The sequence below is a fragment of the Apium graveolens genome, chromosome 1, assembly GCF_009905375.1.
Source record: "Apium graveolens cultivar Ventura chromosome 1, ASM990537v1, whole genome shotgun sequence".
Lineage (NCBI taxonomy): Eukaryota > Viridiplantae > Streptophyta > Magnoliopsida > Apiales > Apiaceae > Apium > Apium graveolens.
In genome coordinates, this window is record NC_133647.1 from 107,161,511 (window position 1) to 107,233,599 (window position 72,089).

Below are 72,089 nucleotides of genomic sequence, written 5' to 3' on the forward strand. Positions count from 1 at the left end.
GATGCATAGCAAGACGGTGAGGTCGCTGAAAAGAAGACTGTCTCTCCAACCTCAGAACAACGTGGTTAAACGGATCATCCGGTATATGCTGGTACATCCCAAACTGTCTCAGTACCCTATCATAATACTGGTACTCAATGATCTCAAATGCTACCAGCGGGATACGACCAAGAGCCATATGACGGCACACCGGGAAATGAGTAGCATCAACATCATCAGGATCAGCCTCTCTCTCGTAAAGTCTGGCATACGGCTGCCATGTCACCCAGTGTAGCTGTAAACTGTCCAAATCACCCCGGTAGTTACGTGTATGGTGGTGGGGGTTTACTCTACTAACCTTCACTGGCTCGGCCCACGCGCACGCCCTCGGCCACCGAATCTCCTGCTGAGGCGCAATCTCCGGCCATCCGGGTGCCAATCTCTCGTAAGCCCACAACATCAATAGCAGACTACACCCGTTAAAGGTGCGAATAGACCTATCAGCCGACAAAGTCAGTGATCTGTACAAGTGTGCCAAAACGGCTGCACCCCATGCATAATCACGAATTTCCGACTCCTCCATCAGCAGCTGCATATACCGGGGATGCACCACGTCCCGCGAAGATGTAGGGAAAAGCACGCCTCCACTAATAAATAACATATAGGCCCGTGTATGCACTCTGCACTGCACCTCAATCTGAGTAGCATCCATATCTCTGGTATCAGCTCTCGCCCCGTACCGGTTCCTCAGCTGGTTAAAATGCAGCCCATCCTTATAGAATTCCCTGCGCTCCTGCTCTGACATAGACGGATCCTCCCAGTTCTTCATGAACCACGCCTTCGGGTGCTCAAGCTCGCCCTGGGTGAGAGGACGGCCAGTAACCGGTAATCCCAGAATCATATAAATATCCTCCAAAGTAATAGTCATCTCCCCACACGGCAGATGGAATGTGTTAGTCTCTGGCCTCCACCTCTCAATCAAGGCCGTAATGAGTCTGATGTCATTCTGCCGAACCACCCGGGGGTTGCCGAACGCCCCAAAACCATATGCATCCAACAGAGCCTGCTGATCTGGAAGTATATGCCACTCACCCATCCTCGCTGTCAGCTGTCTAACATCTACGGTATTCCTGTCCCCGCCCTCCCAGATCAGACTGCTAATATGGCGGTCCTGCATAGTCAGCAAGGATCGATCAAGAGGTCCACACTCCATGTCCATAGTATCTGCAATATTTTAAACCAAAAAGCACATCAGTACAACTCCAAACAAACAGTTTTACGAAAAAGAAAACAAACATTCTTTCAGCTTAAGAATGATACTCTTCAGCTACTTCTGTGTTTTGAAACTCCAGTTTTCGATATGTCAAAATCTGATTTTAGTTGGACTAAAACTGTGGCTCTTTCTTTAGCCATGGAACCAGCATTGAGAATCTTGAGTAGAAATTTCAATACTGTCACTAACAACACCAATCCCACACCTTCTGAATGATAATATTATTTATATGGACTCTTGTGACTTGAGTAGTAGATATAAGATTAGATAATGTAGCATGATTCCACAATTCTTGGTTAAAATACTGGTTATACATTTGTTTTAAAGATTCTCTTATTAGATATACATGAAGAAAGAAATTAGTGAAGAATGGCAAAGAATACTAGAATAAGATATTCACAATATTTTTGTATCAATCTGGTGTCTCAACAACTGCAGAAGATATAGGTAATGACAAGTTTAAGAATTCTTACTATGTTCTTATAAATAAATGACATTCTAATGAGTGGAATGCCATCTTGTAGAGTTGCATTATCACAATTTGTGGACATAAAAACTCTATCCAGAATGCAACAAAAAATAAAGTTTACTGTCAGATAAATTGTACTTCAATTCAAGCAATGGTCTTAAAATATTGTACTTCACACCTTAACAGTTTAGACAACTGATGTAAAAAATCTCAAGCTTAAGAATGATACTCTTCAGCTACTTACTAATGTAAAAAACAAACTAATTCTCAGAGGGCTTTCATCAAACACTTCATTGGCATTAATAAAAAATTAGCTTAAAATCAAAAAAACTACAAAATACACACAAAACCCATCTAAATTACCCCTAATTCGAACCCTAATTTAACCTAATCTAAATTACCCCTAATTCGAAACCTAATTTAACCTAATTATTAACTAATTTACCCCTAATTCGAACCCTAATTATCACATAATCAACATAATTTTGAACAAATATCACATTCACATAAAAAAATCGAATAGTAATCGAACAAAATCGCACTCAAACTCAAACTCATTGTATAATCGTGTGTGTGTTGGTGTAATCGTGTGTATAAGTGTGTGCATAGCTATAAATCGTTTGTATACCTGATGAACAAGAAGATCAGTGGAGTGGTTGTGATTGAAATTGTCTCAAATCGCTTCAATGTCGCTGATGGTCGTGTTTGAGTGTCTGTTTTTGAGTTTCTACGTGTATATGCGAGTATCTGTGCCTGAGTTTCTGTGTCTGTGTGTAAGGGAAAACGACTACCGCAATGAAACATTGCGGGGCCGCAATGAAACATTGCGGAGGTATAATATTTGTGTTTATTTGACATTATTAATGTTTAACATTATTAATATTTTCAAATATTCAAATATTTTCATTTATTATTAAAAATATTGAATAATTAAAATATTTAAATATCAAAAATATTTTCCTTTATTATTTTAATATATATTATTAAATATTTGAAGGGATTTGGATTTATTAATTTCATTTAATATTTCAATACTTTTAAAATATTGAATATTAAATATTAAATATAATATTTAATTTACTATAAAAATATTTTATAGTATTTTTTAATATACAATCTTTAATCAGAAATATTAAGAATAATATCTTATTAAATTATTATTTATGTAGATAAAAAAGTATTAATAAATGAATTAATATAGATAAAGGGCAGAAAGGAAAATGGAGTATGTGGGCCCGACCGCAATGAAACATAGGGTAGCGGATCTCAGCCATTCATTTTTTCTTCAACGGTCCTGATTTGTTGGTTGTAAGTGGACATTATCCAACTATCGCAGTGGATAGAGTCCCGATGAATAAACGCAATTTTCATCGCAATTTCAATCACATCTATTGCTTCAAATGTTTTCGTTTAGTTTCAGTTAAATTTGTTTTAATAGAAGTGTTGATTTGGGTGGTAAAAAGTTTGGTTTTTGAAGTGTGGGGTTGAGTATTTGTAGTGAATTAGTGAGTGGAGTGATGGGTATGGTGGATTTGTTTGTTCTTGATTTCATAAATCAGCGTTTATGAGTTGGGGTTTTGAGATTTTTGAGGGGGTTTGTTGGTTTAGGGATGGGAAAGATGGGTTTGTGTTGTTTGGTGGTTGCGTAATATTTGATCACTGAATTGGGGGTTTTAAGTGTTCCAGTGGTTGGGATATTTATTTGGGTGGTAGAAAGATTGGGTTTTGAGGTGTGGTGGCGTGATAATTAGGGGGATTGGTTACTGTAGTGATGGGAGTGGTTAATTTGTGGTGTTTGTTGGTTGCGGAGATGGTGTGGAATCTTGATGAGTGAATTGTGGGTTTTGAGGGTTCTAGAGGTTGGAATTTTAAAGATTGGATTTTGAGGTTTGGTGGCGTGATAATTAGGGGGATAGGTTTGTGTAGTGATGGGAGTGGTTGATTTGTGGTGTTTGTTGGTTGCAGGGATGGTGTGGAATCTTGATGAGTCAATTGTGGGTTTTGAGGGTTCTAGAGGTTGGAATTTTAATTCGGGTGGTCGAAAGATTAGATTTTGAGATGTGGTGGTGTGATAGTTGGGGGATTTATTAGTGCAGTGATGGGAGTGGCTAATTTGTGTTGTTTCTTGGTTGGGGTATGGTGCGGAATTTTGGGTTAGAGAGGTGGAAATTTATTTCAAGCGGTAGAAAGATTGGATTATGAGGTGTGGTGGTGTGATAATCCGGGGGATTGGTTAGTGTTGTGATGGGAGTGGTTTATTTGTGTTCTGTCTTGGGGGCAAAGATGGTGTATAATTTAGGTGTGGTAGAGGTCTGAAGATGAGGAGTGGATTGATGTTACTTCGATTTATGATTTGATCAAACTAGGATTTGGTCAGGGTTTGAAAGATAAAGTGTTGATTTGGATGGTTGGAAGTTTGGATGTAGAGTGTGGTGATGTGAATGGTGGAATGGTGACATGTGTGTTTGTTGTGGAGATTGGTAGGAAATCTTGGTGTGATGGACAATTTGAATCTAGAATATTAAGTTTGCTACTTTGCTTTCTTATATTTCTACTTCGGGGTAGAAATATGGAGTTCATGAATAATGAGGATGAGGTAATGTGACGATTTAGTAACTTTATTGTTAAATTATTGTTCATCAATGGTTCATACGTAAGCATCTACCTATTTTTATTGAGTTTTATTTACGTGCTTCGCTGCTTTGTGTGTTGTGCTCCCGTATTGCCTTGCTCATGATGCGCATTGCGCGATTAACAACTATGTGCTCTTACATAGTGTTTGACAAGATAATGTCAAGAGACCTAAAAGTAAGCTGTTGGTTGCATCATCTTTAGATCCATATGCATATTTATTTCACATATTGGCAGGCATTTAGGAATGAATAATTTCAGATCTTTTATACATAGTAGATCTTTGTTTGATGCGAAAACGATTATCAGAAATGGTAAACTCATCCACTTAGCTTTCGCAATCTGGATATGGTGCGAAATAAAACTATGATTCCATAATTTAAATTAGCATAATCACAATTTAAGTTGATTGAAGTAGGAGATTTATTTCCACTTATGTGAATTGGTAGAATATTATCTATCTTAATTATTTAGCTTGCGGTAAAACTCTTCATGTCATATTTTGGCTGACAGAATCTTTATTTTTTTCTGTATATATTTTTTGGACTACACCTAATCATACTGGTTTAGTGGTTTCCTGTCTTTAATTTTTGAGGAGTGGTTTATTTCTTTGACTTCGGTGTGTGTTGTAATGAGGGACAATGCTACGATATTATTCTTAAATATACCTTACACTTTACACCAATCTTCTTCAATATAATGTGCTTTTCTTCCCGTGTACTATTAAAATTATAAATTATGAACAGCTTATAATTGTCTGGATTGTGTACATAGATTATTAAGAATTGTCATCTATGTTTCAACATTCACATAGGTAAATATCATACGCCCCCCTCCAATAATGTTATTTACTATAAACATGTAGATTCTTATCCATTATCATACATAACTCGTGTCTCCCCTGCAACGTAGTTAATTTATTGATTTGCAGCTATTTTCTTATATATATATATTTTATAATTTGTCAGGCTCCACTAAGTCCCCCCAGTATGGGTCTACTAAAGGGAAAGATGAAAGAGAAGAATTTTTATGAAGTTGGAGTGACACTGGAGTTTAGGATCTTAAGATTCCTATATGCACTGCAGTGTTTGGGAATTAAATTGTGAGTTCGAATGCATGAGGATGGAAAGAAGTCAGAGAAAGAATGATGGCTCTTAAATATGCGGATGCATCTATCGTGTGGAGAGGATCGGCCTACCGTGGACAACAGAAAGGCTTGTTGGTGCATTCATATGTAGCAACAATTAAAGGTTCATCTGATGACTGGCTTCTGCATACAACATGTTGTACTATTGAAGCTGTAGCAGCTACCGAATATATATATATATATATATATATATATATATATATATATTGAATTTCTGAATTAAATTGTGGACATAGGAAATGCTTATTTTTGATAGCTTATTCGGAGTCTGTCCTTCGTCTATAACCATTGTCAAATGATTAATCTCAGTCTTTGTCAGAGTCAAATAAAAGTCTGAGATTTAGTCACTTGTACCATGATTATAGTCAAAGGGAAGACTTCGAAAAATTATCTAACAAATATCTCTTTCCTAGGGGAAATGACTATTTTCAGTTGCTTTTTCGAAGCCTGCCCTTCCTCAATAACCATAGTCAAATGATAATTTGTGTTTATGACAAAGACCGAGATTCAGTCACTTAGACCATGATTATAGTTGAAGAGGAGACTTCGAAAAACAATTGAAAATATCTCTTTCCAAAAGTTCACAATATATGTTAAAGTATGTATTCGGTCCATGGTGGTGCCAATTTTATGTTCTGGAATTTAACAAAAAGAGACACGAGACTATTACATTAAATTTGTTTTGATCGTAATATTGTAAATGTTGATTTTATCTGGGCTGTTGGTACATCAGATGTTTTGTTGGATAACACTTCTTTGCTTACTATACATCGAATAAGAACATTCAGAACAGAGACCTAATACAAACCGAAAGTGTGTACATACTTTTTATCACAAAAAATGGATTTTGCGATATTTTCTAGAGGTTAAAGATCAGGATTGAAATACTGGGCTAGATTAGAAAGTGGCTTTCAAATATCTTTGCGTTCATTCAGGTTTCAAAATTCATACCTGGGCTAATTAAATGTATATGCTTGGAATTCGTGCTTTATAATTTCGAGATTGATTTTTGATGTTGGTCTAATATGTCACTGCTATTGTTTTCTCCGAATTTTGCGTGCTACACTGTTGAAGGTCTTATAACTTCTGTTTGTACATATGTGATATTCATACATTTGTAGGCAATAGATGGATTCATTTTTGCAATTGTTCTCCGAGTAAATTTACATTTCTGTTATTGCACTGGTAATCCTGAACCAGTAAAAAGGCTCTGTTTCTTATGCTGAGTAATTTGAGATGTTTACGTAGCCATGAACAGTTTATTATATAAAACATGGAGTGAAATGTACATTGTTTGACATGACTAAGCCTTGATGATGATGCATATCTGTTAGTGTATGTTGCTGTTTAATTTAATAACATTTATTTCATGGTACACCAGCAAAGTTAACATGCATTCCTGGAGAATATTGTACTTCTATATATATGTTGTTGAGACCTTTTGCTTCTAGTACTTACCCCTGAGACAGTAGCATATGTTGGTTTCACTTTCGCATTATGCTAACCATGTTTTCAAGCTGTTTCCAGAGTTTCTAGTTCCACAGGTCTTTTTGTACTAGGTATGGTTTATGATTAAATTATCTACTGAATTTATATAATAGTGTTGTACTGACGAGCTAAGTAAGCAGTGTATGACATGATGAACTGACCAGTTTCTTGTTCATCATGTATGCTGAGTGGTGATGCTTTTGAAACACTACTTTGCAAATACAATTAGAAAGATTTTCCCCGTGAATTGTAGTATACGGGATACACATATAGACAGCTTTTTAATATCAAACTGTACTGGAGACTGGAGTGGCCTTTGTCTTATATACAAATTCAGTTCATAAGCTTTAGCTAATATAATTTTTTTTCAGGTTTCTAATGACAAGACCAGTATGTCTTTGGAAGGTAACTGATTTTGCTCTGTCTAGAAATTCTGCCTCTTAGTTTCGATTAATCAGAAAGGCCAGTTTGTGAGAAACTGATTTGGAGAAAGTGCTTTGAGAAAAAGTTAACAAGTTTGTAGGAGGTTTTTTCCGTAGGGAACCCGCAGACGCTACCCTTCGGGTGCGCACTGGGTAAACCACATGGGCTCACGCAATAGCCTGTAAATCACGTGAACCATCTAGGAGTTAATAATAATAATTATAAATTGTAGTGTTCTTAGAATTCCTCGGAAATTTGTAGCTCAGCACGGGTGTTACTGAATTCTGCTTGTATTTGAAAAACTGGGAAAACTACATTACATGTGATGGAAAGAAATGAGCACGGACTTGAAGTGTGGACTAGAAATTGGAAATTTAACGGGTGAAAATCGTAGGAGATGCATCTTGTCATTGGATGCGAAGCTAAAGTAGAATGACTGATAGTAGTAAACCGTTGAATGCCAGTTGCAATTTTATGAAAGTTATAACTTTTCCTGTCATGTGATTATGGAAACACACAACTTTATCCTCCATATTAAGCATCGTCTACAATTGTATAAGTGGACGATACACCCTACTCGAGCGGACCCTTCCTGTTAAAATTATAGTTTCTTAAGAAGGGTCGTATGTAGACCCATGTTCCTTTGGCATATTTAGTGCTCTAGCAATTATCAAGCAGCTCCACAGCCTCCACTACTGTCTGAAACCATCTTTTGTTTACAGTTCATAAACTCCACATGTAAGTCATAGGCCAACTGATAGTAGATTCCTTTTCAGTTATTGCGCATCATCTATGTTGGTGGATTGCTTTCGACATCACCTTGCTGAAGCTTTAAGTTTAGATGTTAGTCTGTTGTCCCACTGGAACTTCGGAGGTGTATGTGAAGTTTGTTTATGTGCCTTTTTCGCTATTCCCAAGACCGAAAGATAGTTAAAAAGTTATATATCTGTCAAGTCTATTCAGATGACCCAAGTTGATTGAGTATGAATCATCCAAATGGCTTTATGAAAAGATGTAGATAAGTAATACATTGCTTGATGATAATTATGCAGCTCAGATGTTAGCGAGAGAAAAAATCGAAAAAAGATGTATCATATATGGTGTTTTAATCTTTCTATATGACATAGTTGCAATAACGTAGAATATAATGTCCTGCAGAATATTGTGGAAGACCAAGTTATGAGTGGACTGTGTTTATGTCATGGCCTTAGAAAAATAAAGAAGGTGGGTAATACTGTCTAGATGCAGTGACTGACATAGTTGATTACCATTGAACATGAAAGTTGCAGACACTGAGAATTTTATTACTGATTTCTGTATATTTGTGTCCTGACTTAAACCATTTGGGGTGTGAACTGACTAAATTTATTATCTGTTCTGAGCTATAATTATATTAGAATAGGCTTTCCTCGGATTTCATTTCTTTATGTCAAGTCCTTATATTAGGTTGAATTTTTGTTAGTCTTTGGTTGCGCAAAGATGATGTGAAGAGGTTGTTTGATCAAGACTTTGGTTGCTCGCAAAGATGATGTGAATAGATTTTTTGATCATGACTGGTCTATATCCCAGTTGAGGATGTTAGGGAGCCAGTAGAGAGCCTTAAAACTTAGAAGACTTCTTTGCGCAGAAATCGTGCAAATTTCTTATAGGTATTACATGTGTGGGTTTCTCTGTGAAAATAGTTATCTTCTATATATTTATCAGTAAAAACAACATGAATTAAATATTTTCACCTATCTCTCTTAACAACTTTGTACAGGTCAGTACTCAGTAGTGTAGTTTAACAGAGATCATAGTATGTACTTCAATTTTGAGCATCCAATTAAAAATGGTCTTTGTACTGAAATTGGATGCTACCTTGTAGCTTGTGCAAGACCATGTCCTGCAACTCGACGACAAGTAACAGAATACTCCAAACTCGGGTTACGATTAATATATACATGTAGTTTAATACACAAAATTACAGATAGATCTTTAAAAATGGAAGGCAGAGCTCTAGAAGAAACAGAAGTTGAACTGGCTTGGATATGTTCATCAGCACGTGATGGGGGACGGAGTGGGGGTGTTCGATTATGTTCTTGTCACCCATTCCTAGGCAAGTTTAGGTAAACTATAATGTTCTGCAAACTCTATTACCTGGCTTTTAATTGTTAGTCTTTATCTGTTCAATTGTAGTTAACTTAATTAAATGCTTATCAGGGCATGAAAGAAAGATTCTTCTTCTTAAACAACTGCAAGAGTTGAGGTGGGGGAAGATAATGCACATGGAGTGTTGGGTGGCTATTGAGAAAGAGAGCAAAAGAAAGAAAGGGAGGGATATAAAGATGTGCATCTTCTAATCATGGAGGGACTTCTGGCTTTCCATGTGCTTAAATCATTTTGGCCCACTGGTTTATTTCACTTGCCTTCACATCATGCCTCACAAAGCAATCTAGTGTTATATTTTCTCTACATTTCTCTCCTCCATCTTATATATACACACATATAGACATCTATGATATCTATAAAACTCCTTTTCTCTACATTGTTTCATTAGCATACAGACAACAATGAGCACTTGTCCAGCACCCTGCAATCGATCATGGTACGTGTGTTATGATCTCTTGCCACTCTCTTTTGTTAATTAACGTTCATTCATTAGATGTATCATTATTGATAGTCTATTATATAGGGAAGTTTTATTCTGGTTTGTAATAATTGCTTTATGATTGAAAAGGTCTATAAGTGACGATTCATTGAGAAGGTACGTCCATTTTGCGAGTGAGAGCTGCATTCAAGAACTTTTATCAGCTTCCGACTGTAAAAGTGTTGGAAATGAAAATGATGGATGGAAATTACTTGCATTTGATAACGGAGTTGAAATATCAAAACGACGATCTGGCTCCTTTGACACTTTCAGGAGTCGCTGGTTACTCACTTCAGTCTCCCCACAACAATTCATCACAGTGGCTAATGCCATTGATGCTGCAAAGGCATGTCTGTTCTCGTGTTTTCTTTATATTCTATTTTCAGAATTTCGAGTTCTTACTCTGACATACATAGTAGATTTATAGACAATTAATTAATTGATGGTGACAGAGATTTATGTGTGTTCTTTAATGGTTAGTTTGGTAATGAAAAGTACTGGTACCTTAGCACATTCCATTAATATAAAATTCTTTACTACTGCAAGCCTGCAACAGAGTAAAAAGAAAACTTTTGTCCTGGCATGTTTGCATATTTTAAATCTATATATTCGTTGGAAATGACAAAACTTGGTTGTCAAGTTGATATGTTTGTTAAAAGAAACTACTCATTTAGTCTTTTGACTAGTAAAATTTACAAGCTCTTGTCATATATGAAGCATTTTGTTCTAACAAGCTAATGTTTTTTGAACCAGCAATGGGATGCTGATCTGGTAGAAGCCAGGTATATTAAAGACCTTGAAGATAATCTGAGCATTATAAGACTAAGATTTGGCGAGAGCTCCAAGCCTCTTTTTAGGAACAGAGAATTCATCGTCTATGAGCGACGTGAAACCATGGATGATGGCACACTGGTAAGTTTACCGAAAAACTTCACCTCAAACTCAAAAACAGTTACATTTAAAGTTATTGCATACTACAGATGAAGAACTCACTATTTCCTAAATGCATCTGCAGGTGGTTGCAGTAGCATCACTTCCGAAGGAGATAGCAGCAGGGCTGCATCCAAAACAAAACAACGCGATAAGAGGATTGTTACTGCAGTCTGGATGGGTTGTCGAAAAGCTTGATGATGACTCTTGTATGGTCACATATGTTGTTCAGGTAATCAGAGCTTTAAAAGCCTGCATACAATATGGTTCATTCACTTTCGTTTTTTCAAGACTAATGAAAAAGATTATTATTTTTAATTTACAGTTGGATCCTGCAGGATGGTTGCCCAAGTTCTTTGTAAATCGTCTCAACACTAAACTGGTTATGATAATTAAAAATTTGCAAAAGCAAGCACAAGCTTGTTCAATTCAACATGATCTTCATAAAGCAAGTGTGGAATAAAGAAAGTGTGGTATTATTTTGTTTCTCCTTGAAATCACTGCTGAAAGTATTAGTCATGTATCAATGTAATTTGGTTCACACAAAAGAAAATGTATGTTGTGATCGAATCTCGATTCATGTAAAATTAAATTAAGCAGAGTATTATATAGGTTTAGCTAGAAATCTTGTTTTTAAAAACAGTTTGATTATCTGCAGGTAGTCAGTATATAATTTAACCAGACATAATGACCTTTTCAATTTCAAAATTTCTACCAATATTTGCATCTATCGTTGTGTTATTATAAAAGCGTTTGTTTGTATAAAAACGTTAGTATTTAATCCTGAGAATACTTTTATAAAAGAGGACAGATGATATATTGATGCAAATCTTGGTATTCAAAAAATCATTAAATTATAATTTAGGTATTAACTGAAAATTCTTTCAGTGATAACATTGTGATACGGAATTATCGTGATCATCCTACTATACTATCATGGTTTTAATTTTTGGTCACCTTTAAAACAAGGGAAATGATTTACATAGGTTCATTGTCCAAAGTTTTGATTCTGATCACCTACAATGTTACTTAACCAGAAGTAAAGTATGTATTACGATTTTCATGTTTTTTGTTATATCAGTTATAATATGAGCAATGAAAGGAAGAAATAACTTAAAATTATTGTTTTCCCTTCCAACTTTGTTTTATTTTGTTAGTTGATTCATTTCTTTAAAATACAATATAATGGAGTACGAATAATGATGCATAAGGTCGTGTACATTTGAAATTGAGCCCACATTTTCTGATTTAAATATTTACAAAGTAAATTAAACAAAGTAGATTTTTCTTGTAATCCAATGTGTATTAGTGAAGGCAGTTTATTTCATGAAATTATAATGACATTGAAGGGTTTTTTAGTTTGAAATCTCACATATTCAAATCGATTGTAATTTCGGAATTTAAATTTTATATTTCAAATAATGTAACAGCGCCTTTGTCAAAAATTAGGTCAAGTCCCGATTTTGAATCTAAGTCTCAAATATCATAATTTGTTGGTTCATATAATATTAACACTTTATCATATAATTGAACATTAGTCTTGTAACTTATATTTGGAACGGGGTGTTATAAACTGAAAAAATGATAAAAATAGCCCATTTTTAAAAAAAATTAACAAAAATAGCAATTCTGAAAAAAGTGGTCAATTTTGCCAATTGAACACTCCACTCTCAATTGAGTATCTCAATTTATATAAGATACTTCACTGGTAGTTGAATATTTCATATATGAGAACTGGTAGTTGAATATTTCATATATGAGAACTGCACTGACAGTTGGGTATCTCATATAAAGTTAATACCTTACTGACAGTTGGGTATCACATCCCATCGGTTAAAGTTGACAAACTTTTCAGAAATTGGTCAATTTTGTTAATTTTATGTAAAAATAGGCTAAATTTGTTTTTATCATTCTTGAACAAATAGCCTATAGGTCTAAGATCGTACCTCTATGGAATAATATTAGTTGGTTTCGTGTCCCCACCTCCGAACCTATACCATTATGGGGTAATACTACCATGTTTCGTGCCCCTACCTCCGATAACTTGAGATGCCAAATTTTTAAGAGTAGACTCTGAAAACATATATAACTCAGGTCAAATCCCGAGTTTTTACGAAAATCGGGACGAAAGTCCCTATTTCGACTGTAAATTTGAATAAATAGCCCAAAATATATTCCAAACAATTATAATTTATTGATGCACATAAAAATAGTGCTTTATTCGGATTCTCATATTTTATCGACGTTCGATAAATAATGATTAGTTTTATAGTGACCCTTTTGGCCTTTTACATCAACAAATTCAGCAAACACCCACTTTTGTTAATGGGTGTGCGTCCATGAGTGCTCCCGGGAACGAAAGTCTTTGTGCATGTACGTATTTTCTACCCACAACCACAAGTCAATCACTAACTGGGCGGTTTGTCCACATTTTTAGATTTTACGAAAAGCACTTGTCCTCTCACTTGGTGCTTGCTATGGTGGGAAGGACACTGGTTCGTATAATTTTACATTTACTAATCACTATTGATATGTCAATAAACAGTTGTAAAAATTGGAAATGAGAATCAGAACATTTTCGCTAATAAATTTGAACTCTTTATTTAGTATACTAAAACATATACAGAGCTGCTTGTGAATTGGTGTTACATGAGAATTACTCCTAGCACATAAAGTTTTATATTAAAATCCAAACCAATCAATCAAAAATGTGAGTTGAAACACCTTGTTTCATGGAACAACTTGTTGAATAACAAATCTCATGTACATTGTATAAACATTGGTACTTCACTATTGATAGTATATCCAAGACTTGTAATGAGAATGGTATGCATTGCAGGGATAACTCAATGCAACTGATTCTGATTTCTTGATGCAAGGCAAAGTTATCACCTGACCTCTGTCCCAAAAGGTACTGAAGTTCTGCTACGATCAAAGGCATCATCGTCGTATGGATGGTAGAGATCCTGGTCACCGCCTGTGTCGTGAATTGAGGAAGTTGAATAAGATTCAGTGTCAAGGTCTGGAGTTGCTAGCTGCATTATGTTCTCCATCTCTCTCACAACCTCACTCATTGTAGGCCTTTCGGCTCCTGTTTCTTTGACACACTTCATTGCCAAAGTAACGTATTTTTCCAATCCTCCAAGTGATGAGGCTAAACCTAGTTTTACATCAAGAATATTTTGAAAATTTCCGAGGGCTGCCTTGACTTCTCCTGCAATATGCTTGTTATTCTGGATAGGAGCTCTTGCAGTTACTAACTCCAACATTACAATTCCAAAGCTATATACATCACTTTTCTCAGTCAACTGATTAGTCATGTAATATTCAGGATCCATGTACCCCTGCATTCAAATTTTATTTTATCAGTAATAATGAAAAAATATTTGGTAAATAATTACTTATCGATACATTAAACTTTAATATACTGAGAGGCAGATGATCCAGACACATGATTTGTCATGGGGGTGGAGAGAAAATGTGCCATCAGGCTATCCCTATGATTTCATATATTAAAGTTCGTATTTAAGGTGTTTTCTTTCGATAATGAGTCTTGAAGGTTAAAAGGTACTGACCATTGTCCCTTTAACCTGCGTTGTAATATATCCCTTGGCAACATCACTCACAGGTTTCGATATGCCAAAGTCAGCAACCTTCGCATTCAATTTATCATCCAACAATATGTTAGTTGACTTGATGTCGCGATGTATGATTGGAGGATTGGCCAGCTCATGCATGTATGCCAGCCCTCTCGCTGAATCTAGTGTAATTTTTATCCTCTGCATCCATTCCAGTCTGATTCTCAATTCCCCTGCACAGATTATGTCAGACTTGACAATACAGCATGAGTTGAAGATCTTATTTTCATTTTATAACTTTCAATATTTGTTATAGATCCTGCACTTCGATCCCATCACTAAGTTCGCAGAATGGTCTGAGACTACTATTACGCTTGGAGGGGATGAATAATCCATCAGGTTTTTGAGGTTATAACAATTCATGTACACCTTTGAACAAAGTGGGAAGTTTGTCAAATAACGGACATGCATGGTGAGATTTATCATAGTACTACAGATTCGTTTCTTACAGGGGAGAAGATAGTAGTGACAGTTATGGAGCGTGATGTAACTCAGCACAAATACCTGAAAGATTTTGCTTCAATGTACCATTCGAGATAAACTCATAGATGAGAATCTGTTCTCCTTGCTCATAACAGAAACCAACAAGGCTGACAACATTTTTATGATGAATTCTTGATAATAACTCAATCTCTGTTTTGAATTCATGAGCGCCCTGTAGTGATCCCTGTTGAGCTCTTTTGATGGCCACTACTTCTCCGCTGGTTAACTGTCCTTTGTAAACCTGCAACGTAACATAGCCAGTATTAGTACATTGTCAACAATAAGATCCATCATATTTTATATTAGAATATGTAATATACTGTTTTAATCAAAATTCAATAGCCAGAAAATCAAAATCCAGGACAAACTGAGATGTGTTAAAGAGTATATGATCATGTTCGGGTCATCCTCTACAACCTTAGGGTTTTAGAGTGACCGGTTACTTACGATTGAGGAGGAGTGTTAAATAGTATATGATATATTAGGACCATCCTCTAACACCTTAAGATTTTAGTGCGATTGGTTACTTAATAAGCCGTACTACTCTCTTAAAGTTCCTCAAAGATAGGTTAGGCTCTAATAGTTGTTTCTAAGGATGTACGACAATGACAAGTACAGTACTGTCACTTGAATAAATTGAACCCAATTACTGTTCAACCCAATCTGACCCTTACCAACCTAACCTAACTCTTCCCTCCCCAATCTCCCATACAAACCTTAAAGGGTTAGAAAAGTCGGTCTCCATCTTGTTTATAAAAAGTGTAAGTTGTATTCAGTGAACAAGTTTCTAGCATCAGCAAGTTTTTCAATCATCTTATCTGAAAATGCACACCTCAAGGTGGGTGAATAAGTGTTATGGCCAACTACGTTCAGTTTCACACTTAACCAAATATTTAACTGCTAAATAGTCAGCTTGCTGGTATCAATTAAACACGGTCTGTCAGCTAGCTACCTAAGGTTTCGATATCTACTTGGGTAAATTCTTACATAATTTAGTACTATCATTAATTTTAATGGAAAGGTGAAAGCACAGGCAATAAGATGAAAAAGGATCAAATGCAAAAGGAAAAGAAAACCTTTCCGTATCCACCAGAACCAATGACGCTTTCGTCTGAGAAATTGTTAGTACATTTCTGAAGTTCTTCAAAGGATATCCATTTGGCACCTTGCAGCTGAGGAACACCACCACTTCTGTTATCAGCGTTCCATGATGCTGCATTAGCAAGACAGTAATGAATTAAAGATGGTTTACTAGAATCACAACTAGGCATAATCATATAGATTTCAATACTGAAGATTAGGTATAATTTGTTACCAAAAGGGCTGCTATTTCTAGTTGCTTCCTTGACTCTCTTCTTCATAACGAAAGTATACAGACCAGCACAGATTAATAATACGAAAACTAGTGAGCCTATTGTAGCTCCAACAATAAGGCCTGCATTTGATGACTTGTTTTCTCCTGTAAATTCATAACATGAATTATTCTAATAAACCAAAAAAAACTAGTATACGATACTATTTCTTTTGTTTTTGTAAGATGTATATGCGGCACCATTGTTTTTAGGTTCATATTCTACAACATAAACATTCATCTTTACCTGGAAACTCGTAGATATCATGAATAAAAGCGAAAGGTCCAAAATAAGCACCGAGAGGAAAAAGTTGGCGGTTGAGTGTGTTACCAACGTCAATGACTCCTGTTCTATTAAAAGAATTTCCACCGGAAGGGAATACTTGAATTTTGACTTGAAGGTGAGAAGATTGATCAATAAATGAATCACAAAGAGAAACTGAATTTACTGGAAGGTTACTGATTGAGAAAGCTGACATAATAGACTGTGCAAGTGATTCATAATAAATGGAACTTCCCAAATCGGAAAAGGAAAATGCAAAGAAATTTATGGTTCCTGTATAGGGCTTCAAGTCTGTGTTCACACGTCGACAATTTATTCCGTTAACATTATCTGAACTGCAGACCACAGGAAAACAACTACTTGATGGTACGAATAATTGAATTTTGGTGCAGTAGTTGCCTCTAGCTCCTGTGCCCCTACATATCGGATTGTCGTCTAGTCTGTTTGAAATAAGAGAATAGAAGATTATCAGAACTAAAATTTAGAAAATAATTTCAAATGCAAATAATCCTGTAATAGATAATGAAAGACAGGCTTACGTTAAGTTTAAGTTGTATTGAGCTCCTTGTTGAAAGCCTGTAATGGAATTGTTATCTAATATAAGTGTCAAGTTACTGTTGTAACCACTGCCAATATCCAGTGTTCCACTCAGGTTGTTGTTACTTAGCACACTGTCAACACATTCAAAACAGTAACATCATGTTCACATTTCTTAAATTTCACATACATAAACTTTCTTCTTTTAGCACTGAAGTTAATGACATGGTTTGTTTGTTCAGAAACAAGTTCAAAGTTATGCTGATTTCTTACACAGTCTCCAATCGACGAAGGCCAAATAGGTCGGATGGAATTTCTCCTTGAAGCTGCGTGTTCTCCAACAACCTTTCAGTAAAAGATTTAAGGAGTTCATTTTTTTGGTAATCATAGTTCTCCATAGTATTTAAGAAGATGCAACAGAAACAACATTAAACCGGTTCCTCTAATAGCATTACCTGTCAAGACTATAAGACGTATGACTTAACATATCAAACAGTCACACAAACGGAAAAAACTACACTAGGATATTCAGCAAAAATTACTTTGAAGTTGTGGCACATGCTCGGGAGCTTTAGTAACTTTTCTAAAATTTTATTAATTACAAAGAAGATGTGGTCATGTGCAGCAAAAGCAATCATAAATCAGAGTTTTCAGCTGACAAGTCTATTTACGTGTGCTTTGTTTGTCACTTCATGAGAGCAATAAACTGTATAAATGCGTGTTAGGAGATAGAACTGTACAATGTTGTCAAGTTCTGGAGGTTTGGTACCCATGTTGGAACATCTCCGGGATTAAAACTGTTATTGCTCAAGTCCCTGCAAATGAGATCATAGTAAGAAGTGAAGTAAAAAAAGTTCTATTGATGTCAGGTGATGCCATTGAGGAGTAGTTCAGATCCGTCTTCCTTGAAAAAAATCTAGTGCCATCCGCAGAGGTACTTATAAGGCACAAATTTCATCTAAATATAGTCTGTACATATTATTTTGCACCAACTTACAAATAGTTAAGTGAGGGCATCCCAGTGAGATTAGGAAAAGGTCCATCCAGATTATTGTTGGATAAAAACCTGAAAATTATTAATCAACCATACATGTCAAATTTTGAATCGGAATTTTCTTTACCATCAGATTGTTTCATAAACATACAGCTCATTGACGTTGGCAAGATTGCTGAGTGTTTCAGGGACTGGACCAGTCAAACGATTCCTATCCAGGCGTCTGTACACAAAAAAAAAAGAAAGAAAAAGAAGCATCAATTATGATACTAAGAAAAATGCACAGTGTTGTTTATATTGAGATCAAGTATCTAACAACAGTACTCACACTGTTTTCAGCGTCTTCACCAATCCTAATGTGTTAGGGATTCTGCCGGTGAAATTGTTCTCATCCAAAACTCTGTTAGAAGATGAAGTGACTCTAATTATATACTGTCCACGGTGACTTTCAATCTATAAGAGTTTTGAATTTTCAGCAAGTCCAATTCCTCAGCAATTTGGCATCAGGTAACAGGTATATATCAATCTATTGCATAAAAGCTAAAAACAACAACCATATTAAAATTTAGCATTCAGCTAGTGCAATTAACGAGACACCTTTGGTCAGAGCATGTTGATTATGTATCAGCAGAGTCGCAGAGGCACACACAAAAATATTCCATGCTTACTGATCTGTATCAGTTTTTAGTACAATGGTAGTGGTACTGGTGCATTTGCATGTAGGCAAAGGCTAACCTGATGATTCCTCAGAGTCAATGCCCTTATTGTCGGTTAAGAACCAGCTCAACAAATTTCACACACTTGTGAAGTTAAATAATGATTTGGTGGTGCATTTACACTTTATATTAATTTTGAGAATGTCAACAACATGGTTTCGCAAGCCAATAAAAACACGTGCAGCCAATCTTTTAAGAAATGACAGGTTAATTATTATTTGGAGAACCTCAAGCTACTAACTCACAATGTTAAACAAAGAACAGATTCTAACTTTCACTTCAAGTCAGCATTGAGAAGAGTTTACACTGAGTTGTAGATCCATCTTTCACGGTTAGAGATGTTTATTAGAATGGGTCAGACAATTGCTTACATTTCAAGAGAAAAATTATAATAAAAAAGGACACTTTCTCAGATGAACTAACAAAAACATTTTAAACCTACTTATCTATTATTGGGAGGTCCAGTGTACTTACACATGCAGCAGCTGCATCTTTGAGCTAAAAAGTTGAGTCTGGATGTCTCCAGATAATTGATTCTTTGAAAAATGACTGAACAGTAAAATATGAATCTACAATCAAGAACTGGAACCATTTTAAAGAGATAAAATTTTATTGTATTACTAAGAAGCAAGATGACATACAAGTGCCTTGCTTTAAGTAACAAGTCCAAACCAGGTTCAATTTCACTAGAGACTGGAAGGCTCCCATTAAGCTTGTTGTCACTTAAATCCAACCATGAAAGTTTAGATAAATTGCCAATGGAATGTGGAATTGGTCCAGTAAAGCTGTTACTGTTTAGACCTCTGTTAAAAATGCAGCAGACGAGTCTCAGAATACTATAAAATGTCATGGAACTACATTGTAAACTTGAGAACTGGTCTTTAGAGTAACCTCAGGCAAAATGCTTACTGCAATACCAGACAACATGTTGTATAGAAAGGCAGAGTTATCCTTACATATAGATTAGGTTCTGGAGAGACCCTATTGAATCTGGAATTTGGCCAAACAAACTACATCCAAGTAGCATTCTGCATTAATAAAAAAAGAAAAACTTCACAAATAAATTATAGAACAAAATCTGATTAGTACACAAGCAACGTTGAGCATTTTTTACAGGGTATCAAGTTTCTTCAAGTTTCCGATGGATGCAGGAAGATTTGCTTTTAGTCCCTTATTATTGGAAAGATCCCTACACGTGAACATTGATCGTTGATGAATAATAAGTATCCGATTCTAACCATATATTGTAATGAAGAGGAACTAAAAACTTAGTAATATGTTTGATTATCCCATCACACCTCTAAATTATAAAAGAGAAAAATCAAGTAGCAAGATGCTAGAAGAAAGCTTACAATCTTACTAACTCAGAAAGCGATGTAACGTCTGTAAGAGAGGTACCAACCAATCCCATGCCTGCTAATTTCCTGCAATGGAGATGATCCAGCTAAACTTAATACTGAGAAATGCAGTAAACAACTCGAATACACGATATACTAGCTTAATCGACAAACCATTGACATACAGGATGGTAACACGTGTATTATTGCATACAACTCCTACCCAACTGCTATTACAAGGATCAACACCTTTCCAATTGGGGGGCAACTTCTTCCAGCTAGACTTGAGCGCATTGAGTGCTGCCACTGCATAATCATCAAAAGACAATTTAACCAACTTCATTCAAACACCAGTATTCCTAACTTGATTAGTTTTAAACTAAAGCAAGCCATCATAAGTATATTTCTAAATTTTCTAGTTACAATTGCAGTTTGTAAGCAAGATGATTTCACAGAAAAAGAAAGTGGGGATTCCTCTGTGCAGTTGCCAGAGTGTTCCAGTTTGAGCATAGAGTGAAAAACTTTAATTATGTACAGAAACATACAAATCTACAGATCTAGAATGTAAATTAACTAAGAAAGTTGAGTTATAATTAGCAAAAAAAACGAGTTGACAACTCTTCGAGTGGAACTATAAGGATTGTTAAGTTACCAACTCTTGTAAAAACTGGAATTATTAGTAAATGAGTTTGATCGGATGAAATATCTTCAAAAAGAAATGCAGTGATACATGTTTCTTTATAAAGTGAATGAACTTAAATATAACTAATTCAAGTCCTAAATCTAGCAAAAGACTGAGAGGAATTTTTCTTTTTTTTTTCTTAAGTAAACTATAACAATTTCATTTACAAGAAACATTGCAAAATATAGGGCAATCTACATGTAAGCAAAACCACATTATAGTAATCTTAACAGAAAATTCAGACAGACTTACAATCATTAGGATTTGTAACAGCTGATATAACACAAATTTGAATGCAAATGACCAGCATCCAGACCTTGAACCTCGGACCCATGTCTCCTGATCAATCAATACTCTCAAACTGAGCGCTTGAGTATCTAAATTTCTCGTAATTGATCTTACTCGAAAGAACAATGCTCTCAAACTACTCTGCAAAATCTAAACTTCAAAATATCATATGTTGAATGACAGAAACCATGAAAACAAGTTTTTGATGATACCCAAGTTGCATTTATTCAAGTTCAACTAGACTAAGTCCAAAAATTTCTTACAAATCTAAACACCATTAAATAAACAAATGGATTTGGTAAAACAACCAATGAATGAGATAAACTTGCTGGTAAACTCAAATAAAAAAATAATAATGAAAAGAAAATAAATTAATGAGAAGACCTGGTCTTTAAGACTTGATTGCTTATTCTCCTGTACAAATACAATGACACAACTAGATATCAACCACCCTGTCAATAAAAATTTAAATCATCTGAATAAGCCAAATAATTGGCGCCCGGCCTTCTGACCAACCTTCCCATAATGCCAATTCAATGCCTTTCGAGTTTCCCATTGCATTTGACCAACTTTATAATTTAAATAATTACAGAATTTCAGTTCACGGCCAACCGAAGGACCAGATATGGAGGAATCCAACTCCTGACTTACTACTAGGAAGGGTACAAGAGGCAAGGAAGGGTACAAGAGCTCAACCACTGTACATCCAGGATCGATTTACGTTCTTGTTACTCTGAAAAACTTGTTTTTGGATTGAAGGTGAATCGTGAATCAGTAAAATTCCATGTTGAAAGTATATCTATTAATCTCGAATGCTTTCATGTATTAAAAATTAGTAAGATCAACATCTAACTATATCTACTACAATTTATGATGTATTACACGTTTTGCCTAGTTGGGCTTTTTTTTAATGTAACAACACGTACCATGATCGATCGTAATGAAGTAATTTATATTTTACTCGTGGAATTTTATCAATTCCAGTTCTGCATTTCTACTCTTATCTACAATGGTTAGGCTCGCACCAACTTCAGTCTGGTGTTCCATAATAAATTTTTTTTTAGTTAAATTGCACGACTAATGTAATTTATAAGAAAACTGATAGTCTTCTGTAAATGTCGGGCATTTGGCCCCAAACGTCACTATTTGGGACAAAAAGGTCCTCAATGTCACTTTGGGATAAAATGACCCCAAATGTCACTTCAAAACGGAGTTTGATATGATGTTTTAGTGTTTATTTTGAAAACGCAAATGCGCGTTTCGTTTAACTGAAATTTTTAAAATTAAATATATAACACACGATTGCGTGTTACGTTTAAAGAAGTATTTCAATATTAAAAGCATAAACGTAAATGTGGGTCATGTTTTTCACAAAAACGCTGTTTGAACATCTGTTATTTGCTAAATTAAAAAAAAAATTGTATATTTTAAACTTTAAACGTGATCTGAATTTGTGTTTAATATAATCGAAATATGTTAATTCTATTAAACTATTAAAACACAAAACAAGATCATGTTTTCATCTTAAAACTTAAATTGTATGTATCCTAACAACGTTGTTTCAAGTTTTGTTAAATATGTATAAAACGCAGTTTCAAAGAATGTTTTGTATGTTAATATGTTTAATTTTAATATGAAAACACAACACGAGTTCATATTTTAAACTTGTATATTCTACATAATACAAAAGAAGCAGTTTGAAAGAATGTAATTCTGAAATACGATACCGTTGAAAAATATAAAAATGCAGTTTAAAATAAAATAAAAACGCTGTTTGAAAACATGTTTTGATTGGTAAAAGCAACAAGCGTTCTTGTTTTCAATTCAAAAACGTGGTTTGAGATTATGTTATTTACCGGGATAATCTAAAAACGGAGGACGATATCGTGTATTTACTGAAAATGCGACCAGGACTTACCTATTTTTTCAACAAATTTTAAAAATAAGATTTAAAAGAGGACCAGCCTACTAAATAAGTAACAAATGAGTAATAAAACACAAATTAGAAGATAAATAATCAAATACAAGTCTCCAAATTTAACAATAATTTAAAACAAAGTTTTGAATATCTAATAATTTTTCTCGAAATAAATAAGAACCATAGTCAAATTGCTTTAATTCTTGTCGCGCGATGCTTGAAAGTCCATTGCATTCTTATATCGTGTGGAATTTCTTCTTCTCAACTTCTTTGTCATGCATCAACTTTGGAATGTCAACTCCCGATGGCCAACGATGATCCCCTTTGGTTGATATTGGTTCAAATACACCATTATAAACCTTTGAAACATTCTCCAACCTATAAAAATCGCCAACAAACCTTTCATGACTCATATTTAAATAGGCACAACATGCAACCAAATGAGAACATGGAATGCGATAGTTTTTCCACTTTCCACAAGAACACATACCTTCTTGCAACCGCATGGTATGCCTATTTACTCCTTTTTGGCCAACCCTCCTAGTATCTACTTGAAATAACATAGAATCTCGGTCAAATACCGTGACATTATGTCCTGTAGCACGTTTGTTCGATCGGCTCAACATTTTGTGTGCATGTTTTGTGAACACTTGACCTTTAGATGATTGGGTTGCAATCTCAACCCGCCTTTCATCAAATACTCCACGGTCTTTGAAAACACAAACCTAACTAATGAACTAATCGGAAGGCTTCTAGCTTCAAGAATCGCATTGTTCCAACTTTCGGCATGGTTGGTGGTCATAATGCCAAAACGTTCCCCCCTCCATAATGTGCCAAAGTCCATTTCATCAATGGTTTATCAGTAAACCATTCTTCCGCCCGAGGCTCCACAATTAGCATTTGATCCCATAGATATTTAAACTTCTTCTCTTGCACCTGAGAAGCCAAATCAACTAATCTATCCTTCAATCCCAGTCTTCTATGTGCATTAACAAAATTTGTAGACAAATGTCTAATGCAAAACCTATGATGGTTATACGGCTCACACCATTCCGTCTGCCGCATGGCTTCCATAATCCCAGCATGTCTGTTATAGATGATACAAATGTCATGTCTCCTACCTGCCACGAATCTCCTCAACCGATCCATAAACCACCCCCAACTAGAAACATTCTCAGATTCAATAATTGCAAACGCCAATGGAAGAATGTGACTGAAACCATCTACTGCTACAACACTCAATAGTACACCGGGATAAGGACCATAAAAGTGGGTGACATCTAAGTGAATGACCGGGATGCAATGCTCAAATCCATCAATACAGGGCTTAAAAGCCCAAAATAATATTTTGAACGTCACTTTCTGTTACAAACATATATTATAACATTAATTAGTGCAAACCCTAACTTGATTGTACCTAAAAGAATAAGAATTAAATTTATTCAAAAAAGAATGAAATACTAATATTGTAAAAAATTATACCTCTAAATTCTCATGTACTCCTGACTCACTTTCTTTAAAAAGCCAATCAACTTTTGTACCAACATTAAAGGATTGCAATGCTTCCATCAAATACGGAAGATCTTCATATGATCCTTCCCAAGACCCATGCACTTCATCTATCACAAATTTCTTTGTATTTCTAATTTTCTTTCTACCTGGAAGATAACCAAACATACTTTTCTCCGTAGCCATTAACACTTTTTCTTTAATTCTAGGATCGACTACAATTTGTTCCTTAATTATTTCCACAATATCATAAGAGGACAAGTTATGGTGGTCTTGAGTAATTGTGGTGCTCATACATGTGTGTGGCCCGAAAGTTTTCATTATTTGAAATTTACCAAGTGCCTTTCTCAACCTAGCCTTTAAACTCCACTCACAACCATCTTCCCTCAACTTACATGCAACATGCCAATTTAAATCACTTGATCTAGTAACGGTAAACTCTTGATGACTAGCAATATGAAATTGATTCACAACATGAATCAAATACTCTTTTAAATTAAATGTCATACCCTCCCTCAAATCCATGGGGGTTGACACATCATCTCTCATCTCCATAATTGACTCATCAAAAGAAACAATATTAAGTGTGGATTTACTGATCATTATTCCACTATCAACAACATCATTAATATCCACACCTCGACTACTACTCGTTTGCCCCCCCCCAAATATTTACTACTACTACTAGTATACCCTTCGAAGCATCTACTAGTACTCTTCTCGATAACTTTAGAGCTACTATCAACTAATAGGAAATTGGAAATTTTTTCAATATAAATTTTCACAAAGAAAGGAGGTCCCTTTAAAAAGAATAACTCCAAACATTAAATCAACATCATCATCATCATCAAGAGGCACAATACCGAATTTCATATCATTAGGATTTTGACTTCTAAAATACAACTTTAATTGATAATTATCCTTATTAATTTTCAATTTCAAAAACACCAAATCACATAAATTATGGTAATGCATGCCACTATCAAGTTTAATATGCTTGGAAACAGGTTTATCATATACACAACCATCTAATTGCGTATGTTGAATATACCGTCGATATAGATTCACGCAATTACGGATGTCGATTTTAATCCCGAACCCGAGCCCGAAGCCATTACGAAATTACACTTAATTTCAGTATATTAAATATATATAAGTGTCATATATTATATGTTTAAGTGCTAGGGTTTTGGATTTTATTTAGAAGAAGCAGTAGAGTACTCCCGGGACATACATATATTTTATGTATGGAATAAAAATTAAAAACGGAGGCTCAAATCATGTTATTGGTCTAATATACATCATCTAAGGTACGTGTTTATGGCATAACAGTAACAAGTACAAAATGTTGAAAATGGAACACGAGGCCACGTTTTATGAACGTAAAACGCAGTTTGATGTTCTGTTAATGTTTCAAATTTTAAAAACAGAAATTTTTTGTTTTATAATAAAACGCAGTTTGATGTTTTGTATTTTAAAACTGAAAAATATAACATGATATCATGTTTATCAGAAAATCATATACTTACGGAGTTTGTAATAAAGTTTTTGTTTTAAAGGTTTGAAATGTAAAAAACGTTATTCGAAAACATGTTATAACAGGAAAAACGTGATTTCAAGTCATGTGTTAAGACAAAAACGCTGATTGCAATCATGTTTTTGTCGGGATTTCTTGATTGCATATAATTGATCACAAAATCAACCCCTGTTCAACAATTATATAACACAGATTGCAGAACACAGACTAGAAACTGAGTAAAACACCAGATCATTGCTTAAAGCTAAATGAGTACACACCGAAGCTAATGCCAATACCTTCCATTTTACTACAAAGCACTAGTTCCATTTCACACTTGAGATTCAAAATAACTTCGATATTATCACTACAAAACACTAGTTCCAGCAAAGACAAACATCATAAACTAGCAAAAACAGAACTAACAACATAAACTAGCAAAAACAAAGTTGCATATGAACTATCACTCAAACTAGTTGCATCACCCATCATTTCCTTTGCTAATGTTAGAAGAGCTGGCCACCTCATCAGGATTGTAACCTTTCCATCACTATTCAAGTACCTATTATAATGATTGAAATTAATAAGGTATGAGCTACTTGAGAAATGATTACTTTCAAGACATGTTTCTATGTTTTTCATGTTCTTAATAAAATGACAAGATTACAAACAAGTAAAAGCAAAAAATACTTACAAGTCACTTTCTGCCACACTTCTCCCCATCAGTCCCACAACGTGGAGGCTTACGAACTCTCTTTGAACGTCGATACTGAGCTCCAAACTTTCTTCTTCCATTACTACCTTCGAAAATCTGAGAAGACCCAACAACAGTATCAAGATCAAAAGAATGAATGGAATGATCCATAGCTGAACATTCAGTAGGCCTGTCAAGATGACGTACAAGGGGAGGCCGATCAGTAGAAGGATGGTCAGTAGTATGCAGCTCATGAGTAGAGTGTGGAGTAGGCTGCTCAGTAGGAGTGGGAGGAGTAGGCATCAGATGGAGATCAAATGAAGGATAAGGATCCCTCGGTCTCTTCGGAATGATATCAGTAGAATGATGCTCACTAGTACGCTGCTCAGAAGGAGAGTGTGAAGTCAGCTGCTCAGGAGGAGAGTGTGGAGAAACCTGCTCGGGAGGAGGGTGTGGAGTAGGCGTCAAATGGAGATCAAATGACGGATAAGGATCATCACCAACTACATTTGTAACAATCTGATCAAGTACATCAGCTCCTCATCCTCGACCTGGATCTCGATCTCGACCTCGACCTCTACCACGTCTGGGATAATGACCGGGATCCTGCCGCGCATCCATCTCTCTAACTCTACGCTCATCCACCGACAATGCGTCAAAACCATACAACTTGAAATCTCGAACAACATTATAACCATTAATAGCTAACTGATGAACCCTAACTCAATAATGTTTTAATTCAAGTTTATTCAAATGTAAATTACATTTAAATCTTTCTAAAACCCAATTAAGGGATTGGTGAACCCTAGAAAAATAAAAAATGTAAAATTAGGTTTATTACATTAACTTATGAACATCGGCTCCTAGGGTTTAGGGCCTCACGGTCCTAAACCCTTTAACTTATTAGGGTTTACGCTCTAGGTTTTAGGGCCTAAAGGCCCTAAAACCTAATCCGTAAACCCTAACTGAATAATGTTTTAAATCAAGTTTATTCGTGTTAATTACATTTAAATCTATCTAAAATCCAATTTTTAGGATTGGTGAACCCTATAAAATGAATTCATGTTAAAGTAGGTTTATTACATCAACTTATTAAGCATGGTTACTATGATTTGAATTTAAAATAAAAATTAAAAACATAAAAAAGGTTTCATACCTGTCTCCGTGTGGACCCGCAAACTGATCATCAAAAATAGAAAAATGACGTAATGGCGAGTCTCTAGGGATCAAAGCAAGAGTAAGCAACCTCTCCCATACCCATAACGGAAGCAACAAAAGACATCCAGTAACCTCCTCTTTGTCTATCTTGCAACCCTTGCATAGCTCTCTGTACAAGAATGCAAGGACAACAGCTCCCCAAGCATAATCACCACATAAATCCAAGTCCCGAAGAAAAGGAAGGTACATTAGATGAATATAGCCTCCAGAAGTATCATAACACACCAGCAATTAGATGAACAATATAGCACCTAATGCGATGCATAACCTCATCTAATGAAGCAGTCTCCGGAAGAATCCGTGGAGTAAGAGAGGAGAAGAAAGAACACGAAATCCTGGATCCATTAAAGAAAGTCGAAGGAGGTGCAGTACCAAATATAGAGGCAACCAAGTCAAGCAAAGCATCGCCATGCCCGGGGATATCATCAGCGATAAGAGCGCGCCCATCTACGGGGAGGCCTAGAAGGACATCAACATCCTGAAGAGTAACAATCACCTCTCCCATAGGTAGATGGAAGGTTCTGGCCTCCACATCTCAACCAAAGCGGATAATAAACTCCAATCAAGCTGTAATGCAGAAACCCTAACGACACCATAAAATCCAGAAGACTATAAAAATGAAATCATCTGACGGTCCAATGCAATACTATCCTTATTAGGATTAGACCGTCTACATCTCAAAGCATCACCACCACCTAACCTCCAAATCTCTCCAGACCTATGCTTGGGCTGAAGATGCAGAAGACTATCATCAATAGGTCCTGGATTAATTGCCTGCAAATAGATATTAGTAGAACGTTCAAATGAAATCACAATATATATAAAATGTACTAACAAATATAGATAACTATGTACAAAAGAAAACAATAACTAAATATGATCATATAGTAACAAAATTAAAGGCCAGTACTCCTATTTTAAATACTGCTCAATATATTACAGGGATATAGTAATTTTGAATCATTTCTCAGCTGATAAAGGGCACTTATCAAGATTCAAAACATATCTCAGCTAGACATACCACTTTTCTAATCCCATCTTTTGTTTCCGCTATTCTAATCCCATCGTTTGTTTGAACATACCACTTGTTTAATCACTTGTTTAATCCTAGTTTAACGAAACCATGTTTATGGGGTATGCTAACCAAATTAGTAGGGACCAGATTACAAAAAAAAATGTAGCCTTAACAACTACTTAAACAAAAGTTCAGTTGGATCGGTACAGTTGAAGTATTTGATCCAATTTTATCGTTGGCAGAATCAAGGGTTTTAGAATCTCGTGAAGGGTATTGCCTAGCTAATGCTTGACATGATTAGTAAGCTAAATTAATTTAAGGTTGCTGTCTCAGGGGGTTTATCATTTATATACTTTATAATTTAATGGAATGATATATATGAATATAAAAGTACCAACTTGCTCAATTATTAGCAGGTTCCTCTGAAAATGGACGGGGAGTACAGAGATACCTTTAATATAAATAGTATAATGAAGGGAGTCAGGGGCGTGCATGTATATCTAAACAATATCAGTAAGTTGTGTTCACGGAATAAGCCAAACTGAAGGCGGCTAGACACAATTTGATTAAGTACTCATACACATTAGCAAGTGTACATACTATGTACATGATAAACTAAACACAATCATGTAGATTCCAAATGCTAAAAAGTTTCCAAATACAAGTATACCATAAAACAGGCCTCAACTTATTTTATGTTAACTTGCAAATAATTAAAGCATGTGTGTCTCGTCTATTAGCGTTTAACATATAGGAATATCCGAATATAACATCTTTGGTTGTTCTGTTCTATCTGTCCGTATATGATAATGTAGGTGAACCAAATTATCTACCTAATAGCATAGCTCTCGCTCGTTGACAGTTATCAACTAGCACTTGTGAGCCTAATTCTACCTATGCATCTACTGCAAATGATTACACTACAACGCGAAAGGTAGATGATTATTCTCAACATGATACCTACGGAGAAAATGAATTGATTCAACACTATGTTATTAGAATGCAGAATAAAGATAAAGTGAAAGAGATCTGGGATCGCAAAGCAAAAAAAGATTATTACTAATTCAAATTAACAAATAGCTGCAGGGTAGAGAAGTGTTAGGTGCTTTTTTTAGAATATTGTTTCTTCCACTAATACTTGCAATGTCCACCCGATGTCGGATGGTCGACGTGCACAACTAATATAGATGGCAATTACATTAAAACATACGTTTACTACTGAACGTGTATTATTTACTGGAAATTTGGACAGAGGTTCCGTCCCTGTTTGTACATAAGCCAAAGCACATTAACCTTAAAATTCATCACCATCCCATTTATACAATAGTACAAATACATGGTGGGCATTATTAAAAACAGAAGCATATCTTCTAAAAAATAACAACATAAACACGTAATCATATCAACAAATTGAAGTCGAATAAATTTAAGAAACAAATAAAGAAAGACATAGGAGTAGAAAGACATACATTAAAATCCATAATGTAAGTAGAATAGAAGTGCCTTAAACCCTAAATTGATGATGAAGAAGATGAAGCTCGGGTAATAATCCAGTACTGTCTTGAGATCGTAGTAACCATTTAATAATCAAAGTACAAACCGGAAAAAACCTCTGAGTAAAAGTACGGGAGTTTGCAGAGAGAAATTGGTGTTAAAGTGTCGGGCTAGGTTAGTGAAGAAAAAGGAAGTAGTTTTAAATAAAGGTATTAAAAGGAACACGAATTACCGTATTCCTTATATTTAAAAACGTAACACGAGGTAGTGTTATTAAATGACAATTGGGGCCAAAATTTTATATATAGTGACATTGAGGGCCATTTGTGTGGAAAAAGTGACATTGAGGGTCTTTTTTCTAAATGTCTCAGTTGTGATGAAACCTACGTTAAAAATGGGGCGGGTTGGGCTGGGGCCGAGATATCAAATTTCATACCCACTGGCGTAAAAATTATTTGTTCCATCCCCACTCTACTCCTTGCAAAACTTTATTTTTAATCTCTATCCCCTCCTCATAGGATGATGTATAATCCATGCCTCATCCCCGCCTTGCGGACTGATCTACAGCCCGTCCCACCTTATCCCGCCGCTCACACGTGATAACTTTTTTAATAAATAAATTCTTTGCTACTGAATTTTTTATTATAATTATAATTTATTTAATTATATATATAACCAAATGATTAAATATAAAATAACTTTAAAATAGAATTTAGATATTAGTCCAAGTCATTAGACTAATGTCCACATTCCCAAACAAAATCTCAACCTTTCCCCTTCATTTTTAATTTGATTTTTTCCGTCAAACGGTAAGTGTTTTTTAAAATACGACTTCACTGTATATTTTTGAATCTCTCAACGATCAATTTACATACCATATGTAATATATTTCGACATAATTAAGATTTTTTTTATTTTAGTTTTTAATTTTCATTATAAGGAATTTTTTTTGGAGTAGCCCTTATTATATATATATGTATGAAGATTTGCACTGTAAAAGTAGTTATTAAATATGATATTAATTTAAAAAATTTAGGAATCCTCTAAAATAATTAAAAAATTATAAGTGTAAAAATCATATTATAGATGAAATGATTTGATATGGACGAATATAGTTATTCTTGTTCACAATTATCAATATAATATAGTGTATATATACATAAAAAATTTATATGGAGTCCAATATATACATATATATTATGCAAGTAATATATTACATTAAATATTGAAAAACCTTTTATTTTACGAATCACGTTCTACAAATATCATTCTTTTAATGATAATCTTGCAAATTTTATATGTTTTACATTGCAAAATATATTGTTTTGCAGAACATACATATTCACGTTGCAGAACATAATATGTTGGCAATATTCTATTTAAATATGTATGAGATTTGTGAAAATTTTAAAATAGTGATTTTTGTAAAATATGCTTCAAAAAATAAAGTTTTGCAAGAATTTGTGACATCATCCATTCCCTTCTTTTCATCCTTCCCTTTCTTCTTGTCATCCACATGACTACCACTGGATTTACTTGAATGACTTGGATTTGAGCCAGAAGATTTATGCTCATCTTTCTTCTGTTCATCATCATTCAAGTCATAGTCCTTTTGATTGGTTTGAGTCCTTGGTAGCATGGTTTCAACATTCTTCAAATATTTAGCAAGAATTTTAATTATCTCCACATCCTTATGAGTTTTATTCTTCTTTGTCTTCAACTTAGTCTCCAAACTCATTATTAACTTTTTATTTCTCATGACACAATGTTTGAGTAGTTGGAAGTGCTTGCATCTACTAAAATTAGGGCAGATGTAGGTCACTCCTTCGCTTGGCTGTAGATAGGCTTCAGGAAAAGCAGCTATTTGAAAGGGACACCTGCATATACCTGTCAATTCTTGTGTCATTAACATTCACAACAACCCTATTTTCTTTAAAGCTCTGTCTTGACACCAGCACCACCCTCAGGAAATTGATATTTTTGTCCACAAACTTTTTGTATATGAAATAATTGAAGTTAAGGGAGACTCTCAGGGCTTCTAAAATCTCAACAAACTCCTTGTCAAGGCAGGGGCCTTCAGCTTCCATCTTAAATCTTTCAAATCCAATATCATCTTCACTTTTGCTTGGTAGTTGACTGGATTTTATCTTGGGCTCCATCATCTCCCCCTTAGGCTTTGTAGCAGACAAGGTTGAGTGTTGAGAGATCTAGGCCCTTACCATTTGAGGTGTTTCCCTAAGGGGTACATTCAAAGCACCCATAATAGCTCCAATTGACACGTTGGTTTGCATCTAAAAAAACTTTTGGGAGTCTAATAGGGACTTGATGACCTGTTGTTGACTTTGCACTAGGGAAGTGAGTTGGGAGACTTGAGTTGAGAGAGATGCTTTGGAGGCTTGTAGATTTAAGACTTGTTGTTAGAGAGCTTGAATTTGAATATTGATAGAAGTGGAGGGAGTAAATTGTGAGCTTGATGAGAGAGAGGTACTAGGAGAATTCTACACTGCATTTTTTATCTCCTCCATGACCAAAGCAGAAGGCTCATACCTAGCATTGTATAATTGATCCAACTTGACCTTATTGTCATTATTGTTGGTGATTTTTTGTTGGATCACATTATGCAGGGCTATGAAGGAGTCCCTTAACTTCTTAATATTTTCTTCAACATGTGTGAGAGAAAGAGCTTGTAGCTTGTCTGAAAAAATGATGTATTTTGTTTTCATATCATTTAAAGTGGGCATCAGTTCATCAATTCTTCTGCTAACTATCTCCTTGACTTCAGCTTGAAGACCATCCAGAGTCTTTTCAATAGCCTTGCCAATAAAATTTTAGGCCTTGAGTTGAGCTTTGTAGACCTCTGTGATGGCATCACAGGCTTCCTGTGGAGTGAGTACTTTTGCATTGCTTCAAAGGATTGTTATGTACTCCCCCCTAAATCTTGTGAGTGCCTCCTCCTTATCTACAGAAAATGTCTTGGAGGACCAGGCATCCACATTGCCATCTCTATCAGCATCATCCACAATCGTTTCTTGCTATTTTTCCACTTCTTCCCTGTAGGTGAGAAGGATTGCTTGGTAGTCTTGATTTGACATGTTTGAGTTAAGCAATTCCTGAGTAATATTTATCAAACCTTCAAGTTGATCTACAACATTTCGTCCACTGTTTGGATTGGTGTTTGAGTATCTTTCCGCCATTGTGAAACCAGGTGTGGTGATTGTGTAGAAGTTGAGGGTTGGTTGGGGTTAGTTGAGGTTCATAGTATAGAGGGTGAAACTGTACATATGACAGGAGTCAAGTTGAACTCACAGTGGGAGCTGTGGTTATGACGGTGTGTTGTTCACTAGATGAGTGAACCTCCATTTGAATTGGAGGAGATTTGACCAGGTTACTCTCATGTACCATGGCCTCAAACCCTTGTTTCTTTTGCAGGGAACTAGTACTTGAATGTGCTTGTGTACTTTCCTACCCAATAGCTGGATCATTGGCAAAGAAACTCCTAGCTTCAATTGTCAAAGATATTTTATCTAGGGTTTTGAGGAGAGTTGTTTCTTCATGAGAAACCTCCAATTGAATTGAAGAGGATTTGAGTAACTCCCCCTCAAGAGTTCTATCCTCAAACCTATCAGTCTGTGAAGACTGTTGTGCACATGAAGGTGCATTGGAAACCTGCACAGGGTCTTCAGTAAAAAGTAGTGAAATCCCTGTATTTTTGATGGTGTCATCAAGGTGTACCTCAGCATGTAGCCTCTCACCATCTGAAAATTGTGCCTGAGTGGTGATCACAGTTTCATGAATTGTATCACTTGATTTTGGCAGGGCTTGAGAAGTTGATTCAAGCCCTTCATTAAACTTTGAAGAAATTTTAGAAAAGAGATTTGTGAGCTCAGGCACGAGTGTTGGCAACTCCCTCTGAATAGATGAAGGAGTTTCAATAAACGTGCCCTCTAAGCGTGTGCCAACTATTTGACTTTTTTCACCCTCTTAAGAGTGTTTAAGAAGGGGTGCAAATTCAGTACAAGCTGCATCGGGAGAAATGCTTGTTTCAATAGTGACACCTTGTTGAGAAGGTGTCAGTAGACTCTTTTTATGCCACTGGGTTACAACTGTATCTTTTTTAAATGATGCAGAGGTGTATATATGAGTGTGTTAGGCCTTTAATCAACAATACAGGGGGTGAATACAATTAAAAAATTAAATCGAAATAACAGACTTATTTAAAGAAACAGTTTTTCATTATTAATGGATAAAAACTGATTACAATACTCTCTCAAAGGATGAACATATATCCTTGAGAGCTGCTAGGTTTTGTGAATAATATAACAATATTTAAACACATCAAGTGTAAACCTAACATGTGCTTATATACTGCACAACTACACAATCAATAAGAAATCCTAATACAATACAATAAGGAATCCTGATACATATCCATCTATTTATTGCTATTGTTAGGTCACACACACTGTAGAGGGGGGTGAATAAATTGTATAGCACAATCAAATCGAACTTTAATAACTCAAGTAACAGAAAACAAACTTTATTCAAAACAATAAACTCTGTTACAGTATGGAACTGTCCTCTCTCAGTGATGAACAAATATCACGAGAGCTGCTAGGGTTACAATAAATAATCTTCTCGATAATGATAACACTTATAGTGTAAACCCTATGTCTATGTTTATATACTACACAGTTACAAGATAATCGCTAATTGATATGGAATATAATTCCGCTTCCTAAAATATATCAATCAGATATCTTCTCTTCCAAGTATTGTATTCTTCATAGAATTCCTTCTTCATGCATATCTCTTCTTATGTTTGTCTCGATCTTCTCTTCCTGTAAATCAACTGCCTTCCTTATCTGAATGTTTCCTTTAAGTCCTGATATTATCTTCTGATAAATATCTCCTGAACTTTAAGTATTGATGACTTAAGTTCTGACTTCAGTATAAGTGCTGATTTCAGTTAAGTACTGATTTATCCTGTTTAAGTAAGATCTGAAAACTAAACATAAATCATATTAGTCATGACATTATCAAATATATCTAACAATCTCCCCCAACTTGTAAATTTGCATAATATACAAGTTAACAGATATTTGATGATGTCAAAAACATTAAGTACAAATGCATGAGAATTTGACTAGATAACTACAACTTACAGTCCTTAAAGCTTTACCAACTTTAACTTCTGATAACAACTTCAGTCTGTATTCATATCAGAATTTGAGCAGTTGTAGATCTTGACTTGGCTTCACCTTCTGATCTCTCTGATGTCAGGAGTTGTTCTGAGATAGTTCTTTAACAAACATCTCTCAGCATATCTGAGTTCATCAATCATCCTCCTTTTAGCATCTTTAAGTTCTGCAGAATCTTCACCAGTTTGAAAGATTGCAGCCCTGAGATCATTAATTTTAGCTTTCTTTATGTCCTGATCCAGTCTGATCAAATACGCCTTGTCAGACTCAAGATTGAATTCCACAGCCTTGTAACCCAGAAAGGTAGTTATAATATTAGCAGAGTTAGGCTTCATCTCAACAATATCACCCTTGTGATCTCTGTACTTTGAAAGATATGTGCTATCAGACTTAACAGAATAAAGCCTTTTCTGTCTCTGAATTTGACTCTTTAAATAGTTTGCAGCACTTTCTATTATTTTGTCATTCACTTGAAGTAAGAATAATACATGTTCCAATTCTTCAAAATACTTCAGTGGAATGGCATTTTCCCTTATATGATAAACCCTACCATCTGTCATGAAGTACAATAAGATGTGTTCTTTCAAGTAGGTATGATAAACCATCTGTACAGATTCTAGTTGATTCAATCTTTCAGGAGTAGCTCCAATACCTGGTTCACTTAAGGAAGTTGGATCATTGGTTGTGTTTTGTATTCTTCTTTCATCAGCACTACCCAATCCAGATTTATCTCTTGCTTCCTTTCCAGTAACCACTCTTGCTTCAAAACCACTTACAGTAGTCTTCAAATGTTGAGTTTGTTTGGCTTTGGTGAATCCTGGTAGGAGTATCTTTGAAGGTTTAACATGAGCAATGTCAGAGGTTTTCTTTGATTTATCTTCTGATATCAAGTTAACTTGAGCTATGTCAGAGGTTACTTGCTTCTTTGAGATATCAGAACTAACCATATCTTTACTCTGAACAACTTGAGCCATATCAGAGGTTGTCTTAAAATTTTTTCTTGAAGTCAGAGCAAGATCAGCATCTTCAACAGTAATTTCTTCATTCACAGGAGGCACATAAACCTTGATGGGTTCATCCCCTTTCTCTTTGCCCTTGGACCTTGGATCTATCTGCAATTGTAATTTAGCCTTGGTTGCTTCGGGATTTGTTCTTTCCTTTATCACAATGCCTTTGGTCTTTGGAAGTTTCTTTTTACCAACAGAAGCTTCAGATTTGGATTTGACCTTTTCTGACTTAAGTCTAGCTTCTTCTTCCATCAGACTCTCAAAGTCCATTCCTGGATTTTCCTTAAGAAATAACTGTCTTGATAATTCTTCATCAAGATCCAAAAGTTCATCAGAACTTATCCTTTTACCAGTAGCAGAAGTAATCCTTTTTCCAGCATCATAACTTGTCCTATGACTTGTAATTTCAGTCCTTCTCGATGAGAAAATTGTACCTTGACCATGACCTCCACCCATTCCAGAGTTTCCCTGGTCATATTTGTCATCATCCTTCCCCTTCAGTGTCTGATCAGTTTTATATTTGGACTTAATTACTTTCTCCCCCTTTTTGGCATCAGCAGGTAAGAGAAGAGAGACAAGCAATTCCACTGAAGCTTGGATTTCATCGAGTTGAGATTGCTGAGAAGCTTGATTTTTCAAAATATCATCAATCTGAGACTGTTGCTTCTCTTGGGTTTTCTCAATGTAAGCAACTCTATCAAAGGTAGGTTGAAAGAATTTTTTCTTTTCAGTTTTCTTAACTGTTTCTTGCTTGAGCAATTTTTCCTGAATTTTATGTAACTCTGCATGAGTTGTTGAATGGAGACCTTGCAGATGTCTAATACTCAATGCAGTGACTCGAAGTTGTGTCTTGAAATCTTCAATTATTAACATTTCATCAGCTTTTTCCAAGTGCTCAGCAAGAGTCTTGTCAGATGGAACAAAGGTAACTAAGTTCCATTCCTTAGTCCACTCCTGTCCTCTAGGAGTTTCACTCCAAGGGACTGGTACTGCTCTTGTCAAAACTTCTTAACTAGTTCAGATTTGTGAACAGTTTGTGTAGGTGCATGTCCGGAAGGACCAGCTTCATCAGCACCTGCATTAATAGCAGCATCACCAGTAGTATCAGCATTTGAAGCATCAGAACTGACAGAATCAACATCTTCTGACAAAACAATAGTATGAGAAGCAATTGAGGCTTCAACATCATCCTCTAAGTGTTGATCAGTTTGCAAGTTCTAATCAACACCCATATCCTGATGCTCACCTATATTCTGATCATCAACATCTAGATGCAGAGAAGGTGTTGTAGACAATTCTGGAGTTTGAGTAGCATCAGGAAAAGGTGTTGTTGATGGAGTAATTGCTGTTGGAGCTTCTAAGTAAAGAACCTCAGGCACAACCAGGTTATGAATATCAACTTCAGCACTTGTGCCTGGGTCTACAGGAGATACAATTTCATGTACAGGAGACACAGATGGTGTGTTGGCCTTGTCTGTAGCAGCTTCCTTGGTTGGGGACAATGGAGAGGGAGATGCAGTAACTTCAGCATATTCTGGTTCTTTTAAGATCAGAGATTCCTGATCTCCTTCCTTAGCTGCTGCTTCCTCATCATCTGAAGCTGGCCTTTTAGCTCTCTGTTTCTTGTATCTCTTTGAAGGTGGGGATTCCTTGGGAGGTTCAACAAAAGTCATTCTTCTAAGCCTTTTGAGAAGCTTAGATCCCCCAATTTCAGAATCCTTCTGAGAAGGGACCTTCTCAGCTTCATTGACAACAAGTTCTGATGCAGAAACCCGTTCCTCACTATCAGACTCATCTCGCAGAACAATTCTCCTTCTCTTCTGTGGTGTCTGAGGACAGTCTTTGTCCTCTTGGGCTTGGAAGATGAAGGCTTCACAGTAGGTGCTGAGGATGAAGGTTGAGCTGTCTGTGAAGGTTTGAGATAAGTTTTGAGATATGTTCTGAGAGAGGGTTGAGGTATAGATGTATGTGTGGTATGTTCTAATGGTTGGTGTGGTGGTTGGGATGTGGTGGTAGGTTGTACATCAGGATAAACAGATCTATAGGTTTGAGGATCAATATTTACTAGGATCTGTTTTATAGATTGAGGAATCTGTAATGATCTAACCCTTGTTTTCTTAAGGTCAGCATTTACCAAGTCATTAAAAGCACGTTTTGCAAGTTTAAAGGGTAGATATAAGTCAGTGGTAGGTTGGGGTTCATCATCACAACAGAAATTATATATAAGCTGACAGAATCTAGCAAAGTAGACAACATTCCTATCCTCTGTCATCCTATCCCCTATAAAACCTAGCACAACACTTGCAAAATCAAAATGAGTTTGGTTTATAATGGCATACCCGATGTGCTGACTCATTATTGGAATAGCATCAAAGTTTGAACACTTATTCCCGAAGGCTTTAGTGATGCAGTCAAAGAAAAAACTCCATTCCTTCCTGATATGAGCTCGTTTCAATTGTCCAAGCTTAGCCAAACTCTGCTCATATCCCAAATTAGCCATGAGCTGCTGTAGAGCTGATTCCTCTGGTGTTGAGAAAATGCAGCCTTCTGGTAAATGTAAAGCCTTGCGAACTGTTCCAGAAGTTACCACATATTCAGAATCATCCACTTGAAAAATAATGCTGGGAGTACCATTAGCAACACCATTATCAAAATGCCCAGTCCGCCAAAACGTCAGAACTTATTGGCTTGAAAAGACTGAAGGCTGGGTCAATGCATACCCAATTTCACTGTGTGCAAGAAGATCTTGCACAAAATGTAACTCAGACGGAGCTTCATCATGATTTAGGATTGCAGCATAGTTGTTGGGAACGAACTTAGCTCCATCGATGATCAAATCCTTAGGTGCCATGAGAAAAAATGAAAATTAAGATTGCCTGTAAGGTGTTTGATAAAATGTCTGTATGAAAAACAATCGTCAGGAGATGAGAGAGAGTAAAAGCAAAGAAAGCGAGATAAAGTGTAAAAGTAAATAAAAGATTGTATAATCTTCTCTCTCTCTTACTTATACGTGGTTAAAAAAAATAACCGTTGGACACCTGTCAGACATGCAGTAATAATGAATAGTTAATGGGCACGGGAAAACAGTAATCATTACTTAGCACATGCAGTTTTTCAAGGAAAAACGTTTCACTTACCAAGTAATCCCATTAATTGTAGTAAGTCAGTTTTAATTCAAAATTTAAACTATTCCCATTTATTTAATCATTTGCACTGCAAAACCAATATTCTGAAAACAATTCCAAGTGTGAGTATGACCAAAAAAAATCAAGTAAACAAGTACTGATATGTTAAAATCAGAACTTATTTTAAATCAATAATTAAAATGGTCAACAGAATAGGGATATATCAGGATTTAACAATGCAGTAGAATTGCAAACATCTCAGAGACAAAATCTTGTAAAAATATAAAATTTCATTAATATATTAAGAAAATACATTCATGAAATTGAAAATTACATCAGAACATTACAAGACTGTCCTAAGCTACTAAACCTAACATCAACAGCTTTTGTCCTTGGCTAAGAAGCCGGACAAAACTGATGATGAAGAAAAACAGGAAGAAGAAAACAAATTATTTCTTCATCCTACTCTCTACAAAAAGAATAGCGAGTCGTATGATTCGCTCTTGTTGGCGGAGAGCTTCCAGCCTTTCTTCTTCCAATCGCTCCAGATGGCGATGGTAGTCCATGTAAAAGAACAGGAGGTGTGTGAGAACCTCCTGGGGAACCGAGTCCCAAATCTCATCATGAATGACAGTTACGTGCCATTCCTGCTGCCAGTCCTCACAGCTTAGCTCCATGTTGAAGGTCTCATAGTTCAAAAACATATTGTAGTTGACCATGTTTGTGTGAGTATGAAGGAAAAGAGAGTGAGTATGCGAGAAAAGAAATGATGTGTAGGCTGGAGTGAAGTGTTGGTATATATAGGCATTAGAATGCCAGGAGACGCAAGGAAATTTAATGCGGACATGTAGGAATAATTCTACCTCGTCTCCCTAGACTGGGAAGAAGAAAAACAATCATTGGAAGTGTAAAACAGGGTTTAATGCGCACAAGTAACAAGTAAATATTACTGTGCATGTACGTGTTCCACTAACCCTAATTATATTGACTGTTAATATCTCACCCGTACATATTCTGATTTAAAATAAGACTGTTTCAGCTATTAACCACAAATAAGTCAAATAGATGATCAGAATTTAATATCAGCACTTAGACTTATATCAAAACTTAATAGGCATCAGAACATGATTTCTTAACTTCAAAAAATGAATGCCTATCTCTGTGATTCTTCACACAAATTCTGATTTCAGTTCTTCAGAACTTATTTATCAGAACTTTCATCAGAACTTGTCCTCAGAATTTATGCAATCTGACACATAAACTGTTCATCTAAAACATCATTGAACGCCACATAAATTTTCATCAGTCATATGGAGTGTAAGTGTGTGCATTAAGCAAAATATCAGACAAGGAGTAAAGTCTGATTCACTTCAGTACATCTTAGAAATAAGGCATAACTTAGAACTTTACTAAAAATCTGTCATTATTCCGAAGTTTACTTTTGAATGAGTTCATGCACGAGTCCACCTCAACTGTTTTGTACTTATTTTATGCATCTTTTGAAATTCCATTTTACAGTGGCTTCTCAGTGTAAGTGAGTCACGACTGCTTATCAGAATTTATGCTATTATCAGAGTATTTCTCCAGTAATCATAGAGTGTGAAAAGTCACCAAGAAAAATAGTTATTTGCTTTTCTGATGCATATTACTTAATACCAGCAATGCACTTGGGTCGTCCCTTCCATATTTTTACTCTAGATCTCAAAGGAGTACCTGATTTTTATTCTCTTTTCTTTTAATTTTTCTTTTGATGAGTGGGGTTTATTAGCACTTAGTACATCCATCATATTTACTAACATCAGAACTTAACAGATGAGAAGCATTATTCTAGTTTTGGACTTAGTAATAAGATAGACAAAGTAAACGTGACTAAGCTCAATATCAGAATTTACTTGTGTCAATAGATTTCCACATAAATGATTACTTCTAACATGGGATCTCTAGTATGTTAAAGACTACTAGGTTAGTATCTAGCACAGTTATCCTCATAGGATCGAATAGTCACATAAACAGTCATATCACTATCAGAGTTTAGAAATTCACATCAGACAATAATCAGTACTTAAGCAATTTTCAATTAAGTACAGAATACAAAGAGAGTAATTTCTGTAAGTACTGATAATAAAGTCTGATGCATCATAACAAAAACTAAGCAGATTTAGAGAAAGAACCTGAAACCATTCCAAGTTCATTTACCAATCTTGTAAAAGTAGCTTCACACAGTGGTTTTGTGAAGATATCTGCTAGTTGTTGATCTGTTGGAACAAAATGCAATTCCACTGTACCTTCATTCACATGTTCCCTTATGAAGTGGTACCTAATGCTAATGTGCTTTGTCATTGAGTGTTGAACTGGATTACCAGTCATAGCAATAGCACTTTGATTATCACAGTAAATAGGGATTTTAAAATATGTTAACCCATAATCCAGTAACTGATTCTTCATCCAAAGAATCTGTGCACAATAGCTTCCTGTAACAATGTATTCTGCTTTTGCAGTTGATGTAGAAATTGACTTTTGTTTCTTGCTAAACCAAGAAACCAATCTGCCTCCAAGAAATTGGCAGCTTCCACTTATGCTTTTCCTGTCTATTTTCAACCTGCAAAATCTGCATCTGAGTAACCTATTAGTTTAAAATCTGATTCTCTGGGATACCACAATCCCATATCAGCTGTTTCCTTAAGATATTTGAAAATTCTTTTCACGGCTGTTAGGTGAGTTTCTCTTGGATCTGCTTGAAATCTTGCACAAAGACAGGTAGCATACATGATATCAGGTCTACTAGCAGTTAGATAGAGTAGAGAGCCAATCATACCTCTATAATCAGTAATATCTACTGATTTACCAGTATCCTTATCTAGTTTTGTTGCAGTGGCCATGGGAGTGGATGCACTTGAACAATCTTGCATTCCAAATTTCTTCAGCAAATTTCTGGTGTACTTGGTTTGACAAATAAAAGTGCCTTCTTCATTCTGCTTGACTTGAAGGCCCAGAAAATAGCTAAGTTCCCCCATCATACTCATTTGATATCTAGACTGCATCAGTTTGGCAAACTTCTTGCAAAGTCTGTCATTTGTAGAACCAAAGATGATATCATCAACATATATCTGAACCAGAAGTCCTTTCCATGGTTGAGGTAGAACAATGTTTTGTCTATTATTCCTCTGTTAAATCCACTTTCCAGAAGAAACTGAGCTAAAGTCTCATACCATGCTCTTGGAGCTTGGTTAAGGCCATAAAGTACTTTATCAAGCCTGTAGACATGATTAGGATATTTGGGATCTACAAAACCTGGAGGTTGTTCAACATATACTTCCTCCTCCAATTCTCCATTGAGAAAAGCACTTTTCACATCCATTTGAAAGACAGTAAACTTTTTGAGAGCAGCATAAGCCAAGTATATCCTTATGGCTTCCAATCTAGCAACTGGTGCAAATGTTTCATCATAGTCAATTCCCTCCTGTTGAGAATATCCTTTTGCAACCAACCTTGCCTTATTTCTTGTAATTATGCCATCACTATCAGTTTTGTTTCTGAATACCCACTTTGTACCAATAATATATCTGTTCTTTGGTCTTGGCACTAGGGTCCAGACTTTGTTTCTTTCAAATTCATTTAACTCTTCCTGCATTGCTTGCACCCAATCAGCATCTTGAAGAGCTTCTTCCACTTTCTTTGGTTCAGTTTGAGAAAGAAAAGAATTGTAAAGACATTCACTTAAAGTAGCAGTTCTAGTTCTGACACCTGCATTATGATTTCCAATTATTAAGTCAGGTGTATGTGATTTATTCCACTTCCTTGCAGATGGAAGGTTTTCTCTAGAACTGGATGCTCCCCCATGTTCCATGCTATCTTCATCAACATTTTCTAATGCTCCCCCTGAAACTATGCTCTCTGAGTTGGATTCTTCAGAATTTAAGTTTTCAGAATTATCAGAACTTGGCTTATCAGAACTTGATGAATCAGAACTTGAAGAGCCAGATGTATGTTCTGATGTTTCTTGTGATGTGGTTGTATCTTCAGTATGCTCCCCCTGCTTAGGTGCATCTTCCTTTGGCGTAGTCACCACAGTTTCAATAATATCAGAGTTTAATCCATCAGAGTTTGCAGTATCAGGATTTAAACTTTCAGGATCAGAGTTTAAGTCTTCATTTTCAAATCTCAGCTGATCATGATTATTGAAATCTTCAAGTCCAGTAATCTTCTTATCATCAAAAGAGACATTGATAGATTCCATGACCACTCTTGTTCTCAAGTTATAGACTCTGAAGGCTTTTGTGGAAAGTGGATATCCAACAAAGATTCCTTTATCAGCTTTTAGATCAAATTTGGATAGCTGTTCAGGATGAGTCTTAAAAACAAAACACTTGCATCCAAATACGTGAAAATACTTCAGATTTGGCTTCTTTTTCTTCACCATCTCATATGGTATTTTTCCATGCTTGTTAATTAGTGTTGCATTCTGAGTAAAACAAGCAGTCTGCACAGCTTCAGCCCATAAATAGGTTGGAAGCTTTGCTTCATCAAGCATTGTACGTGCAGCTTCAATGAGAGTTCTATTCTTTCTTTCAACAACTCCATTTTGCTGTGGAGTTCCAGGAGCAGAAAATTCCTGCTTGATTCCATGGTTTTTGCAGATTTCTTCCATTATCAAATTCTTGAACTCAGTACCATTATCACTTCTTATTATCTTCACAGAATCTTTGACCAATTTATCCAGTTGCCTGACATGATCAATCAAGATAGATGCAGTTTCACTTTTTGTGTGCAAGAAATACACCCATGTGTATCTGGTGAACTCATCCACTATGACCATAGCATATTTCTTCTTTGCAATAGACATGACATTTACTGGACCAAATAGATCAACATGCAATAGGTGATAAGGCTCAAGAATTGATGATTCAGTCTTGCTCTTGAATGAAGATTTCCTTTGTTTAGCCTTCTGACAAGAATCACAAAGACCATCAGGAGCAAATACTGACTTTGGCAGTCCTCTCACAAGATCTTTCTTGACTAATTCATTTATATTGTTGAAATTTAAATGAGAGAGTTTCTTGTGCCAATTCCAGCTTTCTTTAATTGATGCTCTACTCATCAGACAGATTGCAGAACCATCAGTACTTGTTGAAAGCTTGGCTTCATAAATGTTACCACGCCTGTATCCTTGCAGAACAACTTTTCCTATAGATTTACTTACAACTTCACAGTGTTCTTCAACGAAATCCATATGATAACCTCTGTCACAGATTTGACTGACACTCAGCAGATTGTATTTAAGTCCTGAGACCAGAGCTACTTCTTTAATGATGACATTCCCAAGATTGATATTGCCATATCCCAATGTTTTTCCAATGTTGCCATCTCCATAAGAAACACTTGGGCCAGCCTTCTCCACAAAGTCTGATAGCAGGGCTTTATTTCCAGTCATATGTCCTGAACATCCACTGTCCAGAACTAGGATGTTTTTTCTATTGCCCTGCAATCACAAAGACCACTAATGATTAGTTTTAAGGACCCAGACTTGCTTGGATCCTTTGGCCTTATTAAGTTTGTTAACATTTGCAGCGGATTTAGCATCAGAGTTTATGTTAACATTTTTCTTATCAGAATTTACACTATCAGACTTTGAATCAGAACTTACACTAGAAGGAACAATGCTAACTTTCTTTAAAGAAGGTTTTATTTGATAATAATCATAGTACGGACTATGATATTCCTTACAAGTATAAATGGAATTCCATAAACTACCACAATGAAAACAAGGATTTTGTGGCTTATATCTAACAGACTGACTCTTAACTCCTGACTTTGAAGGTAAGGAGTTTATGTTCTTATTTTTCCTGTAACAAGAAGCCAGATGGTTAGAACTTCCACAGTTATGACATGTTTTTCTAGGAGCATCAGGAACAGGCTTATAATCATTGCTTTTATTCACACCTTCCTTTCCATTCCTATTTTTCCTAGGTGATTTTACCTTGTTTGCATTCTTAACATCTTTCAGCCTATGCTTAAGCTGCTTCTTAGTCATTAAGCCTACGTTTACTTCAGTTGTCTTTACCTGTTTTAGTTTGTCAGAAGTTAATTCCTTTTTAACTTCTGATTTCTCAGAATCAGATTTTACAGCTACAAACTTAACAGGTTTTAACTTGGGATTTTGTTTAACAACTATAGGCTTAATATCTACAGTTCCTTTATCATTCTTATCCTCTCCATAACCCAAGCCCTCTTTCCAGTTTTCACTGCTTAACAAATTTTGAGTTGTTCTGCCAGAGTTAGTCCAAGTCCTGATAATCTCTCTTTTCTTTTCCAACTCAGCTTTTAGAGATTCATTCATTTTAAGTAATTCATCCCTAACATAGAAAGCATCATCTCTATCTTTCTGAGTTTGATGGAACATGACTAACTCTTTTTCTAAATAATCATTCCTCTTTTTGCAAGCAAGATTTTCAGAAGTTAATATTTCACATGTTAAAGTTTGATCACTATAGTTAATGAACATGGTTTTAAGATATCTTCTCAACTCATTAATATCATCAGTATGAAAGGTATAAGTAGTTTGAGGTACCTTTAACTCAGCAGCTTCAGAACTGATTTCAGCACTTACCATATCAGCATTTGCCATCAAGGCATAATTCTCCTCACTTTCGGAATCTGAGGTGTCTGTCCAGCTTTTGTTCTTTGTGACAAGAGCCTTGCCTTTGTCACTCTTCACTTTCTTGCAATCAGGAGATATGTGGCCTTTCTCACCACAGTTGTAGCATTTGACATTTGTATAATCTCCTCTGTCAGACTTCCCTCCTTTGCCCTCAGATTTTCTGAAATTCTTCTTATCAGATTGCACCTTTCGTGGAAAACTTCTTTCCCTTCCTGAACTTCCTGTATGCAATCTTTGTGATTCCTTTCACCATAAGGGCACACAGCTTCATCATCTCTTCATCAGCATCCGTCTCAGGCAAGCTTTCAGATTCTGAGTCATCATCACTATCAGAACTTGATGACTCAGTATCAGACTTTGTGAAGAGAGCTTTACCCTTGCCTTTCCTTGAGGTAGCTGCCTTGGGGAATTCTTCTTCAGCCTTAAGAGCAACTGTCCTTGACTTTCCTCCTTTCCTCTTGCTTCTTTGTTCCATCTCAAGTTCATGAGTCTTGAGCATCCCATAAATTTCATCAAGATTATAGTTGTCTCTTATTGTTATTGCCTTCAAATCCCAGCTTTCAGGAAGAGCCAACAGGAATTTAAGGTTTGAATCTTCAAGATCATACTCCTTATCAACCAGTGACAAATCATTCAAGAGTTTGACAAATCTATCATATAAATCAGTCAATGACTCATTAGCCTTTGAGTCAAAGTGTTCATACTCTTGAGTGAGTATTGTCTTCCTGTTCTTCTTAATCGTATCAGTTCCCTGACATCTTGTTTCCAAGGCATCCCATATCTCCTTTGCAGTTTTGCAGTTTATTACCCTGTTTGACATTACATTATCAATGGCACTATGTAGTAAGTGTCGTACCTTGGCATCCTTAGCTAATGATGCGATATCTTCAGTAGTGTAGTCACTCTTCTCCTTTGGTACTGACTTTGCTGCTTCACCTGCAACTGCAACAGCGAGCTTGGTTGGTTTGTGAGGCCTTTCCTTGATTCTATCAAGATATTCTGGATCTGTAGCTTCCAGAAACATGGTCATCCTCACCTTCCATATGAGATATTCAGATGGTCTCAATATGGAAACTCTAATAGTCTCATATCGGCTTTGAATTTGTGTCTTTGGAGGTTCTTCAGTTTTGGTGGGCTTAGTTGGAGTTTCTACTTCAGACATGATTGTTTTTGGATCTTAAAACTGTTTGTGTGTTAACAGATAGGCTCTGATACCACTTGTTAGGTCACACACACTGTAGAGGGGGGTGAATACAGTGTATAGCACAATCAAACCGAACTTTAATAACTCAAGTAACAGAAAACAAACTTTATTCAAAACAATAAACTCTGTTACAGTATGGAACTGTCCTCTCTCAGTGATGAACAAATATCACGAGAGCTGCTAGGGTTACAATAAATAATCTTCTCGATAATGATAACACTTATAGTGTAAACTCTATATCTGTGTTTATATACTACACAGTTACAAGATAATCGATAATTGATATGGAATATAATTCTGCTTCCTAAAATATATCAATCAGATATCTTCTCTTCCAAGTATTCTATTCTTCATAGAATTCCTTCTTCATGCATATCTTTTCTTATGTTTGTCTCGATCTTCTCTTCCTATAAATCAGCTGCCTTCCTTATCTGAACGTTTCCTTTAAGTCCTGATATTATCTTCTGATAATTATCTCTTGAACTTTAAGTATTGATGACTTAAGTTCTGACTTCAGTATAAGTGCTGATTTCAGTTAAGTACTGATTTGTCCTGTTTAAGTAAGATCTGAAAACTAAACATAAATCATATTAGTCATGACATTATCAAATATATCTAACAGCTATAATAAGTAAAGTCCTACACCGACATATCTGTCCAAATATTTCCTCCTTTGATATCTCCTGATTTCTAGCTTGACAATTACTAATGTGACTAAATGTTGATGTCAAATACTGATGGTAAATGCTGATCACATTACCACTGTCAAAATCTGATTTCAAATATTGATCAATAAACTCTAATAGGTTAAATACTGATATCATCAATTTTTTCTAGCAAAGTGGTCAACACAGTTTTCTTTTGCTTCTTTGGCTTTTTGACCAATGGTGACTAAGTTTCTATCTGTTCCTCACCACTCTCACTAACAACTACTAGGGTTTGCTACTTCCTCTTTTTTTACTAAGTCCATCCTTTTGAGAGGACGATGTAGTTGGTTTACTACCATCTAATATTTGTGAATAAAGGGTTGCAGCTGTGGTAGGCACCTATGGGTGTTCCTGTATTTATGCTACTGCAGGATCAAGTGCCATAGCTGAACTAGGAGTTGTAGTGCTTCTCATGTCAGGAATATGATAAGGATAGGTTCTAAATTTCTCCAACATAAAGTCAGTGACACTTAGCCTAATCTTAACCTGATTCTTTGTATTAAGTGATCCAAATAAAATTTTGGACACTTGTTTGCAAATGCCTATTTCATTTTTATCTATACCATCTTGCATATGTATGTCATTAACTTTATGGTTTAAAGTAGACATAATAGATCTAGGAAAGAAAATCTCATTGCCCCTACTTATCAAAGGCATAGTGAGCCTTGTGCTTAGCTCTTCCAGGATCAACCTTTTAATATTGAGTTTTCTGTTATAAGCCATTGAATACACCAACTTTTGGACCACACTGGAGATATTGTCATAACCGGTCTTTCTGCATGTAAAGGCCCTTACAATTGAGTCAAAGACAAATGACCACTCCCTTCTCAAATTCTTCTTGTTGAGCCTAGGCATGTCTATCTTCTCAATGTAATTGATGAAGTCCATGAATTCAGCCAACTCTTGAGTTGTAGGAGCTTCAACAAAGTTGTTTGTAGAAATACCCAAAGCCATATTGATCAGCATTGAACTCCACAACAACACCCCTGATTGTGTAGTTAACCACCATGGAAAATGCTTTTTTTATGAACAATGAAGTTGATAACTGTAGTGTTCCAGAAATTATTTAAAACATCCAATAGAGCACTGGTACATTTAAGCCTCCTGAAAGATAGGAATCAGAAATTAACTTGACAAAGCACTTGAAGTAATCAGGTGCTTGGGTTGGATCCATAAAAGCCAGGTAGTTGGTTCCATCTTTGGGGATAACAGCCCTCACGTTGTTAGCAGCCATTGAAGAGTTATGGTTTGAGTGGGTAAGTGTTTTCAGAAGGAGAGAGCTTGAAATGGTAGGGAATGGTGAAAATTTGATCTGTTCAAAATGAAGCTCTTGATCTGTTCTTTCGGTTTATGTAATCAATTTCATGTTTAAATTCGTAGATTTTTTATTTTGATTTCTAGGGTTCATGCCTGAATTAGGGGATTTTGATGCTAGGGTTATCTGATGAAATTGATGATTTAAATAGCTTTTTATGATAGTTTATCATCGATTTGTATCAATTAATTTATCAAACGATAGCTTGAATTGGAAGTTCGAATTCTAGGATTTATGTGACGCCCTCCAAACCTGGGTCAGAAGTTTGGGGTTCACATCACACACCCAATATATAAACCTGTATATAAAATATTATATGCATTGACCCTTCTTTACACAACCACGGATCGCAACAGGTTAAAGTATGAAAACAAGCCACAACCTTAACTTTTATTACATCGTACCAAATCCCAACTAGTTCAACTTACAACGGATAATGATATCGTTCTTACAATCTTGTATAACTCATCTACAATATAAAGCTCCTGCTAGATCAATCCAACTTAACCTGGAATCCTAGCTCGTACACTGGACAGGGAATCCTCATTACCAACAATTTCCTTTTCAACTGTTAAAAACATAAAAAGATTTGGAAGAGTGAGCTAACTAGCTCAGCAAGTCATAATAACAATAATTGAGTTTAAACAAAGATAAATTGAAATGATTCTGAAGAATCAAGTTTCTGGATAAGTAATGATTATAATTGGATATTCACTTTTCATTTTAAAAACCAAGGTTAGGCTGCTGATCAGTCACGCACTAACCCTGAGCAAGGCATACAGCTCTGCTCTCTATACTGGATCCAAGGCACGCATTGGCCTATTATGACCACGAATCTGGTCCACATTTATAAAACCATCCAATTCTAAAATGATTCAATATGATAACCATTGTAATTCAATAAAAATAGAGTCATAATTAACATTGATAAAGCATTTATCTCAGAGCATAAACCATTTTATAGGTATCACCAGGGTTTATCAAGGTGTAAATATGAAGAACGGCTTCAAGCCTGATGAAGAGTCAAGTATTTGATGAACAATGGTTCAATGATAAAGTAGGGTATAGATCTTTCATGATATAGGGTAGTACAGGGTATATCAGTTTCTGTATGCTCAAGTAATTCTGTTCAGTATTTTATTTATGGTGGGTATGTATTTGTGGAGTAGTATCGTATTTGTATGGTTTAATGTCTGGGAAATCAACCGTTAGTGGTTTACAAAAAATAAGGCTTACAGCTCAAGTTCAATGATATGATCAGGGTTCAAGGTTGAAAAGTTTAAAGCACCTGCAATATAAAACATGATTTATTTTGAATACTAGCAACATGTTATGAGAAAGTTCGAAAATATTTGCAATATATCTTGAAGAAGGTTTAGATGTACTTGCCTTACCACAGATGATTTCCAACTTTACCTGTACTCATTTAACAGTTCTATACGTCAATCACTTTCCTGTACTCATTTAACAGTTCTATACGTCCAAAAAATATTTAAATCTAATTATCAAATCAATTAAAATCAATTAATAATTAATTAAATTAATTAATCGATTAATTTAAAATAATTAAAAACTAATTAAAATTAATTAATAAAATAAATCAGATTTATTCTTAAATAAATAATTAATTAAAATAATTTTCTGAATTTAAAAATAAATTAAAATACAATTTTTGAAAACAATTAAAATCGAAATCCTGTTTTGTGGTTTTTGAAAACTAAAAATACAAGATTTAAAACTTTTAAAAACTGCAACGGTGAAATATGTAATTTCCCCCCATTGTCTTCTCCGACGAGCCGCCTGCCGTCGTCCCTCCCTGCCCAGAAACACGCCTGCAACTGTAGATTTACCCCTTACCATGCCACGAATCGATCTGTTTTATCATATTTTTCAAACAAACTACGTATTAGCCGAAAAATCGGCTCGAACTTTTCCGGCAACACCTCTGTCGTTTTCCGGCGAGTTCGATCCCGGAATCGTTCAACCCTCGAACTGGTACCAACAAGTTCCTTTTTGCACGATCTAATCATTAGTGCTAATTAGTTGAATCAATAACCCTTTATTCAGAAAACCCCAAAAATTCAATCAAGAACATTCAACACATAAACCCTAATTTAACATTCCAAGAATCAAACCTCAATATCTATATGTTATTGAACTCCAAATTAGTCATATAATATATCAAAATGACCAGGACAAAATTATCAACAAGATTAAGCCATCAAATCACACAAACAACATCAACAACAAAAATTCATATTTTAATTATTAAATAATTCGAATTAAAATAAATAAATCAGAAAATCACCTTGATTTCTGTACTAAAATGGTTGATTGATTCAGAAAGAACTTATCGAGAGCTTCGATTTGATATATGGCACGCCCGAATCGGAGTTCGATAACGCCTTCGTTTGTGCGTTTGATTTTCAAGAACGTAGTGTTTTTAGGGGGTTTTCCGTGTAATATATCGGTTTTATCTAGTTGATTATGATTATACGAATAAATAAGATAAGAAAAGGTCTATTTATATTTATGGAATATTGGTTCGTGTTGGATCGTATTGGATCGATAAATTAGTTGCTTAGCCGCTAAGTAACTGCAAAAATGATCCGATTTGATACTCGTATTGAATAATTATCCAAACCGGGCTTCTTATAAAACACTTTATACGAAAATAATGTAATAATATCCCATCCTTCGAGAATACGGGTTTTATTGATCTATTGAAACGATTATCGTAGAGAAAATTTTGTGCCGGGACGCGCACGGGACAAACCGTTATCCGGATCGAAAAAGTCAAAACACGGAAAATATCTAAAATTATCAGATTAGGATAGGTTGGAGTTTTCCGAAGAGTTTCGGGTTGTACAAACGCAAAAACGGTTGAAGTTGGATGATTTCTGGCTTTAAAAAATAGTTTTGTAATTATACAGAAAATAATTAATAAATTCATAAATCATTTTAAAATCATATAACAATCCAAAAATTACTAGAAAAATATCACAATTACCTATATTTTATTCTGGACATAATAAAATTAACATACTCATATCTTATCACATATAAACATCTAAATATTATTATCAATCATCAGATAATTCACCAAAATTCACATAATCATCACACAATAATCATTAATTGATAAAAATAATTACACGCTATATACCGGAAAATATTACGGTGGTCGGATTGTCGCCGGATTCTAGGTTCTTGGGGACCCGAATCTGTTCTTGGCAACCCCGTTTTTACCCATTTTTTACTCGGCTTTGATCCAGAAAACCCAAGTCCAATTCTTAAAAACACTTGTTTCTGGGTTTATTTTTATTTTTATTTTAATAAATTCTGAAAATCAGTTTTATTTATTTAAATAAATTAATTAATTGATTTAATTAATTAATTTTATAAATAAATCTGAAATATTTTCTAAAATTCGAAATTATTTATTTATTTCTTTTTTAAATATTCAATAATTATTTGTTAATTATTTAAATTGATTACTTATTTTGATAATTAATCAGTTTATTTTGAATAATCCATATTAAATTCATTTTAATTCCAAAAATTATGGAAAAATCATTTTTAATTTAGATTTTTCCTATATAATTATTTAAAAATATATTTGAGGTTTAATTAATTTGAATAATTGATTATTTTGAATAATAAATTGATTTATTCTTATTTATTGATTATTAATTAAACCGTTTATCCGTTTTATACGAAACGAAACCCTTAGACTCAAAAATGATGTGATTCCAATAAAAATAGTTTTAAATCTTAATTTTTCCGAAATCGAGTCGGCTTTCGATATTTATTTCTTTATAGACCCTAATAATTATAAATACGAGTCCAATAAATTCCGAAAATTATGGAACGAGCTAGATATTATTCGATAAAGCGAATATTGATCCGATTTTGATTCTAAAAATATTTTTAAGCCTCAAATGACTGTGTGACTTATGTGCTATGTGATTTATGTGGTTAGTCGAGTCCTAATTGCTACTAATTATTATACAAGTCAGTTATAATCATACGGATAGACGATAAGGGCTACGTGGAGTCGAATTGCTATGCGATTAAGATAAGAGCCGACTAAATGAGTATCTTTCTTTGATAGATACGAAGCCAACAAGGCAGATCAAGCCAGTGTTAGAGAACTGTGATATATTTACGGTAAATCGTGTAACATGCAAGTTTTTCCCCTATTCTAAATCCAGAATAGTGAGTTGCTTTACTTTACTCAAATTCTCTACTCAATAAATACTGATAATCCATGTTCATAAACACTAATACACAAATACTGTTCTCCTGCTTCTAATTTCATTTAGATTCCTGATTTCCCCTAATACGCTGAATACCCTATTTATATTCCAATTGATCACATTATATATATATATATATCCTGATATATTTTGATATTGGGATACATCAAAGCATACTGATTATTCTGGATGCTCATCTGTGGACAGGATGGTGATGATAAAGACCAAGTATAAACTGGTTCCTATGGGCCGGGAATTAACCGGATCCCTGTTTTGGGCCATAGATCTTGGGTACCCGAATTGATCTATACAGGTAGGTATAGATCTGCACTGTATCCTGACTGATCAACAGGGTATGGGTGCGAATGTTAATCTTGTGTCCAACCTAGTTTATTGATAATCGCTGATAGTGGCCTTCATTATTCTTTCCAGAAATACATAGTTACTATTAGGTAATGAATACAACACAGGGGATGAATGTGTTTTGGACAATTTTAATCTTTTTAAACTGTTTTTGGATGGTGAACAAAGTAATATAACTTGTAGAGATAATATGTTTCAACAGGAATAATAAAACATGCACAAGAACACACTATCTTTCAAAACTCACTTAATTTTATATTAAAATCAAGTATGTGTTTTGCTACAAATTTCTGGGTTCTTGTTATGTTAAGAACTCATCTTCTATCTTGAGAGAGTTACAAGATTTCTAGATCTATTTTGTTACTTCTAAAACAAAGCATCCAGTGTTTATTTTATAGAACAATAAATACTGGTTTTACACAGCATGCAATAGCATGTACTAAACCCTACTTTAAGTTAACTAAAACTTTCTATTTATGGATTAGTGTATTTTTGCAAATCATGTATGTCTGTGACTTTACTTTTTCAGTTAATCTTGGCCTCTGATCTTGTACTCTTCAAGCTGTTTTTGTAGACTTTTCAAATCAGTGATTGGTTTGTTTGTTGATTGATAATCTTGGATACTTAACTGGTCTGCACTTTATACTTTGATTTTACTTCGAGATCTACCAGTTTGGTATATAGAGAACTAGACATCTCGATAAGTATAAAGGCTTATCGAGATCTCTTATTGCTCTATAATTGATATGAATTATCAAAATCTCTAAGTTCTCGAATGTGAAATTGACTTGTTGAGATCTCTGAGTTCTCGAGTATAATCCCGACTTATCGAGATCTCTGAGTCCTCGAATGTAACTTTGACTTATCGAGATCCCTGAGTTCTCTTGTGTCATTTTGACTTTTTGATATCTCTAATCTTCATGTCTTCAATTTGGCTTGTCGATATCTCCGAGACTTCTCTATAAGCTTTTCTTGACTTTTCGATAAGTCATTCTGGAGTTCTCTAATGACTTCTCTATAACACTTAATCTGTGACTTATAGATTTCTTGACTTAGAATGTTTTTCCCAAAACAGATTTATTCAACTCCAAGCTTCTTCACATTTTCTCTGAGGCATGATCTTCATGATCTTCTTCCAGAGTTTATTCTTAGGCTTGAGATTGTTTACAGAAAAATACTCCAGTCTAATCTAATTACACTTTTACAGACTTAAGGGTTACAATACAAAATGCAAACTTAGATTATCATACAACTTACTTAGGGTTGTCAATTTGACTTAGTCTTGTTCCAGCACAGGCATGTCTTGTACAACAATCTCCCCAAATTTGTGAGAAGATTGCTTATCACAAATTCATGTCTGTTAACAAGACTAACCCCAAGATACAATGAACAATTAAACTTTACATACAAATTGACATAAATACATCATTTGACATTGAGTAGTTATAGAAGTTTTAACAAATGTATTTGTTATATGAATTCCTCATAACCAGGCTCCTTTATAATGAGATCTTTAAGAGTTACTAACACTTCCATTTCTTCTAAAATTTTACTTCCTCTCAAAGCTTCCACTAGTTTAAGTACTCATCTAATGAATAACTGTTTAAGTAACCAGCTCTAAATCTGGAGAATCTGCCAACTTTTATGTTCAGAAAATGTCCATCTTTGGAGAGTCTGATCATCCCCTTTGCTTAAGCTCATTTGATCTTTTCTCAATTCTTGCTAGTTCTTCTGCATACTTCCTATCTCTTTCTTCCTTTTTAGCTTTTTCCCTTGCAATTTTCTCCTCTTTTTCTTTCACCCATACACAATATACAACTTTCCAAAACCTTATGACTGTATCCTTATCCTTCATCAAACTGGCCACTCTTTTGAATTCTGTGGTTGAAAGTGTATCCATAAGGTTACTGCCTAGTAGAGTGAAAGAGCCATCATCATAATAAATTCTGACTTCTGTATATGATACCACCCAAACTCTGACTATTTCTTCAGCTAGCTATTGAAAATATTCTTCATCTGTGACGCACCAGTTTAGTGGCAGAAAGTCAGATTGATCATAGCAATTCCAGAGTGATCTTTCAGTAACTTGTAGTTACTTTATTTTTCTCCCAACAGATTTAAAGTGTGTCTTGGTTGGAGGTTTATATGAAGGTAATGTTGTGATTTTCTTCAATCTAGTTTGGCTGGTAGTGATTGGGATTTTGAGAAGTGAATTTGCAGTTGGCTTGTATAGAAATTTTGGCTTAGAGGTGAGAGATGGTTGAGTGTTTGAGCTAAAAGGCTTGGTAGGTTGAGACTGGTTGATTTGGATTTTTAGGGTTTGTTGGTGTGGTCCTGAATTGTCTTCCTTCTTTTTCCTCCTTCTTTCATCCCCTCTTTTCTTGTCATCATCCTTCTTCTCATCCTTCTTTTTATCCTTGCTGCCAGTTGCTCTTGAAGATTGACTTGGATTTGAACCAGAAGGTTTTTGCTCATCATGCTTCTGCTCATCATCATCCTTGTCATCTTTTAAATTAAATTGAGTGGTTGGCAACATGGTGTCAGGATTATTAAGTATCTGTCTAAGATCTTTATCATCTCTACATCTTCAGCCTTCTTCTTCTTTTTGTATTTTAGATCAGACTAAATAGTCATGATTGTCCTCATATTTGATCTAACACAGTTTTTAGGAACAATAAGCTGTTTGCATTGTTTGGTTCTTGGGCAGATGTAGTCCACTCCTTTATTTGAATATAGATAGGGTTCAGGAAAAGCTGCTATCGGTGCATTTTTAAGCTCATGAAGAAGTTGAGTGTCCTCTGTGATGACCACATGCACTTTATCAATCACAACATCTAGCTCAGATGCCCTTAGAGTTCTGAGATTTGATAGAGATACTTGAAGGCATCTATCCACACCACCATCATTAATATTGACAACAATCCTCTTCTGCAAGTAGTTTTCAACATTCACCACTACTGCCCTGATGGAGTTGATAGTCTTGGCCAATGCTCTCTTATATGTGATGTAATTGTTTTGAAGAGACATCCTCAGGACTGCAAGAAGTTCACAAAATTCTTGATCTTGATTTGGTCCTTCTGCAACCTTGATGAGTCATTCTTTTCCCACTTCTTGAAATTGTTGAGTTTGTAAAGAACATTGATCAAGTTGAACTGATGTGATAGGCTCTTTAGATTTAGATTTACCAGCATCCTTCGATTGTTGAATCCTAGCTTCAATCTCCCCTATAGTCTTGGTGATAGGCATGAGTAGGGGAGTTGGTAATTCTGTCCTTACATCTTCAGGTAGTGAGGGCAATGGTTTGTTGAGCTTCCCCATGATGGCTCCCAAAGCAATAAATTTTGCATTTGGAGATGCTTGTGAGAGTTCACCAGGGTTTTGATGTCTATCTGTTGACTCTGCACCAAGGATGTAAGATCTTGAACTTGTGCACTCAGTGAGTCATTTGAGGATTAAAGAGAAGAAACTTGATGTTGTTGTTCTTGAACTTGCATTAAGGATGATGATTGAGATGTGGAAGAAGTAGAGATCCCATAAGTGTCTTGCACATCCTTCTTAATTTCATCCATGATCAAGGCTGAAGGTCCAACTTCAGTCTTGAATCATTGGAATTTGTGATGTGATTTTTGAACCTGGTCATGCAGGGCTACAAATGAAGTTTCCATGTTCTTGATACTAGTTTCCACTCCATTTACATCATACCTTGACATCTGATCAACAAAGTTTGTGCATTTATTCTTGATCTCAGTTTGAGAAGGGATGATTTGATCCATCTTTTCCTTCACCATCTTAATCTTTTTGTCTTGATGTCCGGTCAATGTAATTTGAAGTGCTTTTCCAAAGTTGTGGAAAGCCTCGATTTGAGCCTTGTATACATCATTGATGGCATCATATACATCCTGAGGAGTTAGACATCTAACATTGCTTCCAGAGTAGTGATATACTCATCCCTGAACTTAGCTAGCATAACATCCATTTCAATAGAGAATTTTTTATCTAGCCAAGCATCACAGTTTGCATCCTGACCAGCATCATCAACAATCTTGGCTTCATTTGGCTTCAACATCTGTCTGATAGGAAAGCATGATAGCTTGATAGTCCTGATTTGACATATTAGATGTGAGTAGCTATTGAGAAATTTATGCAAGGCCTCCAAGCTGGTCAACTACAAGGTCTTCAATGGTTGGAGGTTGATCTGCAGTTTCTTGGAGCCACTGGGAGATGAGTTAGGGTTGTTGAGGTTGAGAGGTTGAGGGTTGATTTATTGGGTGAGAAGGTGATAATGTAACATAACCACCTGTGACAGGAGTCACAGTTTGACTCACAGATTTCTCTGTGTTTATGACAGTGTGTTTTCCCTCACTTGTAGTGGGAACCTCCAATTGAATTGGAGGGGATTTGATTGGGTTACTATCATGTACACCGGCCTCAAACCTTTGTGCTTCTTGCAAAGCATTGTCACATGAATGTGATATACTTTCCTCTCTCATAGCAGGGTCATTGACAATTGTACTCCAAGCTTCAATTGTTAGAGCAATTTCAGTCAGGGTTTTGAGAGGAGTTGTCCCGGAACAGGAACCTCCAATTGAATTGGAGAGGATTTAGATAGCCCCCCCTCAGGAGTACTACCCTCAAACCTAACAGCTTGTGAAGGCTGATTTGCACATGAAGGTGCATCTGTGATCACCATGGGGTCTTCAGTAAAAACTGATGAATCCCATATGTTTGGGATGGAGTCATCAAGGTCTACCCCATCTTGTAGCCTCTCACCATCTAAGTTTGGTGTCAAGGTGGTGAGCAAGATTTCTTGAACCATGTCACTTGAGTGAGTTTGCACTTGAGGATTGGATTTAAGTGTAGTATTTGAAGAAGAAATTTGAGAGATTAAGAGTTGTTGTTCAGTAGTGAGTATTGGAAGCTCCCCTGAATAGATGAGGGAGCTTCAAGGGATGTGCTCTCCTTGTGTGTGCCATCCTTATATCTCCTTCCATACACTTGTATTTGTTTAAGTGATGGTTATGCAGACTCTTTCCAGGGTGCATTTGGGAGAATACTCTTTTAAATAGTGACACTCTGTTGAGAGGATGCCCCTAGAGTCTGTTCAAGTCCCTTATTTACAACTAGATCCTTTTGAGAGGATGCAGAGGTGCCTTGAGTGGTCAACTCAGTTTTCTTTTGATTTTTTGTTCTTTTGACCAAAGGTGACCCAGATTATGTTTGTTCCTCACCACTCTCATTTAATATAGTAAGTGTTACCTCATTTCTCTTCTTTTTACTCATTTCACCCTTTTGAGAGGATGAAGTGGTTGGTTTCCTAGCAGCTATTGGTTTTAAATAAGTAGGCTCAACATGGGAAGGTTCCTGTGGGTGTGCCTGTGTTTGTACTTCCACAGGCTCAGGAACCATTGTTGCACTAGGTTGAACTACATTGATCCTCATACACTACAAGAAAAAGTTGAATAGACATCATACATTAGACATCGGTTGATATTGTCACTGATGTTAAAAGAAGCAATAACATCATCCCGTGTTTTTCTGATGTCTATGTTATTTGAAGACATCGGTTATTACAAAAAAATGAAGACGCGCTCCTTCAATTATGTTCCCCCCTTAATGAAATTTTTTCAGCTTCCCCCCTTCTTCACCAATTTTCCCCGCCTCCATTTTCAGAAACTAAACTAAAAATAAAACACTCTCTCCCTCTTCACTCTCTCTCGTCTAACCCCCACCCCCGCTCTCTCTCTCTCTCAACCCCTACCCCTCCACCGAAAGTCCCGAAGTTCCTCTCTCTTGTCTCACCCCCACCCCCCGCTCTCTCTCTCTCTCCCGCCCTCCGCCTCCACCGAAAGTCCCGAAGTTCTATCATCGCTGACCCGTTTCGTTCGAGTGGAAGCTTATTCAATTTGTTCGAAGATATAGAGCTCGAATTAGTACATAAATAAGCTACAAAACTCGAATTCTTATTTTCATTTAGTTTTAAATTGGGGATATTTCAATTTTAAACCCTAATTTTTTTTAATTTTGTGATTTGTTTTTTTCTGACTTTTAGTTAGGGATTTGTTCAAGATTCTATTTTTCTGCAACCCAAGTAATTATATTTGCTCATTTGTTGACCATTGTAGTGACTACCCTTACACTAGTTTGGCTCCTCAACTTTTGGGAAGGCGTTGCATTTGAATTCAGGACCATGGCTGGGTTCGTTTTGGTAGCAAGAGAAGATAAAATTTCAGTAGTTTAGTTTAACTTTCAATTAAATTTCTAAATTATTGATTGTCAGGCTGATATATAATTCTTTTGTAGATAATCATGATGGGGTGCTTTCGGTAAACTTTTTTTAAGTACACTTATTGGGTCAAATTTAGTTATCTTTTGTGACTTCTTTTAAGTTAAAGTTATTGCTTAATTTTAAATGTATAATGAATTAGTGTCTATTTAGATGATGTCTAACTTGCACCTTGTATAATTATTGTATATTATTTCTTGACTTCGTTGTAGGCTCTATCCAGAGGGTTACATCTGCATTGTCGATGTTATTTAGCGACTTCAGTCTGAAATATTTTTTGTAGGATACTGTTGGTTCAGTGAAGCTATGGGAAATCACCAGGGGGTTGTTATTGAAGACTATGGAGAGGTTTTTAATATGCCCTCACTTGATATAGTCCTATGTATGAAAAAAATGTTTTTTAGTCCGACATGTTCTGTTTACATGTTGTGATTTGTAGATATTACTTTATTCTTCTGATTGCATATTCTTTTTTCCAAGGTCAATACTTTTCAGATGCCTGATATATAATTTTTATTATGTCCATTTCAGGTCTCTTTTGAAAAGAAAAACGAAGAGCTTTTTGAGATGGCGAGAGCTGGTTGTTATGTTGTGTTTTTTTAAAGGAAGAAATTTGTTAATGTTGACTTTTAGGTTAGTATTCGTGCATGGTTTACTGTCTATACATTTGGATACCCCACAATGCTTCTCATCTGAGATGTATTCTGCGGATCTTAATATTGTTGGTAAACCCGAAGATGACAAGGTAAACTTTCAAAATTGTACCCACCTTATCTCACATATCTCTGTTGGACTTTAAATTTGACTTACTACTGTCCATATAGTATTTACCTTGCTATTGAACTGAATTAGAATAATTTCAACCAGGGAAATGGTTGTTATAAGTTTTTTGCCTTGTATCTCGTGGTTTCCATGTTCCTATAAACTTAAAAGGGCACCTTTTAATCATCATGCTGATACTATTCTTGTTTTTTAAAAGTTTCCAAGATTTTTCTGGAATATAAATTACATTTCTAGTAGCAAGTTTGCTTTGTGTTTAAGTAGTAATTTTTTGCAAAATCAATTCAAGATCCTTTCGGAGGTATATTATTTTGGGATCTAGATTGGTTTCTTGCTAGTATCCGAATATATTTCATTTGATATATTGTACTAGACTATGCTATCGTCTTTGACTCTGTCCGTGACAAAAATTTACTTATTTCTTTTTTATATAAGTAGTTTTAGCAATTTTATGGATAATAAAGTGATGCTAGCACTGAAGTCGTAATACGTGTGCATATTGTTGTTCGTGTTAGGGTCCACACTGGTGCATAGCTCCTCATGACAGAATCTCAGGGAGGCTATGCTGTTTTGGAGCAGCTGTGGAATCATTCTGATGCAATACTTTGCTGCTCCGTTAAAATAAATGTAATAAACGAACATCTCAGTATCCATTTTCTTCCTTCTTTCAGTCATTATACATCTCTTTGTTTCTTGCTTTATCTAAACAATGTAGTTCTTCAGTATATTTGCGAAATAAGGTACTCAAACTATTATGTGTTGGAAAAATGTCTTATATAGATATCTCTAGTCTTCTCTTTAAAGATTCTAGTAAAGTTCTTGATGTTCGCTTTGCTCTCGATAGAGAAACTGGGGAGTTCAAAAGCTTTGGCCATGTTGAGTTTGCCACAGTAGAAGCAGCTCAAAATATACGCCCGTCTCTCCCTTTCACACTCTGTTTTCTTTTGCACCCAATTTGCAAATTTCTATATTTAGTCTTCCAAAAACTTGTTAATATAAGCTCCCAATTATGCCCGTGGATCTAGTTTTTCACACTCATTTAACTCACAATCCAGATTTACTCGATTGTGCAAAATAATCATCCCAGCATATTATATATCTTGCCTTCTAAACTATAACGCAAATTGATGGAGTCCCAAGTCTCACCAAGAATGGTGGTATCTGGGAAGTGATTCTAATGCTAGAAATGTTTCTCCGATCATTCGGTGTTAAATTCAACTGTTAGAAATATATTCACATAATCTTTAATTAACTTAGGAAATGTCAACTGAGCATTTTGTTTTTAGTACAACTTGGTCAGATGTTGTAATTGTTTTGTATTTTATCATATTTATCTAGAAGACTACAAAGTCAAAATGGTATCATGCTGTGACTTTTCCTTCACATGGTCTTAAATTAAGTGGTCAGGATCTTTTGGGTCGCCAGGTTAGGCTTGATTTGGCCCGGGAAAGGGGTGCATTTACTCCAGCCAGCGGGTAATAATTCCTCAACTTAATTGCAGTACCAAGTTCTTTATATTACTTCAAAGAATTTATTTTGATCAACAATATTCACCAATCATAAAATTATACTATCATAATGTAATAAGTTTGTCCTGAATATACATTATATACAGGGACTCGTATCTTTAGTCTACTAGAGCAATGCAATAGTATGTTGGAGATGGGTTTTCTGATCGTCGTATTGAATTAGCAATAGTCCAATACTTGTGGGTTTTCTTGATGCTGATTATGCAAAATACAGGTTTGTTGTTGTATATGGTTTAAGTAAGTCGGTTATACTTTGTTCTTATATTTTATTCTGAATTTTTAATTCTTATATTCCCGTAACCATTTAGAGTTCTTAGAGTCCACTGTTGGCTGTAAATGATGTTGAGTTTCTGCAGTCCTTAGCTTAATTACTTTTATTTGTGTTGCTGCAGTTGGACAGCTATTACCGGTTAGTGCACCATGGAATGCTACTTTTCTCAAAATCAGCCAGCCCCCATCATGGTTTTGCTGTATATTACTCATTTATTGAGAAGATATTTAAAGCTGATGCAATGCTTCATTTTGGCACTCACGGTTCTCTTGAATTTATCTAGACATTCTTATAGGCAATATTCCCAATGTTTACTATTACGCAACTATTTATGTAATTAAACTAGATACTTGATATTTATGTTGCTGAATATGAGTGTTTAGTTAGTTTATTGTTTAAATATTTTAATGAATAAATACTGATGTCAAAAAATAATTATACATCACTTTTAATGGATAAATACTCATGTCAAAAAAACAATTGTACATCACTTTTAATATATAAATATTGATGTCTTAAAGGTAATTGTACATCACTTTTAGTGAAGAAAAACTGATGTCAAAAAAGTTGATGTACATCGCTTTTTCCTGAAAAGCTGATGTAAAACACTAACATGTTCAAGTCTAAAATAAACATAGACATGACTTTGTTTGGGAAAACACGGATGTCTATGTGTCAATATAGACATCACCTTTCAGTAAAGAAATCGATGTTTAATATCTGATTTTACATCAACCAAATGAAAATATTCGATGTCTATGTGGAAAAAAGCATAGCTCATTATATGTTTAATATGTTTTAATAGGTGTAATTTATTTATAAAATTATTTGTTCCTAACATTTTTTGTAAAAAAACAATGCATGGACATCAGTTTTTTTCCAAAAACGATGTCTAATCGAGTAAAGACATCGGGTTTTAACCGATGTCTAGAATAGACATCACCGACATCAACATCGGTTGCTAAACAACATAGACATCGGTCAAAAACCGATGTCTATTGATATTTTTCTTGTAGTGATATCAGGCATAGGGTAAGGGTAGGTCCTAAATCTTTCAATCATGAAAGGTGTTAACCTAAGACCCACCTGTACCTTATTCTTAGTAGTAAGTGATCTAAATAAGATTTTGGACACTTACTTACAGTTGCCTATTAATGACCTATCTACACCTTCAAGCATATGTATGTCATTTACTTTATGATTTAAATCAGACATAATGAATCTAGGAAGGAAAATTTCTTTACCTCTTGAAGTTAATGGCATGATGAGCCTGGTGCTTAATTCCTCAAGAATGTAGTGTCCTACATTAATCTGCTTGTTGTGAGCCATTGAGTAGACCAGCTTTTGAACAACACTAGAAATGTTATCAAATCCTGATTTTCTGCATGTGAAAGCCCTCACCACTAGAATCAAATAGAGAAGACCATTCCCTCCTTAGATTTTTCTTGTTTAAGCTAGTCAAGTTGATTTTCTCAGAATAGTTGATAAAATCCAGAAATTCATACAGCTCCTCCTGAGTTGGAATCTCTACTAGCTTGTTATTTGGAATGTTCAAGGCCAGGTTCATGTCAGCTTCAGTTATCTCAACTTGTTGTCCTTTGATTTGACAGTTAACCAATAGTGTTGAAGATTGGTCTTCCTGCACAACTATCCTAGCTACAGATGTGTTCCAGAAATCCCCCAATACATTCAGATAGAGAACTGGGTTAGCTGTAAGAGCTCCAATAAAGTAAGTTTCAGATAAGAACTTGGTAAAGCTTTTGAAAGCTTCAGGAGCTTGATTGACATCTAAGAACGTAAGGAAGTTGGTCTCCTTTGGGATGAATGGTATAATAATGTTTGATGCCACTGTTGTGTATCTGAAGATTAATGGGTAAAAGAAATTAGAGAGAAAGGATTTGAAATGAGAGAGAAATCGGTTTGGAATTGAAAAGGCTAGGTCACTTAGAGTTCTCGAAGGCGTAAGTATGTGTATGTCGAGATGTCTGAGTATTTATAGTAAAAGCAAATGACTTATTGAGAACTCAAAAATAAACGTTTGAAATTTGTCTATCGAGAAGTCATTTTGAAAAGAGAATTACATATCGAGAAGTCATTTTAATTGACTCTTATAGAGAACTAATACTGACTTGTCGAGATGTCAAATAAATACTCAGTTTGTACAAAATGGACTGAGTTGATTCCAATTTTTATTCAAATCAATTCAAATAAAATTAGAATAATTTTGCTAAAATAATTTAGTGGATTAAATTAATCTATAAGTCTAAAATTATACTTGTAGAGAACTCTGTGAGTTAACACTTATAGAGAACTCTATAATGACTTATCGATAAGTCATAATAAAGCTTATCGAGAAGTCACTCGAGAATTCAGGAGATTGACTTATCGAGAACTCACTCGAGAAGTCTTAAAATGACTTGTCGATAAGTCAATTAGACTTACCAAGAACTCAATTCTTTAAACACTTTTGATCACTTTGATTCTGCCTTGTGCTAATTTTATATATTGAAAATGCAAATCAACATTAAACAGTTTACTTAGAATTGAAAAATTCCAAGCTAATTTTTGAATTTTGAAAAATAAATATGCAAAGATTTCTGAAATATTTATAATTCATATTTCAGTTAATTTCCAATTAATTAAATAAATTTTGATTTACTAGAAACTAATCTACTGCAAAAAATTAACTGAGTTCTTGCCTTACGATGAAGAGTTAAACATTCCAATTTCACCTACAAGTCTATTGAAAGTTGCTTCATCCAAAGGTTTAGTGAAAATGTCAGCTAACTGTTTTTCTGTTGGAACAAAAATAAGCTCAATGGTACCATTTGTAGCATGTTCTCTAATAAATGGTACCTTACATCAATGTGCTTTGTTCTAGAATGATTAACAAGATTATCCACAATGGATATAACACTAGTATTGTCACACATAATTGGAATTTTGTGTAACACTAGACCATAATCCATTAGATGATTTCTATTCCAAAGCACTTGAGCACAACAACTTCCAGTAGCTATGTATTCAGCCTCAGCTGTGGAAGTTGACACAGATTGTTGTTTCTTGCTATACCAGGATACAAGTCTTTGTCCAAGAAACTAACAGCTTCCACTAGTACTCTGTCTGCCAACCCTGTATCCAGCAAAATCTGCGTCTGTGTCTCCAACAGCTTCAAACCATTTCCCTTAGGATACCATAATCCCAAGTTTGGGGTTCCCTTTAAGTATCTAAAAATTCTCTTCACAGCCATCAAATGTGATTCTTTTGGATTGGCTTGAAATTTTACACACAAACATGTTGCAAATATGATGTCTGGTCTACTAGCAGTTAAGTAAAGCAATGATCCAATCATTCCTCTATAGCTTGAAATATCTACACTCTTCACCTTTTTATCTTCATCCAACTTTGTTGCTGTAGACATAGGTGTAGATGCAGGTGAACAATCAACCATTCCAAACTTTTTCAATAAATCTTTGACATACTTAGTTTGGCTGATGAAGATTCCATCACTTCTTTGACTGACTTGAAGTCCAAGAAAGTAACTTAATTCCCCCATCATACTTATTTCTTATTCACTCTGCATAAGCTTAGAGAACCATAAACAAAGCTTTTCATAAGTAGAACCAAAAATAATATCATCCATATAGATCTGAACTAGGATCATATCATCACCATGTTTCTTACACAAGAGAGTTTTATCAATAGTACCTCTAGTAAATCCATGCTTGATCAAAAATTCTGAGAGTGTATCATACCAAGCTATAGGTGCTTGTTTAAGTCCATAGAGAGCCTTGAGTAACTTGTATACAAAATTTGGAAATTCTGGATCTTCAAAGCCAGGTGGCTGTTGCACATAAACCTCTTCTTCCAACTCACCATTAGGGAAAGCACTCTTCACATCCATTTGATATACCTTGAAATTCGAATGTGCAGCAAATACAAGGAAAATCTTTATTACTTCAAGTCTTGCCAATGGAGCAAAAGTTTCATCATAATCAATTCCTTCCTCATGTGAGTAGCCTTTTGCAACCAACCTTGCTTTGTTTCTGGTAACAATTCCATTTTCATCCATCTTGTTCCTGAACACCCATTTTGTTCCAATAATACTTCTGTTCTTTGGTGCAGGAACTAATTTCCATACTTTGTTTCTCTCAAACTAATTTAGCTCTTCTTGCATAGCAGATATCTAATTAGGATCAAGAAGAGCTTCCTCAATTTTCTTTGGCTCAACTTGTGACATAAAACATGCATGAAGACATTTATTTGCAGTTGCACTTCTAGTCCTCACTCCAGCAGTTGGATCACCAATAATTGCTTCTCTAGTATGACTTCTATCCCACTTCCTTGTGTGAGTTTATTGACTTGTGTTTTCTGTTTCTCCTTCATCACTGGCATGACCTCCAGAATTCTATCCTCTTTTTCCCCCTGAGTTTGTTCTATCAAATTCAGGTGTTTGAAATGAGCTTCCATTCTCATAATTTACTTGGTCATTGGACTCTTCATCAGTTCTGTGATTTGTGTTAATCTCAGCCACATCATCAGAATCACTATCAATGTTGAGATTTTCAAACTTAAGGGCTTCAGCTTCATTTTTATCATGGCATTCCAAGCCTGGACATTTATCATCATCAAAAGTAACATCTGATATTTCCATAATCTTCTTTTGCTCAATCACATAGACTTTGTATGCAGTTCTTTCCAATGAATATCCTGGAAAAATTGCCTCAAAAACTTTACAAATTTTCCTTCATATTCAAAGTTGTCCTTCAAAACACAATACTGCTTCCAAACACATGAAGATGCTTTATAGTAGGCTTTCTTTTGGATAAGATTGAGTAGGGTGACTTGCCAAGATTCTTGTTGATGAGATACATGTTTTGAGTATAGTATGTAGTGTTCACAACTTCTTCCCAAAAACTAGTTGGCAACTTTGCATCTTGCAGCATTGTTCTTGCATCTTCCACCAATGTTCTGTTCTTTCTTTCAGCTACACCATTTTATTGAGGTGTCCTAGCTGCTGAGAATTCTTGAACAATTCCTTTGTCTTTGCAGAATTCAGTTAAGGTTGCATTCCTGAATTCTGTTCCATTGTCACTCCTCAACCTTTTCACACAATTCTGATCTTCAGCCTGCTTCTCAATCTTCTTGATGTGCTCAATTATGACGTGTGGAGTCTCATCTTTAGAGTACATAAATTCTACCCATGTGTACCTTGAGTAGTCATCTACCATCACAAGTGCATATCTTTTTCTTGAAATTGACATTACATTAACTGGTCCAAATAAATCCATGTGAATAAGTTGCAAAGGTGTACTTATAGAATTCACAATTTTACTCTCGTGACTTGATCTTTTCACCTTTCCTTTTTAACAAGCATCACAGACTTCATCTTGAGCAAATTCCATATTAGGCATGTCTCTCACCAACTCCTTTTTAACTAGAGCATTGATTGCTTTGAAATTCAAATGAGATAGCTTCTTATGTGATAGTTTGCTTTGCTCTACAGATGCCTTGGTGTAGAAGCAACAAATTCCATCCTCATTTGCTGAGTCCAAGTATGCAACAAATAAGCTTCCTTTCCTTGCTCCTTTTAGAGCAACTTCACTAGTTTTCTTGCTGATAACAGTGCATTCTTCTTTGTTAAATAAAACCTTGAAACCTTTGTCTGTAAATTGGCTGACACTGAGAAGATTCACTTCAAGACCAGCTACCAGTGCTACATCATCAATGGCAATATTTCCAGAAATCAATTTGCCATATCCTGTTTTGAAGCCTTTGCTATTATCTCTAAAAGTCACTAATGGACCAGCCTTCTCCTCAAATTATGATAGCAGGGCCATATCACCTGTCATATATCTTGAGCATCCACTATCTATAATCCATATGAATTTCTTCTTTTTGCCCTGCACACAATGAGTTTAAATGTGTTTAGCAACCCAAGCAGTGTTGGGTACTTTCTTCTTGTTAACAGAGTGAGAAGAATCAGAATGAGTTGTTTCAGATAAAATATAATTCATTGACTATTGTACATTTTCCCTTTTCTATGTAGACCCAAAAAGGCGAGTTAGATGATTCACAAAGCCACATTTTTAACATTGTTTTCTTGGAGCATCTGCAACATAAGCAAAATTGTTGCTTTTGTTAATCCCAATCTTTCCATTTCTCTTCTTCTTCTTCTTCTTTCTTGCATCTTCAGTTTTTGTTTCCTTGATAGATGTCTTGGAATCTTGGTTGACCATGGGCTTCTTTTCAGCTTTGAATGTTGGAGTTGTTTCTGTATTTGTCTTCTCATTGTCTTCATCAACAATTTCTTGCTTTATGATCAACTCTTCTTCACTGAAATCTACTTCACATGCTTTGAATATAGGTGAATCGACCTTTTTCAGCATAGCTGGAACATCTTCATTTGTTGTTGTCTTTCCTTTACCACCTATATCTTTCTTCTTCTTGTTCAAAGCATCATAATCAAGACCAATAGCTATGTTAGCACATGGCTTGTTCTTTTCATGGTATTGTCCAACCAACTCAGATGCATTCCTGAAAGATTTCAACTTAACTTCATTATTTTCAATCTTCTCTCTTAACACAGTTTCAATCTCATTGGCACACTTTAGCTTGTTCTTCAAGTATTCATTTTCTTGCTTGACTGATTCAAGCTCCACAAGCAATAGATCCATCTTTTGCTTGTCACTCTCAAGCTTCTCATTTGCCTTTGTTAACCTATTGACTTCCTTAGTAGCTGCTACTAAGCTAGTGTGTATATGAAACATCTCTATACTCATCTTTTCAACAGTCTCCTTATATTGACTAGCATTTAAATCAATAGTGGTTAGAGTTGGTACCTTTGTTTTTGAAGTAGATGCTTCTCCATGCTCAAAATCCGTGAGTGCATAGTTTCCAACCTCTTCATCTTCATCATCTACATCAGTATCATCCCAACTTTTTCCTTCTGCAATATAAGCCTTTCTAGACTAGCTTCTTCAAGAGAGCTCCATACTTTGCTTCCAGTTCAAGATATGCCTTGTCTTTCTTTACCTTTTTAGGCTTTCTGCATTCAGTAGCAAAGTGACCCAACTCATCACAGTTGAAGCACTTTATCTTTCATCTGTCAACTGATCCTATTTTGTAGCCACCTTTTCTAGTTGAATTGTACCGAGTCTTTGATTTCCAATTGTTGCTGTTGGAAGATTGTTCCTTGCCTTTGAAAAATCTTGGCTTCTTGATTCTTATGTTAGAAAACTTCCTAGCCAAATTAGCCATTGATTGATCCATTTCATCTAGCTCATCCAAGGTATAATATTCATCTTCCTCCAGCTCCAACACAACTTGCTTCTGAGGTCCTTTGTTCTTTTGTTCCATAGCTTGAACAACTGAAACTTGATCATCTTGCTCATCTTCACTTTCTTCTCTGTCATTCACAATTAAAGCACTTGAGCCATCAACAACATGACCATGGTGTGCTTTCAATGACTTTCTTTTCATCATTTCAAGTTCATAAGTTTTCAGGATTCCATATAGAACTTCCAAAGTCATTCTGCTTAAATCTCTTCCTTCTCTAATAGCAGAATTTTTCTGTTCCAGATGGTCAGGAAGAGCTAGCAAGAATTTTAGGTTAATTTCCTCGGCTTCATAATATTTATCATATAGTTGCAAGTAATTTATTAATTTATTGAACCTTTCAAAAACTTCAGTGATTCCTTCTTTTGGTTTTGCCATAAACCCCTTATATTGAGAAACAAGAATCCTCCTTTGGTTTGAACTAACCTCCTATGTTCCTTCACATAAGATCTCTATTGTATATTACATTGTCAAGCGACTCTACAAAATCAGTTGCAAGCCACTATCTAAAGAAACTTTTTCCTTTTCAGGTTCAATATATTCTGAAGGATCTTTAGGAGCATAATGTGCTGGAATCATCATATCTCCATCTGTAATGGGAGTGAAAGGCCCATTTTTGAGGATGTGAATGTATAGTGGATTTGCCATCCTGATAAACAACAACATTTTCTTCTTCCATAATGTATAGTTAGATCTGTCAAAGGTAGGGATCTTGATACTGCTTAGCTTCTCTGTATTCATTCTTCCAAGATCTTTAATCTTTTTGTTTCCATATTTTGCTCTGATACCATTTGTTAGGTAAACATAGGGGGTGAATGTGTTTTGGACAATTTTAATCATTTTGAACTGTTTTTGGATGGTGAACAAAGTAATCTAACTTGTAGAGATAATATGTTTCAACAGGAATAATAAAACATGCACAGGAACACACTATCTTTTAAAACTCACTTAATTTTATATTAAAATCAAGTATGTGGTTTGCTACAAATTTCTGGGTTCTTGTTATGTTAAGAACTCAGCTTTTATCTTGAAAGGGTTACAAGTTTTCTAGATCTATTTTGTTACTTCTAAAACAAAGCATCCAATGTTTATTTTATAGAATAGTAAACACTGGTTTTACACAGAATGCAATAGCATGTACTAAATCCAACTTTAAGTTAACTAAAACTTTCTATTTCTGGATTAGTGTATCTTTGCAAATCGTGCATGTCTGTGACTTTACTTTGTCAGTTAATCTTGACCTTTGATCTTGTACTCTTCAAGCTGCTTTTGTAGACTTTTCAAATCAGTGATTGATTTGTTTGTTGATTGATTATCTTGGATATTTAACTGGTCTGCACTTTGTCCTTTGAGTTTTACTTTAAGATCTACCAGTTTGGTATATAGATAACTAGACATCTCGATAAGTATAAA

The 72,089-nt window shown here is 35.2% G+C and overlaps 4 protein-coding genes and 1 long non-coding RNA gene across 7 annotated transcripts; 1 reads left to right on the top strand and 4 right to left on the bottom strand.

Moving 5' to 3' along the window:
• Positions 1–9,175: 9,175 nt before the first annotated feature.
• On the top strand, positions 9,176–11,682 carry LOC141665593 (uncharacterized). 2 transcript variants are annotated; one of them, XM_074471587.1, is made up of 6 exons: positions 9,176–9,515; positions 9,610–9,994; positions 10,127–10,382; positions 10,790–10,948; positions 11,052–11,198; positions 11,305–11,682. In XM_074471587.1, the coding sequence occupies exons 2-6, from the start codon at positions 9,960–9,962 to the stop codon at positions 11,326–11,328; spliced, it is 621 nt and encodes a 206-aa protein (XP_074327688.1). In that variant the 5' UTR covers positions 9,176–9,515; positions 9,610–9,959; the 3' UTR covers positions 11,329–11,682. The 2 variants fall into 2 exon arrangements, with proteins under 2 accessions (XP_074327688.1, XP_074327684.1); XM_074471583.1 differs by having other exon boundaries at positions 9,193–9,515; positions 11,292–11,682.
• A 1,866-nt stretch (positions 11,683–13,548) lies between these two features.
• On the bottom strand, positions 13,549–22,071 carry LOC141665604 (leucine-rich repeat receptor protein kinase HPCA1-like). 2 transcript variants are annotated; one of them, XM_074471596.1, is made up of 20 exons: positions 21,660–22,071; positions 21,240–21,416; positions 20,491–20,611; positions 20,321–20,392; positions 20,083–20,157; positions 19,925–19,996; positions 19,610–19,771; positions 19,443–19,517; positions 18,581–18,652; positions 18,404–18,475; positions 18,256–18,324; positions 17,999–18,073; positions 17,532–17,603; positions 17,261–17,392; positions 16,686–17,161; positions 16,403–16,546; positions 16,164–16,300; positions 15,109–15,328; positions 14,542–14,777; positions 13,549–14,310 (listed from the first exon to the last, which is right to left on the bottom strand). In XM_074471596.1, the coding sequence occupies exons 2-20, from the start codon at positions 21,319–21,321 to the stop codon at positions 13,855–13,857; spliced, it is 2,820 nt and encodes a 939-aa protein (XP_074327697.1). In that variant the 5' UTR covers positions 21,322–21,416; positions 21,660–22,071; the 3' UTR covers positions 13,549–13,854. The 2 variants fall into 2 exon arrangements, with proteins under 2 accessions (XP_074327697.1, XP_074327694.1); XM_074471593.1 differs by lacking the exon at positions 21,660–22,071 and having other exon boundaries at positions 21,240–21,618.
• A 1,358-nt stretch (positions 22,072–23,429) lies between these two features.
• On the bottom strand, positions 23,430–23,819 carry LOC141696271 (uncharacterized). Its single transcript, XM_074500451.1, has one exon. The coding sequence runs from the start codon at positions 23,817–23,819 to the stop codon at positions 23,430–23,432; it is 390 nt and encodes a 129-aa protein (XP_074356552.1).
• Positions 23,820–23,991: 172 nt separating this feature from the next.
• LOC141696334 (uncharacterized) lies at positions 23,992–25,257 on the bottom strand. Its single transcript, XM_074500505.1, has 2 exons — positions 24,676–25,257; positions 23,992–24,555 (listed from the first exon to the last, which is right to left on the bottom strand). The coding sequence occupies exons 1-2, from the start codon at positions 25,255–25,257 to the stop codon at positions 23,992–23,994; spliced, it is 1,146 nt and encodes a 381-aa protein (XP_074356606.1).
• A 1,246-nt stretch (positions 25,258–26,503) lies between these two features.
• LOC141720367 (uncharacterized) lies at positions 26,504–30,815 on the bottom strand. The gene is made up of 3 exons (XR_012574278.1): positions 30,615–30,815; positions 26,913–28,904; positions 26,504–26,780 (listed from the first exon to the last, which is right to left on the bottom strand). It is a non-coding gene; the product is annotated as an uncharacterized LOC141720367 (long non-coding RNA).
• Positions 30,816–72,089: the final 41,274 nt, after the last annotated feature.

Bases quoted from the DNA above. Each gene is read 5' to 3' on its own strand.
- LOC141665593 (XM_074471583.1), top strand. From the start codon at position 9,960: ATGAGCACTTGTCCAGCACCCTGCAATCGATCATG. The intron at 10,949-11,051 runs GTAAGTTTACCG...ATGCATCTGCAG, and splicing joins CCATGGATGATGGCACACTG to GTGGTTGCAGTAGCATCACT. The intron at 11,199-11,291 runs GTAATCAGAGCT...TTTAATTTACAG, and splicing joins TGGTCACATATGTTGTTCAG to TTGGATCCTGCAGGATGGTT.
- LOC141696334 (XM_074500505.1), bottom strand. From the start codon at position 25,257: ATGGAGATGAGAGATGATGTGTCAACCCCCATGGATTTGAGGGAGGGT. The intron at 24,556-24,675 runs GTATAATTTTTT...TGTTTGTAACAG, and splicing joins GAGTACATGAGAATTTAGAG to AAAGTGACGTTCAAAATATT.
- LOC141665604 (XM_074471596.1), bottom strand. From the start codon at position 21,321: ATGGGTCCGAGGTTCAAGGTCTGGATGCTGGTCATTTGCATTCAAATT. The intron at 18,074-18,255 runs GTAAGTTGGTGC...TCTCATTTGCAG, and splicing joins ATGCCCTCACTTAACTATTT to GGACTTGAGCAATAACAGTT. The intron at 16,547-16,685 runs GTAAAGATGAAT...ATGAATTTACAG, and splicing joins TGATATCTACGAGTTTCCAG to GAGAAAACAAGTCATCAAAT.
- LOC141696271 (XM_074500451.1), bottom strand. From the start codon at position 23,819: ATGTTGAGCCGATCGAACAAACGTGCTACAGGACATAATGTCACGGTA.